Source organism: Trifolium pratense, linkage group LG5 (genome assembly GCF_020283565.1).
Source record: "Trifolium pratense cultivar HEN17-A07 linkage group LG5, ARS_RC_1.1, whole genome shotgun sequence".
NCBI classification, from domain to species: Eukaryota; Viridiplantae; Streptophyta; class Magnoliopsida; order Fabales; family Fabaceae; genus Trifolium; species Trifolium pratense.
The window spans coordinates 43467442-43539530 of record NC_060063.1 but is presented as its reverse complement, the minus strand read 5'-3'; the positions used below and the strand labels follow the sequence as shown (position 1 = coordinate 43539530).

General features: G+C 31.8%; 7 protein-coding genes, 1 long non-coding RNA gene and 1 pseudogene across 8 annotated transcripts; 4 read left to right on the top strand and 5 right to left on the bottom strand.

The window, feature by feature from the left end:
* The first annotated feature begins 1457 nt into the window (after positions 1-1457).
* On the top strand, positions 1458-2354 carry LOC123883087 (auxin-binding protein ABP19a-like). Its single transcript, XM_045931780.1, has one exon. It carries the CDS (start codon positions 1538-1540, stop codon positions 2165-2167), a length of 630 nt encoding a protein of 209 aa, XP_045787736.1. The 5' UTR covers positions 1458-1537; the 3' UTR covers positions 2168-2354.
* Positions 2355-4034: 1680 nt separating this feature from the next.
* Positions 4035-6879, top strand: LOC123883085 (annotated as a pseudogene).
* Positions 6880-7708: 829 nt separating this feature from the next.
* Positions 7709-8332, top strand: LOC123883084 (auxin-binding protein ABP19a-like). Its single transcript, XM_045931779.1, has one exon. It carries the CDS (start codon positions 7709-7711, stop codon positions 8330-8332), a length of 624 nt encoding a protein of 207 aa, XP_045787735.1.
* Positions 8333-14428: 6096 nt separating this feature from the next.
* On the top strand, positions 14429-15334 carry LOC123883083 (germin-like protein subfamily 3 member 1). Its single transcript, XM_045931778.1, has one exon. The coding sequence runs from the start codon at positions 14518-14520 to the stop codon at positions 15148-15150; it is 633 nt and encodes a 210-aa protein (XP_045787734.1). The 5' UTR covers positions 14429-14517; the 3' UTR covers positions 15151-15334.
* A 13621-nt stretch (positions 15335-28955) lies between these two features.
* On the bottom strand, positions 28956-34874 carry LOC123883082 (salicylate carboxymethyltransferase-like). The gene is made up of 4 exons (XM_045931777.1): positions 34639-34874; positions 30930-31337; positions 30358-30612; positions 28956-29762 (listed from the first exon to the last, which is right to left on the bottom strand). Exons 1-4 carry the CDS (start codon positions 34708-34710, stop codon positions 29409-29411), a joined length of 1089 nt encoding a protein of 362 aa, XP_045787733.1. The 5' UTR covers positions 34711-34874; the 3' UTR covers positions 28956-29408.
* Positions 34875-41972: 7098 nt separating this feature from the next.
* Positions 41973-47878, bottom strand: LOC123883077 (salicylate carboxymethyltransferase-like). The gene is made up of 4 exons (XM_045931772.1): positions 47648-47878; positions 43938-44345; positions 43362-43616; positions 41973-42766 (listed from the first exon to the last, which is right to left on the bottom strand). The coding sequence occupies exons 1-4, from the start codon at positions 47717-47719 to the stop codon at positions 42413-42415; spliced, it is 1089 nt and encodes a 362-aa protein (XP_045787728.1). The 5' UTR covers positions 47720-47878; the 3' UTR covers positions 41973-42412.
* A 7417-nt stretch (positions 47879-55295) lies between these two features.
* LOC123883081 lies at positions 55296-59573 on the bottom strand. Its single transcript, XR_006800108.1, has 2 exons — positions 58954-59573; positions 55296-55382 (listed from the first exon to the last, which is right to left on the bottom strand). It is a non-coding gene; the product is annotated as an uncharacterized LOC123883081 (long non-coding RNA).
* Positions 55892-58916, bottom strand: LOC123883078 (serine/threonine protein phosphatase 2A 55 kDa regulatory subunit B beta isoform-like). The gene is made up of 7 exons (XM_045931774.1): positions 58372-58916; positions 57889-58083; positions 57622-57800; positions 56988-57085; positions 56811-56888; positions 56656-56726; positions 55892-56318 (listed from the first exon to the last, which is right to left on the bottom strand). Exons 3-7 carry the CDS (start codon positions 57631-57633, stop codon positions 56077-56079), a joined length of 501 nt encoding a protein of 166 aa, XP_045787730.1. The 5' UTR covers positions 57634-57800; positions 57889-58083; positions 58372-58916; the 3' UTR covers positions 55892-56076.
* A 1948-nt stretch (positions 59574-61521) lies between the features above and the next one.
* On the bottom strand, positions 61522-65615 carry LOC123883075 (salicylate carboxymethyltransferase-like). The gene is made up of 4 exons (XM_045931770.1): positions 65385-65615; positions 63457-63864; positions 62893-63147; positions 61522-62296 (listed from the first exon to the last, which is right to left on the bottom strand). The coding sequence occupies exons 1-4, from the start codon at positions 65454-65456 to the stop codon at positions 61913-61915; spliced, it is 1119 nt and encodes a 372-aa protein (XP_045787726.1). The 5' UTR covers positions 65457-65615; the 3' UTR covers positions 61522-61912.
* Positions 65616-72089: the final 6474 nt, after the last annotated feature.

Sequence of the window (72089 nt, the reverse complement as noted above, 5' to 3'; positions counted from 1 at the left end):
AGAAATTGTGAGTTAATTTACAAAATTATCATTTTTTTTTAACTGAATTAAGAGCGTCTAAACATCAAGGAGAAGGATGGACATCCCAACTATGTTGACACTCCTAACTCCCCCCATCCCAGGTCTATAGCTCATTAATGGTATGAGAAAAATAATTTGATGAATTAAAAGAAGAGAACAATAAATAGTTAAGGGTATATTATAGTATAATATTCCCTCAAGTCATTTTTATAAGGAACACATTGAGAAAGACACACAGACCAAAAAGATTTATTTTTATAATAAATAATAAATTTAAAAAGTGTTTCTTATAAAAATCACCAAAAACAAATTCCAAAGAAATAGAAAAAAATAGCAATAAATACTCATCAGTATTGTAAAACGATTTATAATTTAGTACAAATTTTTCTCTCCAAACAACTTATAATTTGACCTGGAGTGAGAACTAACTTATAAATATAAAAAAACCAATAACATAGTTGAAATGTTTTTACTTTTTCTTTAAACTTTCTCAGGAGCGACGAGGCTAAAACTTTCTTGCTTATAGAGTAATTCCAGTTTCTTTTATCTTTCTCTCGTCTTTTGTTTTTCAGATTATAGCCTTGTAATAATAATAATAATAATAATATCATAATTAACCTTCTGATTTATATTACTCTTTTTTCACTCACCTAATTTATATTACTATTACTAAAATTGAATGGATGTAAATTAATAAACCCGTCTTGGTAGCATTAGCAAATGAAGTCGCGATATTGTTGTATCATTGCTATAACTATATGTTGTTTTTATTTCTTAAGCTTGGGATCATATTTTGGTCAAATTGTATTATTATATTTTGAGACTATTTGTCGTATGCTAGTTCCACAATTTTTGATTTTATCCCAACTTGTATTATGAGAATTATTTTATTATAAATGAAATAAGAAAAAAAAATATTTTGAGACTATTTAAACGTAAGTTCTTTTTGGTATATATAGATAAAATAACAAAGTCATCAGAAACCTACACACATAAATGAAGGAGTCAGAGTTTAAAATGACATTTAACCTAAAATTTTTGATATTTTTTAATTAGTTGAACTACGACTTGTGAATTATTTAAAAGTAAGTTGAATAATAAATTTAAGTATAAAATTATATTGAAAAGAAAAATCTACAAATATTGTAAGTTAAAATTAAATACTAGAGGCAAATCAACTCAAATTAAAATTATACAAAAATCAATTTTAAAACTATATAGTTTTGGTATTCCCAAAATTGAATCATCCAAATATGCACGAAAAATTATATTTACTGTGACTATAATTGACTTACAAGATACACATGCATTGTCTCTTACCCTGATTTTCTCAAGACCCTTGTTACAATTATTTTATTTCTATATATATACCACACTTATTCTTGGAAATAATTTTTTTATCAATTATTATACATTTTTGCCGTTCCTATACCTCTATAAATAGCTAGCCAATTACAACATTCCATCATACCAAATCCAATAATAAGTAATATATTCATCATAATCCAATAATAAAATGAAAATTATTCACATACTTTTGCTTTTCACTCTTCTCTCATTCACTATATCTCATGCTTCCGTAAATGATTTTTGTGTAGCAGACTTGAAGGTTCCTGATACCCCTTCAGGGTATCACTGCAAACCCCTTGCAAACATTACATCGGACGATTTCGTCTTCCACGGCTTTGTAGCCGGAGACACCAAAAACTCTTTCAACGCTGCACTTACCTCTGCATTTGTCACCGATTTTCCAGGTCTTAACGGACTTGGAATATCTGCGGCGCGATTAGACATAGCCGAAGGAGGATCAATTCCAATGCATACTCATCCTGGGGCTACCGAATTATTAATAATAGTTCAAGGTGAAATAACTGCTGGATTTTTGACACCTACCGCGGTTTATTCTAAGACGTTGAAACCGGGTGATATTATGGTTTTTCCACAAGGGATGTTGCATTTTCAAGTTAATACTGGTAAGGGACAAGCTACTGGATTTCTTGCTTTTAGTAGTGCAAATCCTGGTGCTCAATTACTTGATCTTCTTTTGTTTTCCAATAATTTGCCTTCTGAATTAGTGGCACAAACTACTTTCCTTGATCTCGCACAAGTGAAGAAGCTAAAGGCTCGTTTTGGTGGAAGAGGGTAGGAGTGTTAGGTTAATATTAATGCTTATGATATTAATCTACTCCTTGATCCTTGCTTAAGATCATACAAATCTACTCTCCTTGTAATGTTTGTTCCAATATAATAAAATGAATTATGTGTGTGTACATTTTGTAATGTTTGTTCCAATAATAAAATGAATTATTTGTGTGTGTGTGTGTTTTATTTTATTTCTATATTCCAACTATCCCAAATTTTAAGATATATGGTTCAATATTTTAGCAAGCTATTTATAATATTAAAATAATGGCTAAATTGCATTTTTGCACTTCTAAATTTCACAAACATTTGATTTTGGCCTATTAACTTTCTTAATAGCACTTTTATCCCTCTAATTTTTAGAAATTTTTGATTTTGACCCTTTGACCAAGTCAACGCACATGTGACAAGTGAACACATGTCTTGCCACATGTACCACTCGATCACATGCCACGTCAACATAATCATGCATGCAATTGCTGCTTTCCATGGAGTGGTCATTAGTATTAGGGCTGAAAATAGTTGCTTTTTTGAGATAACTTCAAAAAAGGATTGAAAACAGTTGCTTAATTGGTTTGCTTTCAAGAATCACAGTTTTGTTCCTTGGAGATTAAGAAATCGGTGGTAGAATTGTGTTGATTTAACTAATAATATACATTTAATTATGTCTCATATCTTCTTTAAAAAGATAAAATTATGTCTCATATGTTCAAAGATGACACCTGATTGCATACAAAAATTATTTCATTGAGCTCCAAAGTAATCGATTATTGTTTTTGTTTATGTACCTCAAGAGATCTTTCTTTTCTACACTCATTTTTCCCTTACCATGATTTATCCCATGAGTTTTTATGATAAGGTTTTTAACGAAGCGTATGATCTCCTTAGCTGTTTGGATTTTGGTCTAGTCACCAAATATTTAATTTCTTTTTTCTTAATTTTATTTTTATTAATTTAAAAGACATATTTTCCTTTTATTTATATAAAACAAATTATTCTACAAAATCATAAAATTGAAAACATAAAAAATTAACTATAAAAAATATCAAGAATTTAATAAGTTTTTAATTTATTAGAAATTAAAACAAATTCAAAAAGAAAAGAGTTAATTTCTTCAAAATCTTATATAAAAAAATTAACTCAACTTTGATGATTCCAATAAGAATTTTCTCGTTTAAAATTTATTTTTGATGAGTTTACAGGAAAAAAAAAAGAGTTTACCACAAATTTAACACGATTTTTGTACCTACAAACATAAAATGGGACAAATTTATGTGTTAATACACAATTTTAACAACCATGCTCCAAACCATCACCTATATTCCCTCGATTGCTAAAACGAGATGGTAAAACTCAATAAGTAGTGTAAGACTACATACAATGATGTTGAATCCATTGTGTTGAATCTGCAAAAAAGAGTTGAAACCATTGCAAGCCTCTGTTGAATCTTACCTGGCGGAGAGAGATGATGAAAATATTAAACACAGTTGAAACCTGCTTGGATGGCCACGTGGCGCGTTTTAATTTGGGCTCCCTGGCGCGTGTTGTGCACGCGCGGACACTGCGGCTGGTGAAAATTGTCACGCGGAGAGAGAAGCTTCTTTGGATAAAAGGCAGCCACGTGGCTGCTGCTGATTGGTCCGGTGGATTTTTATGATTTTTATCATTTGAACTCAATTATCTCATTGCAAATTAATTTTTTATTTTTTTTATTTTTTTACCAAAATTCGTGATTTTTTTTTCTCTACAAATAGAGACTTGGTTCATTTCATTTGGACACAGAAAAAAAAAAACAAATTTTTCACTATCTTAATCTATTATTAACTTTCTAATTAGTCTTTCTTTTGAAGTTTTAATCTTTTTTTAGTGAAATGGATCCCAACAATTCTTCTAATTATCCCAACAATTCTCAAAATCTCAACAATTATCAAAACTCCAACAATTATCAAAACCCCAACAATTATCAAAATCCCAACAATTATCAAAATTCAAACAAATTTTTCAACCAACATCCTCAAAACACACCTAATTTTGGTTTAACACCAAATTTCAACCAATCATCTTTTGTTCCAAACTTTCATCCATATTATGGAACTATGCTGAGAAATTCATCTCAAACACCCCCGTTTAATGGTTACATGCCGATGGTTAATGAAATTTTTTCGAGTGGTGGTACAACTAACTTTCCCGAATTTTCAACACAAATAACTATTGCTAATGAAGATTCAACTCCTAAGAGCAAGAAAAACCCGCAACCATCATGGAACACTGAACAAAATTTGGTGCTAATTAGTGGGTGGATCAAATTTGGAACAAGCAGTGTTGTCGGGAAAAACCAGAAAGGTGAAACATATTAGGGTCAAATTGCTGACTATTGTAATGAGCATTGCTCATTCGATCCTCCGCGTGATGGAGTTGCATGCCGAAACCGTTTTAATTATATGAACAAAATACTGGGTAAATGGATTGACGCTTATGATGGCGCTAAGCGTCTCCAAGGAAGTGGTTGGTCCGAGAATGATGTTTTGGCAAAAGCGCAGGAAATATATGCATGTGGGAAGAATGTTCGGTTCACTTTAATGGAAGAATGGAATGCTCTCCGTGATCAACCACGTTATAGTAGTCAAGTAGGATCTGGAAGTAGTGGATCTAAGAAATCTCACGAGAGTGATGCATGTGGCTCAAACTCTGTAGGATCTAGTGCTCGTCCTATAGGTAGGGATGCAGCCAAAAAGAAGGGAAAAAAGAAAGCTTCCACACCCACAGAGGTGGTGGACAAAGAATGGGATAATTACATGAAAATGAAGGAGAAAGAGATGGAACATTTGGCAATGGTAATTTCCAGTCAACAAGAGAAAAACAGACTTAAGAAAATGAAAATGTATCTGAAGTTAAGTTCTGAAGAGAATCTCGATGACCGGAAGAAAGCCATGTTGGACACATTGACCCAAGAACTGTTTCCATAATTAATTTCAATCAATGTAGTTTTTGCTTTAAATATTTGTCTGTAGTGTTTGCTTCAATTATTGTGATTGAATAAGTCAGTGTAGTCTTTGCTTTAATTATTGTGATATGTCAGTGTAATGTTTGTTTTAAGTATTTGTACTACGTGTTTGCTTTAATTATTGTGTCCACCACCCAACTTGCTTTAATTATTGTGTCCACCACCCAACTTGCTTTAATTTTTGTGTCCACCACTCAATCCTTATCTGATAATAAACTCTATACAATAATTATTTGAAATCCGTCAGTGGACCAAATTGAATCTATATATAGGGACTCATCCATTTATGTATCAATATCCTAAATCTCACCCAATCTACTTCCAATAATCTCACCCAATCTACTTCCAATAATCTCACCCAATCTACTTCCAATATCACAAACAATGGATCCATCAAGCGATGATTTTGATGTCGCAGCCTACTTGCAAAATCGTGAAGTTGAAGAAACTTATGTACTCAACCGATTTAGAGAGCGTCGGAAAAAAATATTGGAAGATGGTGCACCTCGTAGTAGAAAATATGTCAATAGAGATCATCCAGCTGCAAACCAAAGACTAATTGACGACTACTTTGCCAATGAGCCTACATATGACGATGCAATGTTTCGTCGTCGGTACCGCATGCAAAAACATCTTTTTCTTCGAATCGTTGGGGACCTTTCAAGTAGTGATAACTACTTCACCCAGCAAGCTGATGCTGCCAAGAAAGAAGGTATATCACCTTTAGCAAAATGTACCACAACAATGCGAATGTTAGCATACGGTATGGCAGCAGATGCGGTCGATGAGTACATCAAAATAGGAGGTACTACTGCATTAGAGTGCTTACGTAGATTTTGTAAAGGAATCATACGATTGTATGAGCAAGAGTATCTCAGAGCACCAACCCAAGATGACCTGCAAAAAATACTACATGTAAGTGAACTACGGGGGTTCCCAGGGATGATTGGGAGTATTGACTGCATGCACTGGGAGTGGAAAAATTGTCCTAAAGCATGGGAAGGTCAATTTACTAGGGGGGATAAGGGAACCACCACAGTTATTCTTGAAGCAGTTGGCATGCCTTTTTTGGATGTCCGGGAACGTTGAACGACATAAACGTTCTAGACCGTTCACCTGTTTTTGATGACGTGGAACAGGGAAAGACTCCAAGTGTGAATTTCTATGTGAATCAACGTCCCTATGATATGACATACTATCTAGCCGATGGTATCTACCATTCTTATCCAACTTTCGTCAAATCTATTAGACTTCCTCAAAGTGAACCCGATAAGTTATTTGCAAAATATCAGGAGGGATGTCGGAAGGACATCGAACGTGCATTTGGAGTGCTTCAAGCTCGATTTAAAATCATCCGTGAACCAGCTCGCTTGTGGGACATAGCCGATCTGAGTATCATCATGAGGTCTTGCATCATATTACATAATATGATTGTTGAGGATGAGCGATATTCATATGCTCAACGTTGGACCGATTTTGAGCAGTCTGAGGAAAGTGGATCTAGTGCACCGCGACCATATTCAACCGAGGTATTACCCGCTTTTGCAAATCATGTGTGTGCTAGATCTGAGTTCCGTGATCAAAAAGCTCATCACGAATTGCAAGCAGATCTAGTGAAGCACATATGGACAAAATTTGGAATGTTTCAGGATTAAAGATGATTTGTTTCGTATTTGTGTGTTGTTTCGTATTTTAAGTTAGTTTGCATCGTATTAATTACGTAACTTGTGTGTTGTATTGCATTTTAAGTTAATTTGTATCGTACTAATTACGTTATTTGTGTGATGTATTGCATTTTAAATTAAGAAAAAAAAAATATTTAAATAAATTTTGTTAAGTGTATTATTTTAATTTAATTTTAATCGATAATTATAATGTTATTTAATCATAAAAACAAAAATTAAAATTTAAATAAGAATATGAAATAGAAAGTGGTGGGGTAGAGGAAGTGGTGGGGTATGGTGTTGAATATAAAAACCATTGGAGAGGGTAAAAGTTGAATGTGTGTTGAATGATTAGGTGGAAGAAAGAGAAAATGATGTGGAGTGAAAAAGTGGGTGTTGAATATTTTTTGGTGTTGAAACCATTGTATGTAGTCTAAGCTTGTAAATAACAGTCAAATGAGAATATTGTCAATTCATTTAGATGATGATGATGATAATAATAATAATAATAATAATAATAATAATAATAATAATAATAATAATAATAATAATAATAATAATAATAATAATAATAATAATAAAGAATTGTTTATGTTTTAAAACAGTAATATAATTAAGATCAAATAAAAACAGTAATATAATTTGGATATGATAAATAATAACAACAAAAATAATAAATGCCTTTGACTTGACAAAAAACATAAAAATAATACTAACTGCATAGATTGTAAAATGAAGGTCATGCCTTTATAAATAGGGAGGAAATTGCAACATTCCTTCATATCAAATCGAATAATAATAATAATAATAATAATAATAATAATAATAATAATAATAATAATAATAATAATAATAATAATAATCATCCAATAAAAAGATGAAGATTATTTGTGCATTTGTTCTTTTCACTATTCTCTCTACTTCCCATGCTTCTGTCAATGATTTCTGTGTAGCAGATACAAAAGCTTCCGACACTCCTACTGGCTATCCTTGCAAACCCGTTTCAGAAATCACATCAGACGATTTCGTCTTCCACGGCTTTGTAGCCGGAAATACCAACAGCTCTAACCCAGTTGCACTTACCCCTGCATTTGTCACCCAATTTCCAGCTCTTAACGGACTTGGAGTATCGGCGGCGCGCCTAGACTTAGCCCAAGGTGGAATAGTTCCAATGCATACTCATCCCGGTGCAACTGAATTGGTAATAATACTAGAAGGCGAAATTAATGCTGGATTTTTAACACCGACTTCGGCTTATTCTAAGACGTTGAAATCAGGTGATCTTATAGTTTTTCCACAAGGGATGTTACATTTTCTAGTTAATTCTGGTAAGGGAAAAGCTAGTGCTTTTCTTACCTTTAGTAGTGCAAATCCTGGTGCTCAATTACTTGATAATCTTTTGTTTTCCAATAATTTGCCTTCTGATTTGGTGGCACAAACTACTTTCCTTGATCTTGCACAAGTGAAGAAGCTAAAGGCTCGTTTTGGTGGAAGATATTAGGGGGATTACACTCTTTTAGAAGAGGGTAGGAATATTATATCATGTTGCTTAAGATCATAATAATCCATATTCTCTTTGTGAATATCTTTTTATTGTTTTATTTCTATGTTCTAATCCCAAATATGATAAGATACTAGTGTAGGAGCCGGTGCAATGCAATAATGAAAATTTATTTTAAATGGTTTACCAAAAAAATTGATTTTAAATAAAATTGAGTTATTAATTTGCATTAATATAAATAAACCATACAAACATACATTGCAACCACTGGAAATCAAGCAAGCAAATGTGTCTTCTCCCTTCGAATTATGGTTCCTCACTTTCATCATCAGTTGAATCTGGTTCGGGGGTCAGTTCTGGCATCAAGTGATTTCAGTCCCCTCTCAATCGCAGTTGCTGAGGATCAAACCACGATCCTTCCTACCAAGTTCAGTGTCAAACACCACTGAACCAACTAACGATTGGTTAGATATACTTCAGTTTTTGAACTTATAAATTAGTTTGGATTAAAAATAAATTATTCAATATAATTGAAAATAAAACCAGAACAAATTAAAATATAAACAAAAATTTCTATGTTGTTATGCTCACAATTCATAAATCATAGTTCAACTTACAATATCAACTTTTAAGTTGGGCTTCACCAAAGTTCAAATCTAAACTTATGTAATTGTGTGTGAGTTTTGGTAGCGCATGTTTCCACCACTGTTAGTGATGACTAATATCTGTCAGAGAATTTGTGGGACACATAAGGTGAGTTCTCTCATCCCAACTAGGGATGACAATGAGTAGGGTATGGGTAGGGTACTATAGTACCCATCCCCATACCCCGGGTAAAAACTTTTGTACCTGTCTCCCCATACCCTATGGGTACCTAGGTACCCATACCTGTACCCGTTACCCGTAATTTTACTAAAAACGAATCAATCAATTATAAAATATCATATTATTTTAGTATAATTATATTTTAAAAAACGATTTTAATGTTGACTCATGAAAATTATAAACAAAAATTTTACTAACCTCATGTTAAAGTTTATTTCTTTGTTGACATACTCACATTGTATTTGTATTATATTATAAATAAACTTTTTTATTAAAAATGTGTAATAGTTTAATAGTGTTGCCTTTTTTAAAATTGATATACGCATATGTAATTATATAATAATATATTTAAAATAAATATATATATTATGCGCTTATGCATGGGGTGGGGTGGGTACTATGGTACCCGTACCCGCACTCATACCCGTTCATTTTTGCGGGTAATTACCCATACCCGTGCCCGTACTCAAAATGCGGGTTTTTACCCTACCCGTTATGAGTATTTTTTGCAGGTACTCACTGGGTATATGTCAAATTGCTATCCCTAATCCCAACAAAATTTACGCATGAGCAGGAATCGAACCACTGACCATATATTTAAGGGAACTAAAACTATTACCACTTGAACCAATTTATTGTTACTTATTAGCGCATGTTACTAACAAAATTTAAAGATTTGTTTATACGTTTCCCCTATCCCCACCTACCCAAACAAAACTTATATGCGGAATTGTGATTGAAATATGTTGGTTTTTCCTATTGTCGGAATCCAACATCTTATGCTAATTAAATTAGCCTCCATTATATTGGTTTCAATATTAAAGTTATTACACACACACAAAGAAGAAAAGGAATCAAAATGATTTTTGGTCTTGACTCTTGAAAGCTTGGTGGATATTTTAAATTTGGAGGGGCGGGCTAATGGGCCGGCGCATTAGCCCACGGCCTTGGACAGATCGGCCCACGAAAAACTTAGTTTAAATGAAACCGACCTTTTTGGCCCAAGCCCATGTAGCTCAAATGAAAATTGAGCTGGGCGGGGCTAGTTGAATGGGCTTCGGTTCGGTCCATTGTCGGAAAATTATGTCATTTTTGTAAAATTAATATCAATTAAAAACATAAAAAATTATCATATAATTGAAAAGTTATTATAAAAAATATAGTTAAATGTGTAAGCATAATCAAAAGGGTCGTATTTACCTAAAACTTTTTAAAAAATTAAGTTTTACTTTATTAATTTGATTTAATTTCTTTTATAAGAATCGTTCTGGTGAACATTCAAGGGGGGTTATATTATTGAACAATGATGTTGTACATAGTTCTTTGTGTAGAAAAACATGATCAGAAAGAAAGAAAAAAAAATATCTATCCTTTTACAATCATTCAGAGCTAGTATTTATAGGTCTTTCCTCTTCACATTGTAGTGAGCCACCTTCTCCATTCCACCACCCCACTCCTTGTTGGATCATAGGAAAATGGACGGTTATTTCCTGCCTCATGCGTGATCATGGAGTAGTGGGGTGATATTTTCCTAATAGTGAGTATGATCATGGGAGGACGAAGTAGTGCTTCCTTGCTTGCTTGTAAACAGAGAACAGTTTCTTCCCGCCTTTTCTATATTTGAATTCTTTTGACTTAGATGTGATGGGCCGCTTGCTATTGGGCCTATACAAAATATTTCTTGGATCGTCGCCCAGTCCAAGAATCAAATTTGAGTTTACTTGATATTTAGTGCTAACATAAAAATTATTTACACTTGCATATAATTATATGTCAATAAAATTGAAAATTATGAAGAACTAATACATGAAGCTCATGTAAAAAAAAATAAAAAAATGGGAAAACCCATAAATGTGTAGCACAATAATAATTGCGCTGAGTCGGGCTAGCCCATACATATAGTATAGCCCACCGGACCGAGTTGGGCTGGGCCGGTCAGCCCATTTGATAGCTCCAGAGCACTAGTTAAAGTAACTAAAGATAGTAAAATTATTTTAAAATAGGTGTAGTCAACATCTTAAAAGTCTAAATTTTACATTTTATCAATGTATATTTCTTTTTTCTTTCTTTTTTTAGTTTCTTAACTAGCATCCCGGAGTCAGCAAGTAACGAGATCAGTAAAATTTTAGTTTCAAAAGTTATTCATCATAGACCTACCGTTTCAATCAATAAGGTTTCTTTATTTTTAAAATGAAATGGGACAGTGATATATATGATGATTCACACATATGATTAAAATGTGAAGCTCATATATGGAGGGAGGAGATATTTGTTTAGAACGGTTGTTGAAGTCTATGACTCAGCTACAAAAGTTTTCAATCGTGATGATGACTCAGCTATAAACGATTAGCAAAGGAAGAAATTTTGTCTATCAGTTAAAAAAAAAAAAAAAACATTAACATTGCAGAACAATGACACTTATAAAGTTATAATAAGATCGAGGGAGTAAAAGATAAGGTTAAATACTATCTAAATTTTCCAGCTTTACGTGTGTGTCAGCAGTACTATCTTGTATTTTTTTTTGGGTACATATGTTGTCCTACCCCGTCCTTAATTATAAGATCACGTTTGATCATTGCACGTGCGTCAATGCATAATTTTAATTACTAATATTTTTAATTATTTATTAGTTAAAATTATAAAAATTTAATATTTTGAAAATACTCATCAAAATAAATTAAACAAGATCTTATATTCTAATATTTACATTTATATATTATTAAAAAAATACGGTCAAAACAAAGTAAATGAATAATACAGTTTTGTCAATCAAGGTCTTATAATTAGGGACAGATGTAGTATTATTTATTACTCCCTCCGGTCTTTATTATAAGGAACAATTTGGAAAAAACACACATACCAAGAAACCTTATCTTTCTTAATAAAAATTCTAAAATTTTACAATCTATTCCAAAACTAACCTTGCTGTATTAATTTATCCTTAGGGAATATATCACTCTAATTAATGCATAACTTTGGAATGAATACAATTTAATAAGGGTAAAAATGGAATTGTAAGAATAAATTTAATGATTGTTTCTTATAAAAAGGACCAAATTTTTTTTCCAAATTGTTCCTTATAAAAAGGATCGGAGGGAGTATTTTTTTCTTTCACCACCCGTTTAATCTTGTTCGAAGGTCAGTTCTGACATCAAGTGCTTCCTACCCCCTTCCAATTATAGTTGTGGGGTATCAAACCATGGTCTTTCATACCAAGTTCAACGTCAATCATCACTTAATTGACTAACGGTTAGTGGTACGATCAAATATCTTGTATTATTTGCCGCTCAAATAGAATATTTTTTTTTTCTTTTACCACTAGTTTAATCTGGTTCAGTCAGGGGTAATTTTGACATCAAGTGATTTTAGCTCCTTTCCAATGACATTTACGAGGATCAAATTGTGATTCTCTCTACTAAGTACAACGCAATAATCACTTAATCAACTGACTATTCTGGCCGTTCAAATAGACTTTTGTACATCTTCAACGACTTTCTTCATTTAAGAGTTAATATTTCTTTGACTATAAATGCTAAATAAGGAGATGAATACATTAATAATTGTGAATCGTGATGGGGACGTTTTTTTAATTTAATCAAGTTGCAGTCAACAATTTTAAACGGTTTGACTAAAATTAGATGACATAAAATTTTAATGCAGGTTTTTTTTTTTTTTAAAAATAGTCTAATGATTATAAATTTTTTCCTTAAGATAAATAAATGAGATGACTGGGTTCGAACTTCGACTCCTACATATATGATATAATGTCTCTGGCAACTGAGTTAAACTCACAAAAAGTTTTTTCTTTGAAAGAATGCAATTTTTTTTAATTAAAATATCAATATTCTAACTATATACAAACATATAGTTAGAATTTTTTTTTTTTAAAATTCGGTATTCAGCCCAAGGACCGACTAATTTGAGAGGAGCAATCTCATCGCCCACTTGTGGGGGTCTAATTTAAAGCCAGGATTTTTTTGTTCGGTATGGACTAACCTACCGAAATTGACCCAATGTGAATCGAACCCGAGACCTTGAAAGAAGTATACTCATTTTTCTTAATATATATAAAAAAAATGACTAACCTAACATAGTAATTAATTAATATTACTTAAAATAAGAATCACTTTTTTTTTCCACTAGGAATTTGGTTATTGACAGATTTTTACTTTGTACTTTCCAATATTGAAACGATTGTGCAAAGATTCAAAACAATTAATAATATCAAATTCTAATTATATATTCATTTTTTTATTAACCGAACCCCTTTACAAAAGAGATAAAACAAGATCCCAAATCCAACACCATTAGATCAACTCAAGTGGGTTAAAATATTGATATTTTAAATCCATAGAATTATTGTTCCAATTATTTCTCCTTCAATTTTAAAATGAGTGATTAATTTGTAAAACAAAATTGTTTCAAAATAAATGTCTTTTTTTATATTTAATTTTTTTAATGTAATATTAGTTTTTTTTTTTTTTTCAGTTTAGAGGATCCAAATCCATTAATTAGATAGTAAAACTGAAAAAAAAAAATAATGTTGTATTGAAAATTTAAAAAGTCAATTATTTTAGAACATATTCTTTTTGTAAAAAGATAAATTATTTAAGAATGTAAGAAGTATTTTTTAGTATATTATCTTTTATATATATATATTTCTTTTAATTCTTCTAATCATCATCACATATATCTTTACTTTTTGTTTTGGAAATAAATTTCATTTAGAAGTAAATCTTTATTTTGGGAGTAAAATAAGAAAATTTGCTTTTTAATTTTGTTTTTTATCTGGCATGGAATTTTAAAAATAAGGAAAATGCTAAATAGTGCCTCAGGGGCACTAGTTAAGAATTCAAATGTAGAAAGTTTATATCTTGAGTATTGTATAGTCAACACATGAAAAGTTTAAATTTTGATTTTTTCAATGCATAACTTCTCTGTTATTTTCTCTTTTAGTTCCTTAACTAGAGCACCAGGGGCACTAGTTAGAAAGACCCTAAAAATAAATATAAATTATTTTTTTCCACGTGTACAAGTCACGCCATCATATTTGCACAGTCATATGTCCTGCTGTACATCTAAGGCGCAAAATGAGAGAATCTATTTTTTACAGGTGGTATACAGAAAAAAAAATTATGCAGAAAATTTGATTATTTTGCATGGGTAAATAGTTATTTACCCTAACAACTTGACCAAATATAAAAATATCTCCTTCTTTTTTTTTTTGAAGGACAAATATAAAAATATCTATACCTTTGCTCTCTTAACTTTATATATCATTGTTCGATCAGCTCCCACTAGCTTGCAATACTTTTATAATAAATAGATTGCCAATTGCAACTTTTCTATACAAATCAAAGATGAAAATTATTCACATACTTTTCCTTTTCACTCTTCTCTCTTCCACTATTTCTCATGCTTCTTATATCCATGATTTTTGTGTAGGAGATATAATGCATCCAGAAACCCCAACAGGCTATCACTGCATGCCCCTTGAAAACATCACATCAGACGATTTCGTCTTTCACGGTTTTGTAGCCGGAAACACGAACAACTCTTTCAACGCCGCACTTACATCCGCATTTGTTACTGATTTTCCAGGTCTTAACGCACTTGGAATCTCGGCAGCACGATTAGACATAGCCGAAGGTGGAGCAATTCCAGTGCATACTCATCCTAGTGCTACCGAATTATTGATAATGGTTCAAGGTGAAATAACCGCTGGATTTTTTACAACTAGTACGGTTTATTCTAAGACGTTGAAACCGGGTGATCTTATGGTTTTTCCACAAGGATTGTTGCATTTTCAAGTTAATTCTGGTAAGGGAAAAGCTACTGCTTTTCTTACTTTTAGCAGTTCAAATCCTGGTGCTCAATTAATTGATCTTCTTTTGTTTTCCAATAATTTGCCTTCTGAATTAGTGGCACAAACTACTTTCCTTGATCTCGCACAAGTGAAGAAGCTAAAGGCTCGTTTTGGTGGGAGAGGGTAGGAATATTATGATATAATATTATTGCTTATGATATTAATCCACTCCTTGACCCTTGTAATTAATAATGTTTGTTCCGTTTCTAGGGAGTTTAACTCAGTTGATAAGAACATCGCATTTTATCTGTATGGGTTGAGGTTCGAACCTCAGACACCCCAATTATCTATTTTATGGGTGAAATTTCTAACTACTAGACTACATATACCAGACTATATGACAAAAAATAAAAGAAATGTTTGTTCAATGTTAGTGATGGATTTGTTTCTATGTGTGTGGTTTTATTTTATTTTTATGTTTCAGCAATTCAAATTGTTAAGTTAATATATGGTTGGATAATTTCATAAGCAACTTAGAATATATAATGAAATAATAATTTGTGTCCTGCATTTCTTGGTTCTTGCCTCATCTCTCCTGATTTTTAGCGGAGGGTATGACTTATGAATATGGTAAATGATTTCAATATGAGAATTAAGTATGGTGATTGATTGAACACAGTTGAACTAAATGACTAATAAATAAATGAAAAATAAAATTTATAAATAAATAATAAGGTATATAAATTTATTTTAACACAAATTAATATAAAATATAACATTATATACATTGATAAAAAATAATAATATTATTGATTTGGATCATAATTCAACTATAATTTAAACAATATTCATTCAATCTAATTCAAAACGAGTTCAAATTACTATGATTCGATTCAACTACTCCGTGTAGGATTTGAATCCCTCAGTGTACGTAATACTCATCTTGAACGTTAAATTTTACTAATTCAACCATTAAACTAAAAATTATCAAATATATAGGTTTTTATAAAATTTCAAAACTATTTAATACTTCTAATAATTTCTGAAATTCCTGGCACGCTGTGGACAAGTGCTGTGACAGATGCTACAGCAGTTGTCTTTATGTGTATAACGCAGCAGACTAACAAAATAATAAAGTGCAGAATGATAAAGAACACAATAGGTTTGTTAACCCAGTTCAGTGTAAACACACCTAATCTGGGGGATACCAATCCAGGAAGGAAATCCACTATCAGTAGTATTAATTCAGAGCTAAACTCCCCCGTTTACAACTCCTCACATAATCACTACCCAATGCAACTTCTACCTAGGAACTCCTAGATATGAGACCACTCTCACTTCCTCTCAATCACACAACCTGTGATTTAAACTCAGCAATAAACCAATTGTGAAGTCACCCTTCAAAGACACAAACGATAACAACCCGTACTTAAAAGCTTAAGGTTGAATCTTTAATCGTACCTAACCTCCTTGCTTAAAAGCTTCGGAGTAAGTACACAACTTACAACTTAAACACAGTCCTAAGCTTGCATATATGTGATACAAGAAATGCTCACAATTAAAACACTCTAAACCCTAAAACTCACACTTTGTAGACTCGGTTTAGATTACTTGAATAAAACAACGTTTAGGCCTATGTATTTATAGCCTTCAATAATCTTGTTTCTTCAAGATAAATCTTCAGAATTATTTGATCTAATCTTTATTGACAGCTCGCAAGATTTGTTGGAAAAATAAATCTTCAACAAACTCTTCAATCCCAAAAATATATTTTTGAGAAAAAGATTTACTCCAAAAAAATATTTCTTCAAAAAAAGATTTGAAACAAAAATATTGAAATATATTTTTGTAACAAATAAAACAATCCGCTTTCTTAGTTATCTTTTTGTAACAAACGCGTTTTGGCTTATTGGATAAGCATGATCGTATTTGTAGATCAAATCTTCAAAAGATATGAAACGTGATTATAGCGCATTCTGTTTTCCTGGGGACACATGCTGTACAGGCATTCTGCAGCATTAGGTACAACAGTTGGCTTATGATGTTTTTGCAAAATTGTAGCCAATCTTCAAAACCCAACAATCTCCCCCTTTGGCAAATTTTGGCTAAAACAATCTTAGACCAATCTTTGTGGAGAGATATAGAGAATTCTTTTCTTCGAGTCAACTTGAACACACAACTAAGAAGAAAAGTAAAATCAGAGGCATGCGACAGCGGATAGAACATAACTTGCACTCAACTTGCATATGACTAGAGTAGCAGAAAAATAAATTCTACTCCCCCTCACTTCATGCATACACACTCCCCCTTACTGCATACTTCACTCCCCCTAAATTCATAGTAGTACTCACACACACACTACTACTACTACACACGCCAGATGCTACATCATCTGTCATCACATCAGAATATCAGAGAAGTTTACATATATCTATAGACACCTCAGAAGTATGACTGGTAGGCACCCAATTGGTAACACCAATCTTGTTCAGCAGAGCATTCTTGGCAATGAGTTTTACAGAGACAGTTTTTCCTGGCCATTTCCTCACTTGATTGTTGGTGAAAGTTTAGAAAATTTCATCATTAGATACTTTCATCTTATGTACACCATTTGTACTTCTATCAAGAAGATCATTCACAATAGCAGGGGAGAACTCAGTGCATCTTCCTCTGACACACACCTTCCTATACTCAGGGTTCTCTGAATCATAACAATCTTCACCAATGTTGATAAAAAATTCTGTGACAAGTTTTTCATAACAGCTCCCTAAGTTCTTTGACAAGTTTTTCAACAGCCCAACAGCTTCAATAAATACCACAAGCTCTTTGTAGTTCATAAGATCAGAGCTTAAGTTTCTTTCAAGTGACAGCCTTTTAAATCTCCACTTTGGATGAACCATCTCCAAAGTGAAAGGACATATTGTCCAGAGGAGCAAAGTAAACATTCAAAGGCACTTTCTTTCCCTTCACAGTCTTCCTAGATGATCCACCAGTTGTGACTTTCACAGCTTCTTCTTTAAATTCAGAATCACTGGATAGTGGTTCTTTTCTATTTGAACTCTTCTTCCATTTAGCAAATGATACATTGACCTTACTAGCACTTCTAGGAGGTCCAAAATTAACAGGTTTCTTAGCAGGGTTTGGAGTCTTGGTTTTCTGACTACTTGTAGCAATACTCTTACCATAATTACTTCTCAAGTCTTCAGATGTTTCAACATTTCCCATTACAACGTGCATTACTAAATGTAGACAAAAGGAAGTAATTGATGCACGCCACACATGCAGTAATTGCTATAATTCCTCAAATAGGCAAATCCCAAGTTTGCCTCTTAAATTTTCAAACTGAACTGCATCCAATGCCTTAGTTGATTCTTAGTGGCAACATGTTCCAGATTCACAATTCGATCTTCCATAAGTTCTCTAATAAAATGATGTCTGATATCAATATGCTTTGTTCTACTATGTTGAACTGGATTTTTTGAAATGTTGATGGCGCTCAAATTGTCACAATATAGTGTCATGACATCTTGCTCAATATTATATTCACTCAACATTTGCTTCATCCATAGCAATTGAGAACAATCACTTCCAGCTGCAATATACTCTGCTTCAGCAGTAGAGAGAGATACACTATTTTGTTTCTGCTAAACCATGAAATCAAATTATTTCCAAGAAAGAAACAACCTCCAGAAGTGCTTTTTCTATCATCAGCACTACCTGCCCAATCAGCATCACAATAGCCTACCAGCATAGAACTTTCACCATGAGAGTACATCATACCATAATCACAAGTTCTACTTACATATTTAAGAATCCTCTTCACTTGAGTTAGATGGCTCATTTTTGGAGCAGCTTGATATCTAGCACAAACACCAACTGCAAAAGCAATATCTGGCCTGCTTGCAGTGAGATATAGAAGACTTCCTATCATGCTTCTATACATGCTTTGATCCACATCTACACCTGCTTCATCTTTAGTTAGTTTTAGATGTGTAGCTGCAGGAGTTCTTTTATGACTAGAGCTTTCCATACCAAATTTCTTGACAATGTTTTTGGCATACTTACTCTGAGAGATAAAGATTGAGTCTTCCATCTACTTAACTTGTAAACCAAGAAAGAAAGTTAACTCACCAACTAAACTCATCTCAAACTCTGAGTACATCTGCTGTATGAAGTGCTGCACCATCTGGTCAGCCATTCCTCCAAAAACTATGTCATCTACATAAATCTGAGCAATCATGAGCTTCTTTCCTTCTTCTTTTACAAAGAGAGTTTTATCATTCCCTCCCTTTCTGTAACCATTCTTGACAAGAAAGTCAGTAAGCCTCTCGTACCAAGCTCTAGGGGCTTGCTTCAAGCCATATAAAGCCTTTTTCAATTTGTACACATGATTTGGAAGATTAGGATCCATAAATCCTTTGGGTTGCTCCACATAAACTTCTTCATTTAAGTACCCATTCAGAAAGGCACTTTTCACATCCATTTGAAACAGTTTGAACTTTAGAATACAAGCAACTCCTAGTAGCAACCTTATGGATTCAAGACGAGCAACATGAGCAAATGTCTCATCAAAGTCTATTCCTTCAATATGAGCATATCCTTGAGCAACAAGTCTGGCCTTGTTTCTGGTAACAGTGCCCTTTTCATCAGACTTGTTCCTGAACACCCACTTTGTATCAATCACATTAGCATTCTTTGGTCTAGCAACTAAGTCTCAAACTTCATTCCTCTTGAACTGACTCAATTCTTCTTGCATTGCATTGATCCAGTATTCATCAGTCAGAGCTTCCTTCACATTCTTGGGTACAAACTTTGACATAAAACAAGAGCTAGAAATAACATCATTAGCTCTTCTAGTAGTTATTCCTTGATCTTGATTACCAATGATTAGATCTATAGGATGATTCTTCTGGATTCTAATGGGTGGACCTTTCCTTAGAGTTTTAGTAGGTTCTGAAATAGGATCCTCATTATTGGTTTCTGGTTCTTTCACAGTGACAGACTTATCATCTTGCAGGACATTCTGTAAGTCAGATGCTATAGCATCATCTGCCTCATCTGTCGTCTTCTCTCCAGCTGTGTCGTCTACCTTGATAGACTCCATAATAGTTCGATTGTTTCTTGAATTATACACTCTATAGGCTTTGTTGTTTGTTGTATAACCTAAAAAGATTTCTTCCTCATTTTAAGGATCCATCTTATTCCTTGATTCTCTATCTGTCAAGATGTAGCATTTGCTTCCAAATACATGAGAGTATTTCACAGTAGGTTTCTTGCCTATTTGGCATTCACCACAAATATTGCTTTCTTCAATTTTGAGCTTTGGTATTCCTCTGATAGCTTCTTCTGAGATGGCCTTTTTCATGCTTCTTAGATTCAAATGTCCCAGCTTTTGGTGCCATGACTTCACTTCATCTTCTTTAGTAATTAGACAAGTGGATAGATTGGTTTCTTCTTGTGGAACCCAAAGGTAACAGTTGTCCTTTGATCTTAATCCTCTCATCAACAGATCACCATTGTTATTAGTTACTAAACACTCAGTTTTTGTGAAGTGAACTTTCATACCTTGATCACATAGTTGACTAATACTTATGAGATTAGCTGTCAACCCTTTCACAAGCAAAACATTGTCTAGTTTAGGTAAGTCATTGTTGATTAACTTTCCTACACCAACAATTTCTCCTTTTGCTCCATCACCAAAAGTAACATAGCTGGTTGAATAAGATTTCAAATTTACCAGGATTTTGTCAGTCCCAGTCATGTGCCTTGAGCATCCACTATCAAAATACCAATCCTCTCTTGATGAAACTCTAAGTGAGGTATGAGCTATTAGACAGACTTCATCATTCTTTGGTACTACTTCAACATCTTTACTCTTAGGCTTCCACTCTTTCTTTTGAACAGGTACAGGTCTTGGTTGAGACTTTCTTTCAGGATATCCATACAGTTTGTAACAGAATGGTCTAATATGTCCTCTTCTACCACAATAGTGACATACCCAATGATGATTTCTTCCTCTAGATCTGTTTCCCTGATGCTGCTTGGGATAGGGGAATTTTTGCTTAAGTATTTTCTCAGTCTGTGTACTTTTTGGCTGTGTATACATTAGGTTAGGATCATATCCTTTAAGCTTGTTGACTTTCTCATAGCTAAGACCAATGTGTCTAGGTTTTAACACATTTTTCTCCAGAATATCTTCTAGTCTTTCATCTGCTTTGTGCAGACCTTCTATGTGATTATCATCTTTATATAGCATATCAGAGAACTTTCTTAATCTCGAATTATCTGTGTTTAGTTTGTCTATCACATGTTTAGCTTCTTCAAGATCAGAAGTCAGATTATTTACCTTCTCCTGTAGTGCATTCATCTTTGATATGTTATCACGCTTCTCTGTCTGAAGTATGGAGATGGTTTCTTTTTGTTTCTCTAGAGTTCTGCACACTTCTTCACTTTTCAAACATAGCTCTCTGTAGGAGTCAGCTAATTCATCATAGGTTAGTTCTTCTTCACAGGAATCTGTCTCAGATGCACATATTCCAGTTAGAGCTGTAATCTGCTTAGTTGCTTCACTTCCTTAATTGTCTGACAATTCATCATCTGACCAAGAGGCAGTCAGGCTTTTCTTTTGGTTTTTCAAATATGTGGGACACTCTGCTCGCACATGCCCATAGCCTTCACATTCATGGCACTGAATCCATTTGTTTTGACTAGGTTTGTCATCAGTTTTTGGCCTTCTAGGAATTCCTGAACCCTTTCTGGTATCTTGAGTAAAGCCTTTACCATTTGGTTTTGGCCTCCTGTCCATCCTCTTTAGAACTTTATTGAATTGTCTTCCAAGTAGAACAATAGCTTCAGATATGCTCTCAGTGGAGTCTACATCAATGTCCGTCTCTTCTTCATCAGTATTTGACATAAAAGCGATGCTTTTGTTCTTCTTTTCTAACCTTTCATTGATTGATGTTTCATAGGTCTGTAGTGATCCCAGCAGTTCATCAACCTTCATACTTGAGATGTCTTGAGCTTCTTCTATAGCAGTAACTTTCATATCAACCTTCTTAGTGAGTGATCTAAGAATCTTCCTTACTAGCTTTTCATCATCTAGCTTTTCTCCTAGCATGTCAAAGTCATTGGCATATTCCATTACTGTCATATAGAAGTCATGAACACTCTCATCTTCCTTCATTGAGAGATTCTCAAATTTTCTGGTTAGCATCTGCAGTTTGGAGATTTTTACTTTGGCAGTCCCTTCATAGGTGGTTTTAAAAATATTCCAAGCATTCTTTGCCACAGTACACTTTTTGATTAGCTTGAACATATGTTGATCAACTCCATTGAACAGGGCATTCAAGGCTTTAGAGTTTCCGAGAGCTGTTGTATCCTCTGCAGTAGTCCAGGTTTCTTCTGATTTTAATTCCTCTGTATCAGCTCCATTAGCATCTTTTATCTTGGGATGATCCCAACCTGTTAGTATGGCTTTCCAAGTCCTGCTATCAATTGATTTTAGGAAAGCTATCATACGTGGCTTCCAATTATCATAGTTGGTACCAGTCAACAGGGGTGGCCTGCTCACAATTCCTCCTTCCTTGTCCATATTGCCAGAAATATCTTCCCTGGAGCTCACCCAAAACAGAACAAGGTGCCTGCTCTGATGCCAATTGAAATTCCTGGCACGCTGTGGACAAGTGCTGTGACAGATGCTACAGCAGTTGTCTTTATGTGTATAACGCAACAGACTAACAAAATAATAAAGTGCAGAATGATAAAGAACACAATAGGTTTGTTAACCCAGTTCAGTGTAAACACACCTAATCTGGGGGATACCAATCCAGGAAGGAAATCCACTATCAGTAGTATTAATTCAGAGCTAAACTCCCCCGTTTACAACTTCTCACTTAATCACTACTCAATGCAACTTCTACCTAGGAACTCCTAGATATGAGACCCCTCTCACTTCCTCTCAATCACACAACCTGTGATTTAAACTCAGCAACAAACCAATTATGAAGTCACCCTTCAAAGACACAAACGATAACAACTCGTACTTAAAAGCTTAAGGTTGAATCTTTAATCGTACCTAACCTCCGACGCTAAAATCAGACTCTAAAAACCAGTTTTCTAGTAGTGACTTTGTAGACTTGGTTTAGATTACTTGAATAAAACAACGTTTAGGCCTATGTATTTATAGCCTTCAATAATCTTGTTTCTTCAAGATAAATCTTCAGAATTATTTGATCTAATCTTTATTGACAGCTCGCAAGATTTGTTGGAAAAATAAATCTTCAACAAACTCTTCAATCCCAAAAATATATTTTTGAGAAAAAGATTTACTCCAAAAAAATATTTCTTCAAAAAAAGATTTGAAACAAAAATATTGAAATATATTTTTGTAACAAATAAAACAAACCGCTTTCTTAGTTATCTTTTTGTAACAAACGCGTTTTGGCTTATTGGATAAGCATGATCGTATTTGTAGATCAAATCTTCAAAAGATATGAAACGTGATTATAGCGCATTCTGTTTTCCTGGGGACACATGTTGTACAGGCATTCTGCAGCATTAGGTACAGCAATTGGCTTATGATGTTTTTGCAAAATTGTAGTCAATCTTCAAAACCCAACAATTTCAATGTAACATATAGTATAATAAGTTTTTTAAAAATACATATGTAAATATTGATTGTTGGATTACATAGTTATAATTGACAAATTTTTATAAAATTTTAGAGTTACTCTATCCAACAAGAATTTTTAGTTCAACAATTAAATTAAATTAATAAAATCTATAATGATAATAGTGAGATATTAAGCAGAAAAATTTTATACTTAAATTCTTTTTGGAGTAAGTTGATCATCATTTGACACGTATTTTATGATACAAAATATTATTTTATCCAAGTAGGCCCCATGACACGTATTTGACATGAAATAAAGCAAAAAGATGATTTATCCCAAAAAAAGCAAAAAAATATTTAAATTAAAGCTGGTTTTGGACCTCCCTAAAAAGGAATTGGATTAACTTTCTTTAGCAAATGTGGTTTTTTTGAATTAAAGACGCAGAGAATATTTGAGGTGAATTCTTCGATACATATCTTATTTAAATATAGGGATGACAATGGATAATGTTGGGTGCGAGCTTGATACTACTCAAACCTACACTCGAACTCAAATCATGTTCGGGTGATAAAATCGAACTCACACCTACATTCGTTGGATTCGGGTTTTTATACCCAAATTCAAACCCACGTCAAGAACACGTACATCTGCCCAAACTCGACCCGAATTCTGTTTGACAAAATGCAAAATATAGCATAGTTTGGTAACATAGTTTGCAAATGTCAATAGAGAAATAACATGCTCCCTCCCGTTCTTTTTGTAAGGAACACTTTGGAAGAAAAATATTGGTCATTTTTATAAGAAACTTTGACTAATTTTCAAATGTTTTAAATGTTTAATTTCACTTATATCATTATTTATTATGAGAGAGAATTTAAAAATAAGTAAATTAGTTGAATGAAGTGTAATTAAATAATACATGGAATAGATTTAAATTTTTAAGAGTATTAAATGAAAATAATCATATACAATGTGTTTTTTTGGTCTTTGTGATTTTTTCAAAGTGTTCCTTATAAAAAGAACCGGAAGAAGTAGTTTGCAAAATGACAATACAATAATAACATAGTTTGATAATTTGCGTACAATGTTGTTCTTGAATTGAATTAATCATCGTTTGTATAATATGATGTTGTTATTAATAATATAAAGAAACAGAAATGAAGAAATAGTACATGGTGTTATATTGAGAAATTAAAAAGAAGGAAATGAACAAAACTTGTTTGTGTGGATGAATTAAGATAGATGCATTTCGCGGATAACATGAGTTCTTATTTATATAAAGGAATCTATTTCAAGCGGAGAAGCAAGAATCTTAATCAATCATTGTGAAATTTGAACTCAAATGGAGAGAAGATTTCAATCCTATTGATGAATGGAATAAAACTTAGGAGAATTGGGTAATTTAACATATATTCGGGTGAGTGTTCGGGTTTCAAATTTGAGTTTGAATGATCCCAAATCCGCACTCACGGGTGTCAGCCGAACTCAGTCTACTCGGGTTTCACCCGTTAACTCGGGTTCGGGTGGGGCCCTTGAATTTGGGTTTAACTGTCATCCCTATTTACATATGTATTAATATATTCATTGAAGTGAATAATTCTAATAGGTTAATAAATAGTATTTATTAAATTATTTTATATTAAATATTATTTATTGACCTATTAAAATCTTCCGCCTCAACAGTGTACCAATACATATTCATATATAAGATATATACCGAAGTATTCAACGAGATTTGGACAAAATGCATGTGTCTTTTATGCAAAAAAGAAAAAGAAAAGAAAATGCATGGTCTTGTGGGGAATTTTTATCACTTCTTTTCTTCTTTTTTTGACGAATCACTTCTGGCAGCTAGGAGTACAGATTATGTTTTGTGGAGTGGAGAAAAGAAAGAAAGAAAAAATTCTACCAAAAAAAAAATAAAAAAAATAAAAAAAAATAAAAAATGAAGGGGTGATGATGATAGAGAAAAAAAATTAAAGAGAGATATATAAAGTGGACAACATTATAAAGATCAAATAGAGGGCTCTGTCTACGATACGCAAATTAAATGAGTCTCGCACCGGTATACGACTATCGTTTAGTCTGATTTTTTTTTTCTTATTTAGAGGTTATGCAAACAACTTATACAATTTTTATATTTTATTATAAGTTTGTCAAGATAATTTATGATAAAATAGCTTATAAATTTATAATTTTCACTAGTGTGAACTTATAAAATAACATAAACCTTAATTTATATTGTATAAGCTATTTGCATAAGCCCAAAAAAAGCTAGGCCAAACGGATCCTAAAATTTCAACGCCCAGATTAAATCAACGGAAGATCTGTAGGTTGTTGCACTGTGGTATATATTGAACTTAAACAACTAGTTGATTATAATAAAATTATTATTAAGTTGGTCGAAATATAAGTGGTGCAATCTGGATTTTAATTAAAATAGTTTTTGTTTTACAAATCAATTAAAATAATTGTATTATTAGTTTTTAGTTTAAAATTATGTTGGCTAACCCGATTAACAAGTGGTCGACCTTGGAACAATGCTTAAAATTATTAAAAAATTTAACGACTGTCGATAATATTTTTAAAAGTAAAAAAATGACACGTCGCATTTTTACGGCTAAAAAAATGACATTATTAACGTCAATTCAATACGATTTACATATTTATTATATGTTGTTTTAATTGAATTGGTGTCAATTAAGTCATTATTTTAATAGAAAATGAAAATAAACATCAAATTACATTTTCAAACATAAACAAATATTATCGATAATATTTTAAATATTTTTTAGATACTAGTCTACCATCGACCATTTGAAGAATTGATCCATATTAGAATTTGTCATGTTTTTTTTTTTTTTTTTTTTTTTTTGGTATAGAAATTTGTCATGCTTTTAACACACATATATTTTTTTTGACAAAAACACATATATTTGGACTAACAAACAAATGAAAAAAAATAATTTTGATGAACGGACTCTGAATGGATAGACAAATTGTAGTATCAGTCACATCGGAAACCTAATTTTAAAGAAAGGGTCACGAACTTTGACCGAAACTACCGATTTTGATCGGAGATTTCAAATTTAATCAATCTGACCGTTCAATATCACGTAATTGGACTAACAAACAAATGAAAAAAAGAATTTTGATGATCGGACTCCAAATGAATAGACAAATTGTAGTAACATTCACATCGAAAACCTAGTTTTAATGAAAGGATCATAAACTTCAACTAAAACAATCGATTTTGATCAGAGATTTCAAATTTAATCAATCTAATTGTTCAATATCACCTAATTGGACTAACAAACAAATGAAAAAAATAATTTTTATGATCGAACTCCGAATGGATAGACAGATTGTAGTAGCAGTCACATTAGAGACTTAGTTTTAATGAAAGAGTCATGAACTTTGACTGAAACTACCGATTTTGATAGGAGATTTCAAATTTAATCAATCCGACCGTTCAATATCGCCTAATTGGACAAACAAACAAATAAAGAAAAAAAAATTGATGATCGGACTCCGAATGGATAAAAAGATTGTAGTAACGATCACATTGGAAACCTAGTTTTAATGAAAGAGTCATAAACTTCAACTAAAACTACCGATTTTGATCGGAAATTTCAAATTTAATCAATCTGACCGTTCAATATCACCTAATTGGACTAACAAACAAATGAAAAAAAGAATTTTGATGACCGAACTCCTAATGGATAGACAGATTGAAGTAACAGTCAAATCGGAAACCTAGTTTTTATGAAAGAGTCATAAACTTCAACTAAAACTACCGATTTTGATTGGAGAACTCAAATTTAACCAATCCGACCGTTCAATATCACCTAATTGGTCTCACAAACGAATGGAAAAAAAATTGATGATCGGACTCCGAATGGATAGACAGATTGTAATAACAGTCTCACCGGAAAACTAGTTTTAATGAAAGGGTCGTGAACTTTGACCGAAACTACCGATTTTGATCGGAGATTTCAAATTTAATCAATCCGACTGTTAAATATCATCTAATTGGACTAACAAACAAATGAAAAAAATAATTTTTATGATCGGACTCCGAATGGATAGACAGATTGTAGTAACAGTCACATCAGAAACTTATTTTTAATGAAAGAGTCATGAACTTTAACCGAAACTATCAATTTTGATTAAAGATTTAAAATTTAATCAATCCGACCTTTCAATATCACCTAATTGGACTAACAAACAAATAAATAAAAAATTGATGATCGGACTTCGAATGAATAAACAGATGGTAGTAAAAAACATTTAGAAGATTCATCATCATCTTTATACCTTCACCATAAATCCAAAATCAATTTTAACTCAAATACACATTCATATAACATAAATCTCTATATTATGTTCTAAACTCAAAAATTAAAACCCAATTAATTTCACAAGCAACCTTCATCACTGGCCATGTGAGTGGTTGTGTGAAAGCTTTATTTCTGGGTTTGTCACAGATTCAGATCTAAGGCAATCTTTATCGAGAAACCTACATAAATCATCTTCCATCTCCAGCACTACCCCAAAACAACGTATTCATCAATTTAACATAAATAAATTAACCAAAATAACAACTCAAAGTCTTAAACATATAACCAAAACCAAACATTTAAGCAAATATTGAAAACACATTAAAGCAAACAAACAACTTCCCTCTAATTAAAAGGTTCCCGTTGAGTATAACGGATGTGAGGGTTGCTAATACCTTCCCCTCGCATAACCAACTCCCGAATCAATCTCACGGTTCTCGGACCATTTTCTCTCAAGATTTTTTCGATATTTTCCTTTCCCTTTTTGGGATAAATAAAATTCGGTAGCGAGTCTGTTTTCTGAGTGTTTACACTCGAGGATTTTTCACGCCGCGACACCTGTCTAGAATAGATCAATATATAAAGTTTATTGCAAAACTTTAGTATTTTTCAAAACGAGTATGAATTAAATATGAATTTTCTATATCAAAATATTAAGATAAAGGTAACAAATATTTTGACCTAAAAATCAAATTTTGAGCTCCTTATTTTTGGACAAACTTCTTATAATGTTCTATATTTGCAAAATAATCATAAATACACATCAACTTAACAACATCACTATAATTGCATGCATAAAAATTTAGTAGGGATAAAAATATGATATTTTATTATGAAGATGAAAAATTAAATTTAATAATTTTGCAGAGGCTAAAAACTTATTTAACCCTATAAAATATTACGAACCACTAAAAATTAATAATATTACAATAAAATATATACACATATTAAAAATTATAATTTTTTTTTTTTTTTTTTTGTAAAAAAAGTAAATATATGGTTAAACGATAAATAAATATGTAAACAAAAAAAATGATAAATAAATATTAAACTTTATAAACTAATAATATTAAAAAAATTATTCAAAAAAAAATCCAAGGATACATAAAGGATACACATTTTATATGACCCATGAATTAATCAAACGGTGAAAATATTGAAGGATTAAAATATTTAAATCTTGTTAAAAAAAAAAAAAACTAGGTTGAAAGATTTGATATGCTTTGATTTATTGTGGAACATGATTGATGATTATATTAATGTGAAGGATACATTTGCAAATATTAAAAAGTAGTGTTTAAAATAGAAAACTTAATAAAGAAATAAAATATGCATTAAATGTTTGCCACCTCAGCAGTGTACCGGTACACGTCCGCATAATACGTGTACCGAAGAATTCACCTAAAAATTATTCTCAACACTAATTATCATTTTCCATCTTTTATTAACCGTGGGTAGCTGCATTGATTGTAGGCAATCCACATCCGCTTATACTATCCCTTTCTTGTCAATGATATGGTAACATTAACATAATTCTTTCTCTCCTTGGGTTTTTGATCAATCAAAATTTCCAAGTAACGATTAAAAATGTCTTCAATGATAGCTTCACCAAAGTGGCTAACTAGCAAAGGTTCAACAATAGCTCTTATGCAATGTAATAATCGAGACATTTTAGATTCACTATCAAAATCACTTTTATCACTAGAAGCACTTAAATCTGTTTCAAACAACTCTATGCGATTGATGACAAATGATCCTTCATTGAGAACTTCCAATTCAACTTCATATGGAGATGGATAATAATGAGGAATGTTAAAATTATTTACTTGATCTTCCTTTATAAACCCCTGTAGCATACAATATTCATATTAGACAAGCACAAATCAACTTCTCTACTTCATAAATCTCTAAAATAATCTATAAATTATTTTATTAGATTATCACTTTTATTATAATTATTATTTTTTAAACAAAACAAACCAAACATTAATTAGGACAACAATTGTAGTTTTTTTTAATAGCGTGCAAATTTATAAGGATTGTTAATTTATCACCCGTTTCCCTTAAAATAGGTATGGCAACGGGGAGGAGTGGAGGTGGATTTTGTCTACCACACTCCAAACTCCACAAAAAATAAGCACCAACAGCCGTTCTAATTATATCTGGAATGAAATTTGAGTCCCCGTCTTGAGTCTAATGGGGATCATTTTTCTCTTCCCAACCCACACCCACACACAATAGGTGAATTCAGTAGATTATGATGTCATGCCTAATTTTAAGCACTCATTTTTATATGTTACGCGATGATAAGTATTATAAAAGGTGAATTTGTACAATAAATAGAAAAGTGCGTATTTATGAAATAATATATTTTTTTTATTATTTATTGGATGATTATTTTTTTACATTCATTTATAATATGATATCTATCTAGCTACATACCTGTAATACCATATCATTTAGAGCAGTAGCCAAAACCTCCCAATCGTCGCATAAATATTCCATGTCACATGGATCGTTATTTCTTCTTCCCATGATCGTTAGTACCATTCGACCCCCTTCAACTAGTTCCTCTGCGCGACACTTGAGAAAAATTGAGAAGTCTTTTTGAAATTGCTTGTAGTATGCTTTGACAACATTTGAGGGACTTGTGTTACTAATGTAAATGTTTCCCTTGTTATCTAGACCCTCGGGAACCTAATAATTCAACATAACAAACAAAAACACATGTTTACATATATTTATATGCTCGAATATACTTCCTTCGTCCCAAAATATAAGGGAAAATTGGTCAAAGAAAGTTGATGTATTTGGTTAAAAATTTGGATTAAATACATCAATTTTGGTTGACAAATTTTCCCTTATATTTTGGGACGAAGAGAGTATAGATTTAAGGGTTGTTAAGGAAACAAAAGAGGAAATAAAAAAATTTGTGAAAAAATTCTAAAACTTTAAAACATTTAGTAAAAAAAAAAAAACTTGAAGATATTCAATGCATTTTCAATAATATAAACCTTTGATAGCCAATGAAGACTATATGAGGAATGCACGAAATCTAGACTTCGATCAGGAAAAATTCTACCATAAAAAGAACCGGGAACTCCAAAGAAGTAGCAAGGACCCATTTCAGTTTTGATAATTTCATCAAGTAGTTTCACTTTAAAATTGTCAAGTGACTTAAACACGCTGTTGAAGTCATTCCCTGAAAGATCATTAAAAAAAATCTTGTATTCGGTAGATGAGCAATTCAATTCTTGGCAAAACTTCTCGACAACGATGATAATTTCCGATAGCACAGACAAAGTATTTGGCCCACAAGAACAACCTAAATCAGCAATTGCAATGCTTCTAGGAAGTGTCTCGGAGAAGAGGCTAGTTATGGCTTCCTCTCTTATAGACTTTGTCAAAGAAATTACCTTTTCCTAGAAGAACATAAAAATGAAAATAATTATCACATTTGCGACACATTGAAAATTACATATCTATTTTATAAATGGAAAATGCTAATTAGTATCTCTAACGAAATTAAAGAAACCCAATATAATAAAGTTCCATTAAAATTTTTATTTTATTTTTTTACAAAAAGTTACATGAGAATTTATGTTTTCGGATTTGTGTTTCTTCCCTCTTTAGGTATTTTTCTTCCCTCTTAATTTCTTTGTCTTCAAAACCAAACATAGCATTGATCTTAGTTTCTAGTAGATCCTATGTATATGGGATGGGGGTATTATATAAATATTAATATATTAGTAATTATTTTTAAGTATCAATTTTTCTTGTAGTAAAGAAATTCCTTTACATCTTCTACCATAGTCATGTAATTGCAAATACTATCAACAAGTTCCCCTACAAGAAAATTTCAATTGGTTGCATCATTTATTGGGGGTTTTAGGCCCTCAATAATTTATTGTGGCTTAAAACCCTCAATAAGTTACAAAACCCGTCAAAAAATAATAATAAAATAAAATAATATTTATGAGTGAGAAATCGAACTTCTGACCACATGTTTAAAGAGATCAAGACTCTACTTGAACCAATTCATGTACCCCGAATCAAACCGCGAATTTTCTCCTCTCATTTTCTCTATCTCACCACAAGTCATGTAATTTCTTTTAAAGTCTCTCAAAAGTCAAAACCATAGATCTAACTTACTACTACTATCAACACTATAAGAAATTGTGCAGTTCAAGGTAAAGTCAAAATTGTTCTTACTTAAGAAATTGTCAGATGAGGTCAAATATGATGTCTAAAAGCTAACTGAGCCATGGGCCACTTGGTTGCTCTTGAAAACAAATACATGTGACAAATGTACATTAACTTGCATGTTGTCAAAAGTTGTCACCTTTATTACAATGAATTTGGAGGCAAATTATAATATTCAAATTTCAAATATCAAATTAAACATATTTATATATCACTCATATCACTTCCTTCTTATTTCATCACCTCTATTATTTTATTTGATCTTGATTTTTCTTACTCCAATTTCGTAATCTAAGCTTGAATGATTTTTTTTTGCAGGAAAGTTGAAAGCATCTATTTCGTCACAACAAATAAAATATTTTTCATAAATGATTAGCGCGAAAAACAATCACAAAATATTCACCACAAAAATACATTGATCTTTCAACCGATTCAATATTCACTTACCGGCTGTTTTAGCCGCCGGAAAGTTTGTGGCCGTTCTAGACGCAGCAAAATGAAGGAAAACGGCCGCAAAATTAAAATATATTATTTTAGTGCGTCCTGGCAACTTACCGGCGGCCTAAACCGCCACAAAAAAATACTTGTCAGGTCTTGAAAATTGGTCCAGAACTTAGCGGCCGCTTTGGCCGCCGGTAAGTTGCCAGCAGATTCAAAAAAGTTAGCCGTTAAACTTTGCGGCGGCTTTGGCCGCCGGTAAGTTGACAGCAGATTCAAAAAAGTTAGCTGTTAAACTTTGTGGCGGCTTTGTCCGCCGGTAAGTTCCAAGCAGATTTCAAAAAACTTATCTCTTATACTTTGCGGCGGCTTTGGCCCCCGGTAAGTAACACCGGATTTGAAAAAAATTCATACATTGGCAGGAGCAGAGCAGCCTCTATATATACCCATTCCTTCCTTCTCATTTCATTTCCACCATTTCAATCTCTCTACAATTTTCTTCTACTTCTCTCTAAGTTTTTTTCTCCAAATTTCTTCTAGTGTTTGTTCTTCATCAATATATGTTTGGTCTTTACTCTTGTAAGTATTTTTTAGTGTTTATACAATGTTTTTTATCATAAATTAATAAACAAAATAATTAAAATAAATTAGCTGTTCCAGGCTGCCGCTAAGTTAGCTGGTAGTTTGCCTGTGCGTGTCATTAATTGCCATAATTTTGCGGCGGTCATGGCCGCCAGTAAGTGTGACTGTTTGTGTCAGGCGTGTGTCATAGGTTTGCGGTGGTTCTGGCCGCCGGTAAGTTCTGACAGACTGCGGCATCAGTTTGGGCCGCTTAAGCCGCAATAAGTGTTACCAGCGACCATTTTTCCGACCGATCTTGACCGCCGGTAAGTTCGCCAGTTTTTCAACTTTGTGGGGGCTAAAAGCGGCCGGTAAATTGGCTTTTTCTTGTAGTGATCATTCAAGCTTTTTTATTATTATTTGGATATTGCTCTCTAATATTTTGTTAATTTTGTTCTATCTTTTTCAGATGGAGAAATGATTAACGCGAAAAATAACATGTAAGCTTTCAATTTGAAACTGATTAGTTTAATTTTTTTTTTGCATAATAGATATCTTCTTAAAAATACAGTGTTGTTGTTCTGTAAATTTTATGAATATTATTTGCTATTTTTAACTTTTTTACACCTCCTGTTATTTATTCTGCACCTTGACCTTTTAATTTATTTTCCAATCATAAAAATATCCTTCTTTTTTTAACATAAAAAAACTATAAAAAAATTGAACTCATCAAATCAAATTTTTGCCTTCGTGCAATAAAAAAAATCAAACTTTATTTCTTTCGTGCCCATGTTCACTCAATTATTTTTCTCAAATAGATACTATCGCCCAAGTGCGAGTCTGTCTTTAAATCAACCAAATCATTTTTATAAGCACCTATTTATATTTTTAATGCATATTAAAAAATTTGTAGTGTAATTTGCATTTTTTTTGTATGTTAAAATCACTATATAAGTAAGGGTCATGCTAAACAGTGTCCTCGTGGCACTTGTTACCAATACAAAGAAAGAAAATAAAAAATAAAATTAATATTGAAAATGCAACTTTTGATACTTTGTATTGAATGCACGCATTTCAAAGCATAATTTCTATTTTTAAATGCTTAACCAGTGCCCGGGGCACTGTTTAGCATTTTTCTATGCGGGATAAAATACGATAGTGGTATTGTAACTTACATGAGACAAATTATGCTACTCATTCATAGAACTCATAACAATATCAAAATAACAATCATATATATTAAATAAATCATACTAGTTAACTCCAAAAATATAGGCGTAACTCGCACAAATCTCTTACTAGTTAATTAACTCTAAAAAACTCAGATTAAAATTTGAAACGCATGCATAATCCATCATTATTCTCTTCACTCTCGTCTGTTAAGAAAGAACAAACAACAAACCTTCAATCTCATCAATTTTGAATGTGTCGAAAAAACGAAAAAAAAGAGAAGGTGTAAAACAATCTCACATGAGTGATATCACAATTACTCAACATGTCTTTTTATGTACATATATATACCTGCAAAAATGAGTTGTTTGCATAACTTGTTTCTCCATCACCTCCATTCATGTGCACCTGCCCCAAGTTCATTCTCACGTTTTATTTCCCCCTTTCTCAATCCTCTGTGTTTAATAAGTAATAACAGGTCTTATGTTCGAGGGTGTGTGTGTGTGTATATATATATTGACGTGTAGAATTAATAAAAAGTTTGATTAACTACTTAAAATAATAGAGACAAGTGAAATTTGATTTACAAATTATTAATGAAAGAATTATTAATAATTATAAAAATATAGAAAGAAAGCCACTATGTTTGGTTTAGTGGTGAGGGCTTTGAGTAGTATGCAGGAGGTCTTATGTTCGATCCTCATTGCCAACATTGTAAACAAAAAACAAAATATAAAAAGAATAATATTTATATAATCGTTAAATTTTATATTAGAGGGTATGGCGGTCTCCTTCGAGATAGCTATGGTAATTGTTTGAGCAGTTTTGCGCGTAAAATAGGCTCATGCGATGCGCTCCATGCTGAGATGTGGGACATGTCGGAATGAATTTAGCTCGTTGGCAAGGAATTACCTATCTTCAAGTAGAAAGTGATTCGATGATGTTGGTCGACATGATAACAGGAAACTGCAACGTTAACGGAAATTTTCATACTTTGATCAAGCGTATTCGTGATCTCAAGAACATGAATTGACATATTCAGTTTAACCATACATGGCGAGAAGTTAATAGATCAGCTGATGGTTAACTAATTTCAGTCTAACTTTGAATTCTTTTGATTTGCATGTTCTAGCGAGTCCTCCTAGAGAACTCCAAAGTCTCGTTTTTTATGATGTATCCGGCGCCTGCATGCCTCGGAGTGTTCGCGTAGTGTTCTAGTTTCTTTTTTGCGCTCTGCCCTCTTTTTGTAACAAAAAAATAAAATAAAAAATTATATTACTTCGTCCAAGACACTCTAAATGTCGAATAAAAGTAAATCTCGTATACTCTTCGTTTTTTTTTGTTTTTATCCACCTTCGATATAGGAGTAAAATGTAATATTTTAAAAGCTTATAATATATTGATGAATGAGATGCGAACTATATATTTATATTTTTCTTCTACTTGATCTATTATTGTCTTTAGATCTACAAATTTGAAACAAAGTAACTGCTTCTCATCCTCTTTGTTTTTTCATTTAATTCTTCTATCCTTTGTTACATTGTGTAAAAGATATATATCGAACTGTTTGAAAATTAATATTTTTTGAATAATGGAGTTTTAGATGTAAACAAAGTTTCAATCTAACCCGTAATAACCGACCCGTACGGTCCACCACCCGGACAAACCGAAGATATAGATAGTCGGAATTGAGTCCAAATTAAATAATTACGGTTTTTATTTGTTTTGCAATTTTTAGTACGAACCCGAACAATGCTGAGGATAGTACCCCTTATTTGTTAGGCATCCCTACTATCATTGCTGGCAAATGGCAATGTGAAATACTCCATATCAATTAATGGACCACACCTTATTTGTTCTGTTTACAATCCATAAAGAAGATAATGTTGGGTAATTTGGGTATACGTAATAAAAGTATTTATTGGATGTCTTAGGATAAGCTCGTGATGCACAATATCGATAGTGGGTTGGTTTTAAGAAACTTTCCGCTTTCAATCTTTTCATGTTGGGTAACCAAGGGTGATCATGGCCAACCCAAATATTGTTATCACCAAACACTTCAAAACAAGGTATTTTTCTCGAAGTTATTGTTTCAATTTGAGTTTGGGTCACAATCCTCAGTGGTGGATCCAGATCCTGAATAAGAGGGTGTGCAAACTTTTATATACATAAACAATTATTATATAAAATAATAAATATTAAAATATATATTAATTTTTTGTAAAATTATTAATCATAGTGATAGTTACTATATTTAGAGACAAAAGAAATAAAATTACTAAGCTCGTGATGCACAATATCGATGGTGGGCTGGTTTTAAAAAACTTTCCGCTTTCAATCTTTTCATGTTGGGTAACCCAGGGTGATCATGGCCAACCAATATATTCTTATCACCAAACACTTCAAAGCAAGGTATTTTTCTCGAAGTTATTGTTTCAATTTGAGTTTGGGTCACAATCCTCAGTGGTGGATCCAGATCCTGAATAAGAGGGTGTGCAAACTTTTATATACATAAACAATTATTATATAATATAATAAATATTAATATATATATATATATATATATATATATATATATATATATATATATATATATATATATATATGGGGGCTGCTAATTTAGACCCAGTTGGGTCTAAATTAGCAAGGTGCACCTTTTGAGTTGGACAAAAATACCCATTTTTTTAATTTTTTGGAAGAATAGAGCAACAGGGGCATTTCTGTAATTTTACGCAACAGTACACGCGCCCCCACTTCTTTTTCCCCCCCCAGGACACGTGGCAGCGTGTTAGTGGACAAGATCAGCGCGCGTGCATCACACGCGCCGACAAACGCGCGTGGTGCTTGCTGGATGACGCGGAGAGAGAAAATTCTGAAAAAGGCAGGCCACGTGTCATGATGTGATTGGCTGCGTTAATTTTTTTCCATTTTATACTTTAAACTCGATTATTTCGTCGTAAATTAATTTTTTATTTTTTATTTTTTATACCAAAATTCATAATTTTTTTTTCTCTACAAATAGAGACTTGGTTTGTTTGATTTGGACACCGAAAAAAAAACGCAATTTTTCACTACTTTAAACTCGATTATTTCGTCGTAAATTAATTTTTTATTTTTTATTTTTTATACCAAAATTCATAATTTTTTTTTCTCTACAAATAGAGACTTGGTTCGTTTGATTTGGACACAGAAAAAAAAAACCCAATTTTTCACTACCTTAATCTCATCAAATAACTAATAATCAACTTACTGAAACCATTCTACCAGCAAAATGGTTTCAGATTACAACTCTCTGAAACCATTCTACCAGATAAATGGTTTCAGAAGCAAACACAATTAATAAATTACTCACTGAAACCATTCTACCAGTAAAATGGTTTCAGAATACAACTATGTGCAACCATTCTACAAGCTAAATGGTTTCAGAAGCAAATAACTAATAATCAACTTACTGAAACCATTCTACCAGCAAAATGGTTTCAGATTACAACTCTCTGAAACCATTGTACCAGATAAATGGTTTCAGAATACAACTATGTGCAATCATTCTACAAGCTAAATGGTTTCAGAAGCAAATAACTAATAATCAACTTACTGAAACCATTCTACCAGCAAAATGGTTTCAGATTACAACTCTCTGAAACCATTCTACCAGATAAATGGTTTCAGAAGCAAACACAATTAATAAATTACTCACTGAAACCATTCTACCAGTAAAATGGTTTCAGAATACAACTATGTGCAACCATTCTACAAGCTAAATGGTTTCAGAAGCAAATAACCAATAATCAACTTACTGAAACCATTCTACCAGCAAAATGGTTTCAGATTACAACTCTCTGAAACCATTCTACCATATAAATGGTTTCAGAAGGATTTCGGTGTCCAAATCAAACGAACCAAGTCTCTATTTGTAGGAAAAAAAAAATTATGAATTTTGGTATAAAAAATAAAAAATAAAAAATTAATTTACGACGAAATAATCGAGTTTAAAGTAGTGAAAAATTGCGTTTTTTTTTCGGTGTCCAAATCAAACGAACCAAGTCTCTATTTGTAGAGAAAAAAAAATTATGAATTTTGGTATAAAAAATAAAAAATAAAAAATTAATTTACGACGAAATAATCGAGTTTAAAGTATAAAATGAAAAAAATCACGCAGACCCATTCATATGCTGACACGTGGCTGCCTTTTTCAAAAGCAAAATTTTCTCTCTCCAGCTTATAATCTAGTGTGGCGCAGACAGGATGATCTGATAGATCAGGATGATATGGGCTGTCTGATTGATCAGACAGTTTTAATGAGATCACATCTTGGCTGTCTGATGGAAATCAACGGTCTGTAACCATGGTCCTTCCGTACGCGCGCGACACTGGATCCACGTCTATTAATTGTTTAAGAAGGTGGGGCGCGTGTTGTTATTTTTTTTTTATGTAAAATTACAGAAATGCCCCTGTTGCTCTATTCTTTCAAAAATTAAAAGAATGGGTATTTTGGTCCAATTGAAAAGGTGCACCTTGCTAACTTAGACCTAACTAGGGTCTAAGTTAGAAAACCCCTATATATATATATATATATATATATATATATATATATATATATATATATATATATATATATATATATATATATATATATATATATATATATATATATTAATTTTTTGTAAAATTATTAATCATAGTTATAGTTACTGTTTAGAGACAAAAGAAATATAATTATTAAGCTCGTGATGCACAATATCGATGGTGGATTGGTTTTAAAAAACTTTCCGCTTTTAATCTTTTCATGTTGGGTAACCAAAGGTGATCATGGCCAACCCATATATTCTTATCACCAAACGCTTCAAAGCAAGTTATTTTTCTCGAAGTGATTGTTTCAATTTGAGGTTGGGTCACAATCCTCAGTGGTGGATCCAGATCCTGAATAAGAGGGTGTGCAAACTTTTATATACATAAACTTATTTCAACAAACACACAAAAAGTCAACCTTAAAATTATCATATTTTACTTTTCTTAATAAGTGTGAAAATGTTTTTTTTACCTATATTGTGGGACGAAGGGAGTACAACAATGACACTTATAATAAGATCTAGGGAACAAATAAATTAAGGGTCATGTTAACATGTGCATCAAGGGCACATGTTAAGGTATCTAAAAATAAAAATATGCATTTAATAACATAAAAAAATTTAATGTTTAAAAAGTATAATGCACAAGTTACAAGAAAATATTACTACTTTTGTATTTTTAACATGTGCCCTTGGTGCACATATTAACATTTTCCATAAATTAAAACATGGCGACAACTTAGTTGCCCATCCATAAAAATTGGGCTAATCAGTCCATCCTAGTTGTCACTGAGAGAGTGGTAGAGAAATATCCACTTTCAATGTCATTAAGATGACAATTTGTTTTCAATTTTAGCAATGAAACTTTTGTTAATTATCAAAAAGACCCTGCAGCATTGCGTTTACCAAAACTAATGAAGAGGAAGTTTTAAAATCCATGCACACAGTTCAAGATCTGTATTGCACATTATACTAAAATTTATTTACAATATTTTATATCAAATCAATTATCAATATACTAGTACTGTATTTTCGTTCACAGTGTTCACAAATAAATTTAATATTTTTTGACATAAAAAAAATTGACAATTTATATATTTAATTCATAAACAAATTTTTAAAGTATTAAAAAATTAAATTTATTTATAATAGTGATTGCACCGTGGTCTTCCCTACCATGGTTCTTCCTACCAAGTTTAACGTCAATCGTATTTATCGAATTATGAATTTTGATTTTGATATTAAAAATTTTCAATACATAGAATTGTGATTAATTTTGCAAGTGTAGAATGAACTTGTGTGACATCTAAGTTTGAAACTTTAGCTTTATATAACAAAGATAAGAAAATTGAAAGTATATTGATGGTTATAGTTAAATTTGATTTAGTTTTTTTTTATTTTTATAATGATGGTTATAGTTAAATTTTGATTATACTATATATATGATGTTTGAAAGACTTATATTTAATGTCGATAATAGTTAATAGTGCTATGATTCTTTTTGAAAGATTATTAATAGTTGAAATAGTGAAGTCAATTATTGGAGAACTCGAATTTAATCAATCCGATCGTTTAATATTACCAAATTGGACTCACAAACGAATAATTTTTTTTTGATAATCGGACTCCGAATGGATAGACAGATTGTAATAACAGTCTCACCGGAAAACTATTTTAATGAAAGGGTCGTGAACTTTGACCGAAACTATCGATTTTGATCGGAGATTTCAAATTTAATCAACCCAACTGTTAAATATCACCTAATTGGACTAACAAACAAATGAAAAAAATAATTTTTATGATCGGACTCCGAATGGATAGACAGATTGTAGTAACAGTCACATCAGAAACTTATTTTTAATGAAAGAGTCATGAACTTTAACCGAAACTATCAATTTTGATTAAAAATTTAAAATTTAATCAATCCGACCGTTCAATATCACTTAATTGGACTAACAAACAAATAAAAAAAATTTGATGATCGGAATTCGAATGAATAAAAAGATGGTAGCAAAAAACATTTAGAAGATTCATCATCATCTTTATACCTTCACCATAAATCCAAAATCAATTTTAACTCAAATACACATTCATATAACATAAATCTCTATATTATGTTCTAAACTCAAAAATTAAAACCCAATTAATTTCACAAGCAACCTTCATCACTGGCCATGTGAGTGGTTGTGTGAAAGCTTTATTTCTGGGTTTGTCACAGATTCAGATCTAAGGCAATCTTTATCGAGAAACCTACATAAATCATCTTCCATCTCCAGCACTACCCCAAAACAACGTATTCATCAATTTAACATAAATAAATTAACCAAAATAACAACTCAAAGTCTTAAACATATAACCAAAACCAAACATTTAAGCAAATATTGAAAACACATTAAAGCAAACAAACAACTTCCCTCTAATTAAAAGGTTCCCGTTGAGTATAACGGATGTGAGGGGTGCTAATACCTTCCCCTCGCATAACCAACTCCCGAATCAATCTCACGGTTCTCGGACCATTTTCTCTCAAGATTTTTTTGATATTTTCCTTTCCCTTTTTGGGATAAATAAAATTCGGTGGCGACTCTGTTTTCCGAGTGTTTACACTCGAGGATTTTTCACGCCGCGACACATATCTAGAATAGATCAATATATAAAGTTTATTGCAAAACTTTAGTATTTTTCAAAACGAGTATGAATTAAATATGAATTTTCTATATCAAAATATCAAGATAAAGGTAACAAATATTTTGACGTAAAAATCAAATTTTGAGCTCCTTATTTTTGGACAAACTTCTTATAATGTTCTATATTTGCAAAATAATCATAAATACACATCAATTTAACAACATCACTATAATTGCATGCATAAAAATTTAGTAGGGATAAAAATATGATATTTTATTATGAAGATGAAAAATTAAATTTAATAATTTTGCAGAGGCTAAAAACTTATTTAACCCTATAAAATATTACGAACCACTAAAAATTAATACTATTACAATAAAATATATACACATATTAAAAATTATAATTTTTTTTTTTTGTAAAAAAAGTAAATATATGGTTAAACGATAAATAAATATGTAAACAAAAAAAAATGATAAATAAATATTAAACTTTATAAACTAATAATATTAAAAAAATTATTCAAAAAAAATCCAAGGATACATAAAGGATACACATTTTATATGACCCATGAATTAATCAAACGGTGAAAATATTGACGGATTAAAATATTTAAATCTTGTTAAAAAAAAAAAAAACTAGGTTGAAAGATTTGATATGCTTTGATTTATTGTGGAACATGATTGATGATTATATTAATGTGAAGGATACATTTGCAAATATTAAAAAGTAGTGTTTAAAATAGAAAACTTAATAAAGAAATAAAATAAGCATTAAATGCTTGTCACCTCAGCAGTGTACCGGTACACGTCCACATAATACGTGTACCGAAGAATTCACCTAAAAATTATTCTCAACACTAATTATCATTTTCCATCTTTTATTAACCGTGGGTAGCTGCATTGATTGTAGGCAATCCACATCCGCTTATACTATCCCTTTCTTGTCAATGATATGGTAACATTAACATAATTCTTTCTCTCCTTGGGTTTTTGATCAATCAAAATTTCCAAGTAACGATTAAAAATGTCTTCAATGATAGCTTCACCAAAGTGGCTAACTAGCAAAGGTTCAACAATAGCTCTTATGCAATGTAATAATCGAGACATTTTTGATTCACTATCAAAATCACTTTTATCACTAGAAGCACTTAAATCTGTTTCAAACAACTCTATGCGATTGATGACAAATGATCCTTCATTGAGAACTTCCAATTCAACTTCATATGGAGATGGATAATAATGAGGAATGTTAAAATTATTTACTTGATCTTCCTTTATAAACCCCTGTAGCATACAATATTCATATTAGACAAGCACAAATCAACTTCTCTACTTCATAAATCTCTAAAATAATCTATAAATTATTTTATTAGACTATCACTTTTATTATAATTATAATCTTTTAAACAAAACAAACCAAACATTAATTAGGACAACAATTGTAGTTTTTTTTAATAGCGTGCAAATTTATAAGGATTGTTAATTTATCACCCGTTTCCCTTAAAATATGTATGGCAACGGGGAGGAGTGGAGGTGGATTTTGTCTACCACACTCCAAACTCCACAAAAAATAAGCACCAACAGCCGTTCTAATTATATCTGGAATGAAATTTGAGTCCCCGTCTTGAGCCTAATGGGGATCATGTTTCTCTTCCCAACCCACACCCACACACAATAGGTGAATTCAGTAGATTATGATGTCATGCCTAATTTTAAGCACTCATTTTTATATGTTACGCGGTGATAAGTATTATAAAAGGTGAATTTGTACAATAAATAGAAAAGTGCGTATTTATGAAATAATATATTTTTTTTATTATTTATTGGATGATTATTTTTTTACATTCATTTATAATATGATATCTATCTAGCTACATACCTGTAATACCATATCATTTAGAGCAGTAGCCAAAACCTCCCAATCGTCGCATAAATATTCCGTGTCACATGGATCGTTATTTCTTCTTCCCATGATCGTTAGTACCATTCGACCCCCTTCAACAAGTTCCTCTGCGCGACACTTGAGAAAAATTGAGAAGTCTTTTTGAAATTGCTTGTAGTATGCTTTGACAACATTTGAGGGACTTGTGTTACTAATGTAAATGTTTCCCTTGTTATCTAGACCCTCGGGAACCTAATAATTCAACATAACAAACAAAAACACATGTTTACATATATTTATATGCTCGAATATACTTCCTCCGTCCCAAAATATAAGGGAAAATTGGTCAAAGAAAGTTGATGTATTTGGTTAAAAATTTGGATTAAATACATCAATTTTGGTTGATAAATTTTCCCTTATATTTTGGGACGAAGAGAGTATAGATTTAAGGGTTGTTAAGGAAACAAAAGAGGAAGTAAAAAAAATTTGTGAAAAAATTCTAAAACATTAAAACATTTAGTAAAAAAAAAATAAAAACTTGAAGATATTCAATGCATTTTCAATAATATAAACCTTTGATAGCCAATGAAGACTATATGAGGAATGCACGAAATCTAGACTTCGATCAGGAAAAATTCTACCATAAAAAGAACCGGGAACTCCAAAGAAGTAGCAAGGACCCATTTCAGTTTTGATAATTTCATCAAGTAGTTTCACTTTAAAATTGTCAAGTGACTTAAACACGCTGTTGAAGTCATTCCCTGAAAGATCATTAAAAAAAATCTTGTATTCGGTAGATGAGCAATTCAATTCTTGGCAAAACTTCTCGACAACGATGATAATTTCCGATAGCACAGACAAAGTATTTGGCCCACAAGAACAACCTAAATCAGCAATTGCAATGCTTCTAGGAAGTGTCTCGGAGAAGAGGCTAGTTATGGCTTCCTCTCTTATAGACTTTGTCAAAGAAATTACCTTTTCCTAGAAGAACATAAAAATGAAAATAATTATCACATTTGCGACACATTGAAAATTACATATCTATTTTATAAATGGAAAATGCTAATTAGTATCTCTAACGAAATTAAAGAAACCCAATATAATAAAGTTCCATTAAAATTTTTATTTTATTTTTTTACAAAAAGTTACATTAGAATTTATGTTTTCGGATTTGTGTTTCTTCCCTCTTTAGGTATTTTTCTTCCCTCTTAATTTCTTTGTCTTCAAAACCAAACATAGCATTGATCTTAGTTTCTAGTAGATCCTATGTATATGGGATGGGGGTATTATATAAATATTAATATATTAGTAATTATTTTTAAGTATCAATTTTTCTTGTAGTAAAGAAATTCCTTTACATCTTCTACCATAGTCATGTAATTGCAAATACTATCAACAAGTTCCCCTACAAGAAAATTTCAATTGGTTGCATAATTTATTGGGGGTTTTAGGCCCTCAATAATTTATTGTGACTTAAAACCCTCAATAAGTTACAAAACCCGTCAAAAAATAATAATAAAATAAAATAATATTTATGAGTGAGAAATCGAACTTCTGACCACATGTTTAAAGAGATCAAGACTCTACTTGAACCAATTCATGTACCCCGAATCAAACCGCGAATTTTCTCCTCTCATTTTCTCTATCTCACCACAAGTCATGTAATTTCTTTTAAAGTCTCTCAAAAGTCAAAACCATAGATCTAACTTACTACTACTATCAACACTATAAGAAATTGTGCAGTTCAAGGTAAAGTCAAAATTGTTCTTACTTAAGAAATTGTCAGATGAGGTCAAATATGATGTCTAAAAGCTAACTGAGCCATGGGCCACTTGGTTGCTCTTGAAAACAAATACATGTGACAAATGTACATTAACTTGCATGTTGTCAAAAGTTGTCACCTTTATTACAATGAATTTGGAGGCAAATAATAATATTCAAATTTCAAATATCAAATTAAACATATTTATATATCACTCATATCACTTCCTTCTTATTTCATCACCTCTATTATTTTATTTGATCTTGATTTTTCTTACTCCAATTTCGTAATCTAAGCTTGAATGATTTTTTTTTTGCAGGAAAGTTGAAAGCATCTATTTCGTCACAACAAATAAAATATTGTTCATAAATGATTAGCGCGAAAAACAATCACAAAATATTCACCACAAAAATACATTGATCTTTCAACCGATTCAATATTCACTTACCGGCTGTTTTAGCCGCCGGAAAGTTTGTGGCCGTTCTAGACGCAGCAAAATGAAGGAAAACGGCCGCAAAATTAAAATATATTATTTTAGTGCGTCCTGGCAACTTACCGGCGGCCTAAACCGCCACAAAAAAATACTTGTCAGGTCTTGAAAATTGGTCCAGAACTTAGCGGCCGCTTTGGCCGCCAGTAAGTTGCCAGCAGATTCAAAAAAGTTAGCCGTTAAACTTTGCGGCGGCTTTGGCCGCCGGTAAGTTGACAGCAGATTCAAAAAAGTTAGCTGTTAAACTTTGTGGCGGCTTTGTCCGCCGGTAAGTTCCAAGCAGATTTCAAAAAACTTATCTCTTATACTTTGCGGCGGCTTTGGCCCCCGGTAAGTAACACCGGATTTGAAAAAAATTCATACATTGGCAGGAGCAGAGCAGCCTCTATATATACCCATTCCTTCCTTCTCATTTCATTTCCACCATTTCAATCTCTCTACAATTTTCTTCTACTTCTCTCTAAGTTTTTTTCTCCAAATTTCTTCTAGTGTTTGTTCTTCATCAATATATGTTTGGTCTTTACTCTTGTAAGTATTTTTTAGTGTTTATACAATGTTTTTTATCATAAATTAATAAACAAAATAATTAAAATAAATTAGCTGTTCCAGGCTGCCGCTAAGTTAGCTGGTAGTTTGCCTGTGCGTGTCATTAATTGCCATAATTTTGCGGCGGTCATGGCCGCCAGTAAGTGTGACTGTTTGTGTCAGGCGTGTGTCATAGGTTTGCGGTGGTTCTGGCCGCCGGTAAGTTCTGACAGACTGCGGCATCAGTTTGGGCCGCTTAAGCCGCAATAAGTGTTACCAGCGACCATTTTTCCGACCGATCTTGACCGCCGGTAAGTTCGCCAGTTTTTCAACTTTGTGGGGGCTAAAAGCGGCCGGTAAATTGGCTTTTTCTTGTAGTGATCATTCAAGCTTTTTTATTATTATTTGGATATTGCTCTCTAATATTTTGTTAATTTTGTTCTATCTTTTTCAGATGGAGAAATGATTAACGCGAAAAATAACATGTAAGCTTTCAATTTGAAACTGATTAGTTTAATTTTTTTTTTGCATAATAGATATCTTCTTAAAAATACAGTGTTGTTGTTCTGTAAATTTTATGAATATTATTTGCTATTTTTAACTTTTTTACACCTCCTGTTATTTATTCTGCACCTTGACCTTTTAATTTATTTTCCAATCATAAAAATATCCTTCTTTTTTTAACATAAAAAAACTATAAAAAAATTGAACTCATCAAATCAAATTTTTGCCTTCGTGCAATAAAAAAAATCAAACTTTATTTCTTTCGTGCCCATGTTCACTCAATTATTTTTCTCAAATAGATACTATCGCCCAAGTGCGAGTCTGTCTTTAAATCAACCAAATCATTTTTATAAGCACCTATTTATATTTTTAATGCATATTAAAAAATTTGTAGTGTAATTTGCATTTTTTTTGTATGTTAAAATCACTATATAAGTAAGGGTCATGCTAAACAGTGTCCTCGTGGCACTTGTTACCAATACAAAGAAAGAAAATAAAAAATAAAATTAATATTGAAAATGCAACTTTTGATACTTTGTATTGAATGCACGCATTTCAAAGCATAATTTCTATTTTTAAATGCTTAACCAGTGCCCGGGGCACTGTTTAGCATTTTTCTATGCGGGATAAAATACGATAGTGGTATTGTAACTTACATGAGACAAATTATGCTACTCATTCATAGAACTCATAACAATATCAAAATAACAATCATATATATTAAATAAATCATACTAGTTAACTCCAAAAATATAGGCGTAACTCGCACAAATCTCTTACTAGTTAATTAACTCTAAAAAACTCAGATTAAAATTTGAAACGCATGCATAATCCATCATTATTCTCTTCACTCTCGTCTGTTAAGAAAGAACAAACAACAAACCTTCAATCTCATCAATTTTGAATGTGTCGAAAAAACGAAAAAAAAGAGAAGGTGTAAAACAATCTCACATGAGTGATATCACAATTACTCAACATGTCTTTTTATGTACATATATATACCTGCAAAAATGAGTTGTTTGCATAACTTGTTTCTCCATCACCTCCATTCATGTGCACCTGCCCCAAGTTCATTCTCACGTTTTATTTCCCCCTTTCTCAATCCTCTGTGTTTAATAAGTAATAACAGGTCTTATGTTCGAGGGTGTGTGTGTGTGTATATATATATTGACGTGTAGAATTAATAAAAAGTTTGATTAACTACTTAAAATAATAGAGACAAGTGAAATTTGATTTACAAATTATTAATGAAAGAATTATTAATAATTATAAAAATATAGAAAGAAAGCCACTATGTTTGGTTTAGTGGTGAGGGCTTTGAGTAGTATGCAGGAGGTCTTATGTTCGATCCTCATTGCCAACATTGTAAACAAAAAACAAAATATAAAAAGAATAATATTTATATAATCGTTAAATTTTATATTAGAGGGTGTGGCGGTCTCCTTCGAGATAGCTATGGTAATTGTTTGAGCAGTTTTGCGCGTAAAATAGGCTCATGCGATGCGCTCCATGCTGAGATGTGGGACATGTACATCGGAATGAATTTAGCTCGTAGGCAAGGAATTACCCATCTTCAAGTAGAAAGTGATTCGATGATGTTGGTCGACATGATAACAGGAAACTGCAACGTTAACGGAAATATTCATACTTTGATCAAGCGTATTCGTGATCTCAAGAACATGAATTGACATATTCAGTTTAACCATACATGGCGAGAAGTTAATAGATCAACTGATGGTTAACTAATTTCAGTCTAACTTTGAATTCTTTTGATTTGCATGTTCTAGCGAGTCCTCCTAGAGAACTCCAAAGTCTCGTTTTTTATGATGTATCCGGCGCCTGCATGCCTCGGAGTGTTCGCGTAGTGTTTTAGTTTCTTTTTTGCGCTCTGCCCTCTTTTTGTAACAAAAAAATAAAATAAAAAATTATATTACTTCGTCCAAGACACTCTAAATGTCGAATAAAAGTAAATCTCGTATACTCTTCGTTTTTTTTGTTTTTATCCACCTTCGATATAGGAGTAAAATGTAATATTTTAAAAGCTTATAATATATTGATGAATGAGATGCGAACTATATATTTATATTTTTCTTCTACTTGATCTATTATTGTCTTTAGATCTACAAATTTGAAACAAAGTAACTGCTTCTCACCCTCTTTGTTTTTTCATTTAATTCTTCTATCCTTTGTTACATTGTGTAAAAGATATATATCGAACTGTTTGAAAATTAATATTTTTTGAATAATGGAGTTTTAGATGTAAACAAAGTTTCAATCTAACCCGTAATAACCGACCCGTACGGTCCACCACCCGGACAAACCGAAGATATAGATAGTCGGAATTGGGTCCAAATTAAATAATTACGGTTTTTATTTGTTTTGCAATTTTTAGTATGAACCCGAACAATGCTGAGGATAGTACCCCTTATTTGTTAGGCATCCCTACTATCATTGCTGGCAAATGGCAATGTGAAATACTCCATATCAATTAATGGACCACACCTTATTTGTTCTGTTTACAATCCATAAAGAAGATAATGTTGGGTAATTTGGGTATACGTAATAAAAGTATTTATTGGATGTCTTAGGATAAGCTCGTGATGCACAATATCGATAGTGGGATGGTTTTAAGAAACTTTCCGCTTTCAATCTTTTCATGTTGGGTAACCAAGGGTGATCATGGCCAACCCAAATATTCTTATCACCAAACACTTCAAAACAAGGTATTTTTCTCGAAGTTATTTCAATTTGAGTTTGGGTCACAATCCTCAGTGGTGGATCCAGATCCTGAATAAGAGGGTGTGCAAACTTTTATATACATAAACAATTATTATATAAAATAATAAATATTAATATATATATTAATTTTTTGTAAAATTATTAATCATAGTTATAGTTACTGTTTAGAGACAAAAGAAATATAATTATTAAGCTCGTGATGCACAATATCGATGGTGGATTGGTTTTAAAAAACTTTCCGCTTTCAATCTTTTCATGTTGGGTAACCAAAGGTGAACATGGCCAACCCAGATATTCTTATCACCAAACACTTCAAAGCAAGGTATTTTTCTCGAAGTGATTGTTTCAATTTGAGGTTGGGTCACAATCCTCAGTGGTGGATTCAGATCCTGAATAAGAGGGTGTGCAAACATTTATATACATAAACAATTATTATATAAAATAAAAAATATTAAAATATATATTAATTTTTTGTAAAATTATTAATCATAGTGATAGTTACTATATTTAGAGACAAAAGAAATAAAATTATTAAGCTCGTGATGCACAATATCGATGGTGGGCTGGTTTTAAAAAACTTTCCGCTTTCAATCTTTTCATGTTGGGTAACCCAGGGTGATCATGGCCAACCAATATATTCTTATCACCAAACACTTCAAAGCAAGGTATTTTTCTCGAAGTTATTGTTTCAATTTGAGTTTGGGTCACAATCCTCAGTGATGGATCCAGATCCTGAATAAGAGGGTGTGCAAACTTTTATATACATAAACAATTATTATATAATATAATAAATATTTATATATATATATATATATATATATATATATATATATATATATATATATATATATATATATATTAATTTTTTGTAAAATTATTAATCATAGTTATAGTTACTGTTTAGAGACAAAAGAAATATAATTATTAAGCTCGTGATGCACAATATCGATGGTGGATTGGTTTTAAAAAACTTTCCGCTTTCAATCTTTTCATGTTGGGTAACCAAAGGTGATCATGGCCAACCCAGATATTCTTATCACCAAACACTTCAAAGCAAGGTATTTTTCTCGATGTGATTGTTTCAATTTGAGGTTGGGTCATAATCCTCAGTGGTGGATCCAGATCCTGAATAAGAGGGTGTGCAAACTTTTATATACATAAACTTATTTCAACAAACACACAAAAAGTCAACCTTAAAATTATCATATTTTACGTTTCTTAATAAGTGTGAAAATGTTTTTTTTACCTATATTGTGGGACGAAGGGAGTACAACAATGACACTTATAATAAGATCTTGGGAACAAATAAATTAAAACATGGCGACAACTTAGTTGCCCATCCATAAAAATTGGGCTAATCAGTCCATCCTAGTTGTCACCGAGAGAGTGGTAGAGAAATATCCACTTTCAATGTCATTAAGATGGGTTAGTTGGGATAATATTTGCCAACCAAAGGATAAAGGAGGGTTAGGCATAAAAAATTTGGAGTCATTTAATGATTCACTCTTATGTAAATGGAAGTGGCAGTGTCTGAATGATTTGTCTGCTTCTTGGTTTAATCTTTTGCAATTTCGTTATGGTTCTTTTGCCGCTAATTTCTTATATGGGGAAGGGAGGGAGAGTCTCAAACATGCTTCAATTTGGCGGCGGGATATGTGGAAAACAGGAGGTGCGGAGGAAGGGGGTTGGTTTGTTAATAATATTAGTAGCATTCTCGGCGACGGTAACAATATAGCTTTTTGGAAGAAAAAATGGTTAGGAATGGAACCGTTAAGTGAACTGTATCCATCTTTGTTTCAAAAATCAACTCATAAAGATGCTTGCATTTCAAATATGGGGTTATGGAATAACAACATGTGGTCTTGGAAACTTAATTGGATGGAAGCACTTGATGATGCAGATATTGAATCCCTCAATGAATTGCATCAATTGCGTGAACAAGTTCGGCCTAACAGAGCTTCTAGCGACAGGCGAAGATGATCATCAAATTCCGATTGTTCTTTTTCGGTTCGATCAACGTACATGGTTTTGCAGGACAAGCGTGTAGGTACTACTCTTGATACAAATACAGTGGCAGCATTGAAAAGATTATGGAAGAACAATGTTCCATCAAAAGTTAGCGTTTTCGGTTGGCGGTTGTTACTTGAAAAATTACCAACCCGAGAGGCTTTATTTTGCAAAGGTATTATCACGAATAATCATGAGAGAAGTTGCGTATTTTGCTTCAAAGAGGTAGAGGACATACAACACATCTTTTTCACTTGCTGCATTACTTCACAAATTTGGCATAAAATATTTGTTTGGTTGGGCACTAATGTGATCCCTTTTGAGGACGTCACAAGTCATTTCACTTTGTTTGGTGAATTAGCAAAAGGCAATCATAGCAAGCGAATTCGTCATATAATTTGGCTGGCGACGACATGGAGTATTTGGCGTACGCGTAATAACATTATTTTTAGAGGAGACTGTGTCAACATATCATCGTTAGTGGAGCAAATTGTTTATTTTTCTTGGTTTTGGTTTATAGGCCGAACAGGGAACAATGCTAATTTAGTTTTTTCTGAATGGCGTAATAATCCTTTAGATTGTTTTCAACGCATCTAAAGTGATCTATTCTGAATTGTAAGGGTTGAGTACCCCTTGTACTCCTTATAATTCATTTTTTGCTTATAAAAAAAAATGTCATTAAGATGACAATTTGTTTTCAATTTTAGCAATGAAACTTTTGTTAATTATCAAAAAGACCCTGCAGCATTGCGTTTACCAAAACTAATGAAGAGGAAGTTTTAAAATCCATGCACACAGTTTAAGGTCTGTATTGCACATTATACTAAAATTTATTTACAATATTTTATATCAAATCAATTATCAACATACTAGTACTGTATTTTCGTTCACAGTGTTCACAAATAAATTTAATATTTTTTGACATTAAAAAAAATTGACAATTTATATATTTAATTCATAAACAAATTTTTAAAGTATTAAAAAATTAAATTTATTTATAATAGTGATTGCACCGTGGTCTTCCCTACCATGGTTCTTCCTACCAAATTTAGCGTCAATCGTATTTATCGAATTATGAATTTTGATTTAGATATTAGAAATTTTCAATACATAGAATTGTGATTAATTTTGCAAGTGTAGAATGAACTTGTGTGGCATCTAAGTGTGAAACTTTAGCTTTATATAACAAAGATAGGAAAATTGAAAGTATATTGATTGGACTAGGAATTTTTAGTTGCGGATTAGAAATTCTTAAGACTTAGAAATGGAGTTGTAGGATATGAATACATATTTTTTTGAAATATATGTGAACTCAAAATTAGTTATGGAAGTTGAACTTATACGAATGAATTTTATAAGTAGTATAGAGAATGGTTATAGTTAATTTTTTTTTTTTTTTGATAATGATGGTTATAGTTAAATTTTGATTATACTATATATATATATATATATATATATATATATATATATATATATATATATATATATATATATATATATATATATATATGATGTTTGAAAGACTTATATTTAATGTCGATAATAGTTAATAGTGCTATGATTCTTTTTGAAAGATTATTAATCGTTGAAATAGTGAAGTCAATTATTGGAGAACTCGAATTTAATCAATCCGATCGTTTAATATCACCTAATTGGACTCACAAACGAATAATTTATTTTTTGATAATCGGACTCCGAATGGATAGACAGATTGTAATAACAGTCTCACCGGAAAACTATTTTAATGAAAGGGTCGTGAACTTTGACCGAAACTACCGATTTTGATCGGAGATTTCAAATTTAATCAACCCGACTGTTAAATATCACCTAATTGGACTAACAAACAAATGAAAAAAATAATTTTTATGATCGGACTCCGAATGGATAGACAGATTGTAGTAACAGTCACATCAGAAACTTATTTTTAATGAAAGAGTCATGAATTTTAACCGAAACTATCAATTTTGATTAAAGATTTAAAATTTAATCAATCCGACCGTTCAATATCACCTAATTGGACTAACAAACAAATAAAAAAAAATTGATGATCGGACTTCGAATGAATAAACAGATGGTAGTAAAAAACATTTAGAAGATTCATCATCATCTTTATACCTTCACCATAAATCCAAAATCAATTTTAACTCAAATTTTTCAAAACGAGTATGAATTAAATATGAATTTTCTATATCAAAATATCAAGATAAAGGTAACAAATATTTTGACCTAAAAATCAAATTTTGAGCTCCTTATTTTTGGACAAACTTCTTATAATGTTCTATATTTGCAAAATAATCATAAATACACATCAACTTAACATCACTATAATTGCATGCATAAAAATTTAGTAAGGATAAAAATATGATATTTTATTATGAAGATGAAAAATTAAATTTAATAATTTTGCAGAGGCTAAAAACTTATTTAACCCTATAAAATATTACGAACCACTAAAAATTAATAATATTACAATAAAATATATACACATATTAAAAATTATATATTTTTTTTTTTGTAAAAAAAGTAAATATATGGTTAAACGATAAATAAATATGTAAACAAAAAAAAATGTTAAATAAATATTAAACTTTATAAACTAATAATATTAAAAAATTATTAAAAAAAAATCCAAGGATACATAAAGGATACACATTTTATATGACCCATGAATTAATCAAACGGTGAAAATATTGAAGGATTAAAATATTTAAATCTTGTTAAAAAAAAAAAAACTAGGTTGAAAGATTTGATATGCTTTGATTTATTGTGGAACATGATTGATGATTATATTAATGTGAAGGATGCATTTGCAAATATTAAAAAGTAATGTTTAAAATAGAAAAATTAATAAAAAAATAAAATATGCATTAAATGCTTGCCACCTCAGCAGTGTACCGGTACACGTCCACATAATACGTGTACCGAAGAATTCACCTAAAAATTATTCTCAACACTAATTATCATTTTCCATCTTTTATTAACCGTGAGTAGCTGCATTGATTGTAGGCAATCCACGTCCGCTTATACTATCCCTTTCTTGTCAATGATATGGTAACATTAACAGAATTCTTTCTCTCCTTGGGTTTTTGATCAATCAAAATTTCCAATTAACGATTAAAAATGTCTTCAATGATAGTTTCACCAAAGTGGCTAACTAGGTTCAACAAAAGCTCTCATGCAACGTGCGAAATTATATCCAATCTTGTCACAAAGTAATAATCGAGACATTTTAGATTCACTATCAAAATCACTTTTATCACTAGAAGCACTTAAATCTGTTTCAAACAACTCTATGCGATTGATGACAAATGATCCTTCATTGAGAACTTCCAATTCAACTTCATATGGAGATGGATAATAATGAGGAATGTTAAAATTATTTACTTGATCTTCCTTTATAAACCCCTGTAGCATACAATATTCATATTAGACAAGCACAAATCAACATCTCTACTTCATAAATCTCTAAAATAATCTATATATTATTTTATTAGACTATCACTTTTATTATAATTATAATCTTTTAAACAAATCAAACCAAACATTAATTAGGACAACAATTGTAGTTTTTTTTTAATAGCGTGCAAATTTATAAGGATCGTTAATTTCTCACCCGTTTCCCTCAAAATAGGTATGGCAACGGGGAGGAGTGGAGGTGGATTTTGTCTACCACACACCTAACTCCACAAAAAATAATTATATTTGGAATGAAATATGATATCTATCTAGCTACATACCTGTATTACCATATCATTTAGAGCAGTAGCCAAAACCTCCCAATCCTAGCATAAATATTCAGTGTCACATGGATCGTTATTTCGTCTTCCCATGATCGTTAGTACCATTCGACCCCCTTCAACTAGTTCCTTTGCGCGACACTTGAGAAAAATTGATAAGTCTTTTGAAATTGCTTGTAGTATGCTTTGACAACATTTGAGGGACTTGTGTTACTAATGTAAATGTGTCCCTTGTTATCTAGACCCTCGGGAACCTAATAATTCAACATAACAAACAAAAACACATGTTTACCACTACTAGAAATTTCACTTTTACCGACCGATTTAGAGACCGATTTTCATCAAAATCGGTCTCTAAATCCGTTAACGACCAATTTAGCGACCAACTAAAATCAGCATCAATGACCCTGGTCGCTACTTCGTTGTGACCAAGCTAGCGACCGAAATTTAGCGACCAATTAGCGACCGATTTTAGAGACTGAAATAGTGACCGAACTTAGAGACTGGCTTAGAGACTAATTTGCGTCGCTTGTTGCGACGAAATGTACGACGCTATAGTGACTGCTTTAGTGACTGATATTAGCCACTGATTTAGTGACCGATTTGAAATTATGTACTCTGTTCGTTGCGACTAATTTTGCGACCGATTATGCGACGCTGTGTAATGATTTTTTTTTATTATTATTAATATTATCAATTTGCAATCACATGAAAGCAATTTTTTAAAATCTAATTTAATATCTCTAAAGCTATTTCATACACACCAAACAATTAAACATACACACAACAATATGAACATAATATATTTATATTTAAGTATTACCAAATACTTACAAAAAAAATACATAATTGATCCAAAACATAATCAAGACTAAGTTATCACTACTAGTACAATATATTTTGAGGGCACTTTGTAGTGTTTGTATGTGAGTTAGTGTAGCCTCCAACTTAATGGTTGGTATTTGGTAAGAAGGGAAAAGAATCCTTCTTCATAGTAACCTCAAAAAATAGGTTAACCAAGCAAATATATATAAGTCTTCCAACTATTTTTCTTCGTGCATGGTACATGTATAAGCTATTTGCAGCAACACAAGCAATTGAATTTTCACTTGGATGCCATGCTAAGTGTAGCAACTTTGTTGTAAAATCAAAAGAATTTCCATTTGCGTCAACACCGGTGATCTCAGCTCCTGTTTAAGATTAAGAAAATATTAGAAGTATTTGTTATTATACTTCTTGTTTGGATAAACAACTTAATTAAGTGCTTGTGTATAAGCTATTTCTATAACAAAATCTTGTTTATATATAAGCTAAAACGGTCTTGGAGAGCTAATAAAAATAAGCTGAAACAACTTAATGGACATGTCATAAGCTATTTCAACAAGCTTTTTCAAATAGTCTTATAAGTGCTTATGTCAGTAGATAATAAGTCAATCCAAACATGACCTAAATCCCTAACAACACATTATGAATACTCAAGACTATGACAAGGTGGTTAAATAGAAAGGAAAAAACAAAAAAACTAACCGCGTCTTACAACTCTTGTTAAACTGTTTCCGAGTGATCTACAAGGCCTTGACGGTGTTGGAACTTGTCGTCTGAGGAAAAGAAAAAAGATCATATAAATGCTACAACGACAACTAAACAACAATTTGTGTTGGGAATTTCCGGTATTAAATTACCTCATTGGATTTTTACTCGCTTCCAAAGATGTAGCCTCTGTACTTCCCGGGGCACAACCAAACACGCGGAATAGATTGCTGGCATCAAATGAAACAAAAACGTATGTGTTATGCTGTTATGACGAAGGTTCAAAGATTTTAAAAAAAACAAAACAGCAAGATGAAGTTGAATCAAACCTGTAAGAACCGGTTGAAACTCGCGATCCATCACCATCACCACTCAAACAACACTCAAACTTATAAAAAATTGAATCGTTTTCGTATAAATCACATAGCTGCACATAAAAAAAAATTAAAAAAAGTTATTATATATTAACCTTTGGCCTTAAATACTCGTGAACACGGAATGTAGAAACTGGGCCAGAATCCAAATTCATAGGGAAAACATAATGGCAATGCTTGCTTGCCTGTCCAACAACTTAAAAGTCCAATAAACGTATAGTTCTTGTTTGAATAAACAGTTTAACTAAGCGCTTATCATAGTAATGTATAAGCTATTCCTATAACAAAAGTTAAGTCAAATTGTTTTCATAAGCTATCATGGAGAGCTTAAGGAAATAGGTTGAAAACACATAAGCCAATCCAAACAAATCTTAGTTGTAAGTTAAATATAAATGAATAGAGAGATGTTTGTTCATTGGATTCAACCACCATCATCAATGAATTTAATCAAAATACCAAATTTTCAATAAATCCACGAGTCACACATTGAATTTAATTTAATTCAATAAATTAAAAGTACCTCCATCCAAAATACTAAGAAAATCTTGACAACAGAAACATGGATTTTGGAATAAAAAAGCTTTCAAACCTTCAGAGACATGTAATCACGACTGAGTATATATCTTCCCTCCTTCGCAAATTTTATATCTGAGATTTATATCTGAGATAGAAGCAATAATCTCAGTGAAAAATGATCTAGACCCCGGGGCCTCCTCATCCTCAAATATGTACAGGAAGTAATTGTCTGAGTCTACCAAGCATAAGAAACTACATAAATGCATGTGATCAGCATTCGAAAATTGTATTTTTTTTTCGGTAGGGTTAAATTAAAAACATCAGCGAAGGATGATCTTACAGTTTGCTCATTTAGAGGAGCCGTATCCTTTATAGAGAACATAAATTGAAAACATCAGCAAAGGATGATCTTACAGTATGGCATGTGAGTGGCATAACGCTGACTATCGCAAGTCAACAAGACGAATTGAGCCCTTTAATGCTATATGCAGTGTATTACAATGTGTTGGGTGAAATTCTGCTGATGTTATAACCTCTGCAATAACATTATCTACAGTCAAGGACTCTACATATACTAATATAAGTAGAAGTGGAGTATAATCGATAGGATCATTTATAGGATCTTTCAATGACTGAATCATTTGATGAAAGTAGCAATGAATCCACAATTAAAGGTCCTATTACTATCTCACTTGAACTAGCCATCATAGCAAAAATAAGAGGTGGCATAATACTTATTCCAAAAATAGACAAAGCATGACTAAAAAATACAAAAAAAAATTGTTCAGTGCATGTTTTAACTAAGCATGACTAAAAAATTTACCAGAATTTTGTGATGGAATTGAATGATAAGATGTTGACGCTTCGACGATGTTGACACAGCTGCATGCGCTATGTGGTTCTTCATGAGCATTGAGCAATCTAGACCAATTGCAAATCCTGAAGTTCAAGTAACTTTTCCATAAGCATAAACACTTGTAGGCATAACTTTCGAACATCATGAAACCTTGATACAACTTAAGCACATCCTTTTAGACAGTGTGTGAATACCGAGCAGTATAAAAAGAAAAATCAAACCGTACAAAAATAAGTAACTAATAAGCATATAGAAGGATAACAAACTCAGGAGAAAATAAACTTCTATGGCAATTCGATCCAAAGCTGAAGCACATAAATGATGTTAAATGCAACAACAAAGCTCAAGTAAAAATGTGAAATCTACTTGAAGGATAACAAAACAGTTACATCCTCTACAACAGGTCAATGCTTATTTAGCTACATCAGATTTCAAGTCTTCACAAGTTAATTAGTTACAAAAAGAAGCCAGTGTTCCAGAAACCTATTCACTGCCCACACAGACAAGTACAGCAAGTTACCATCAAATTGTGCCTTAAATTTCATTCACCACATTAAAATACTAATTCCAATTACATCATCAAAATAGACACCTATGTATCAGTAATTGATGATCCAAAACAGACACCAAAACCAGCCCAATACCTGCAGAAACCAGTCCCTAAAATAAGCATAAACCAGTCTAAAATATCATGCATAAATCATTCTCAAATCCCCAAAAATGCTGCAAATTTCCCCATTTTCTTTACAGGTGTGGAATTCAAATGCTCCCAAACCAATTACAATTGGTCTCACATTAAGCTCATTACTTCTTCAACGACACTTAAAATTGAGATCATCATTTTAGAGCATAACATCTATCTGCATATGCATCTAAATGTAACAAAATTATAGAAACCAATACTAAATTATCTCTTCAGAAACATACCTTCTATCCTCAAAATTAAAACCCTAGAACCATGATTCAAATTTCTTACCAAATTTCAACAATTAACACATACCATAGATAGAACCATTTCAAAGTGAAATCAAATATTGTACTCTTTGATCACTCATTCACCCATAAAACAAGATATCTTACTAAGATCATCGATTATAAACTGAAAAATTAAAGCTAGACAAATATCAAATCAAAAGGTCGGAGATGAAGAAAAGGAAACTTACATTCTAGGGTTTGGATCTGAAGCTAGGGTCAGAACAGTTTGTTTGAGCCATCGATTGTTCTTCGCAATGGGAGGTGGAACGATTAAAGTGCACATGAGCTTCAATCTATGAAACTTCAAATCAATTTTCCGCGATTAACCATACAGTGAATGAGATTTGAAGCAACAGTCATAGGGATTTGAGGATTTGAAGTAACCAACGTAGAGGAATTTGGTGGTGAACGACAAAATCAAACTCGAAGGGTTTCGTTTCTTCGTCATCTTCCCGAACTCGAAGCAAGGACGCCACACTCAAAGCTAAAGTTTTAGTTTCTCTGTGTCAATTAGTTTTTTTTTTTTTTATAAGCTCTGAGTCAATTAGTTTAGTTTTGAGAGTGATGGAATATATCAATTCTGGGTGTTGCAATTTTTTTTAAGTTTAATAATAATCGGTCTAAAAAAAAAGTTTAATAATAATAATAATGATAATAATATTTTGTTCTATAAAATAATACTACTATTAATTTAATTTAATAATTCTTATTATTAGTATTAAATTAAATAAACTTCTGGGTGATTTGGCAAAAAAAAAATAGTTTGTGTCGGAACTACTGTCGCTCATAATAATCGGTCTCCAATTCGGTCTCTAAAATCCCTTAGCGACCGATTTAGCGACTGATTTTTTTTTACTTTGAAGCTAAAACTTTTGGTCTCTAGTTCGGTCTCTAACAGCGACCGAAATATTGGTCGCTAATAATCGGTCTCTAATTCGGTCTCTATAATTACTTAGCGACCGATTTAGCGACCGTTTTTTTTTTAAACTTAGAAACTCGAAATTTGGTCTCTAATTCGGTCTCTATAGCGACCGAATTATTTCGGTCTCTAAATCGGTCTCTAAAAGAGAATTTTCTAGTAGTATACATATATTTATATGCTCGAATATACTTCCTCCGTCCCAAAATATAAGGGAAAATTGGTCAAAGAAAGTTGATATATTTGGTTAAAAATTTGGATTAAATACATCAATTTTGGTTGACAAATTTTCCCTTATATTTTGGGACGAAGAGAGTATAGATTTAAGGGTTGTTAAGGAAACAAAAGAGGAAATAAAAAAAATTTGTGAAAAAATTCTAAAACTTTAAACATTTAGTAAAAAAAAAATAAAAACTTGAAGTTATTCAATGCATTTTCAATAATATAAACCTTTGATGGCCAATGAAGACTATATGAGGAATCACAAAATCTAGACTTCGATCAGGAAAAATTCTACCATAAAAAGAACCGGGAACTCCAAAGAAGTAGCAAGGACCCATTTCAGTTTTGATAATTTCATCAAGTAGTTTCACTTTAAAATTGTCAAGTGACTTAAACACACTGTTGAAGTCATTCCCTGAAAGATCATTAAAAAAAATCTTGTATTGGACAGTTCAATATCACTTAATTGAACTCACAAACGAATGAAAACAAAAATTTTGATGATCGGACTCCGAATGGATAGACAGATTGTAATAACAGTCTCACCGAAAAACTAGTTTTAATGAAAGGGTCGTCAACTTTGACCAAAACTAACGATTTTGATCGAAAATTTCAAATTTAATCAATCCGACCGTTAAATATCACATAATTGGACAAACAAACAAATGAAAAAATATAATTTATATGATCGGACTCTGAATGGATAGACAGATTGTAGTAACAGTCACATCAGAAACTTATTTTTAATGAAAGAGTCATGAACTTTAATCGAAACTACCGATTTTGATTAGAGATTTAAAATTTAATCAATCCGACCGTTCAATATCACCTAATTGGACTAACAAACAAATAAAAAAAAATTGATGATCGGATTCCGAATAAATAAACAGATGGTAGTAATTTGGTGGTTTAATTTGTGAGTTTAGAAGAAGATTGAGGAGATTAATGTTATAAAAAAAAAAAAAAAAAAAAACACCCTTCATATACATTAAAAATCCAGATTGTACCACTTTGATTTCGGCCAACTTAATAATAATTTTATTATAATCAACTAGTTGTTTAAGTTCAATACCACAGTACAACAACCTACAGATCTTCCTTGATTTAATCTGGCCGTTGAATTTAACTCGCGTGCCGTAGACAGAGCCCAAATTGGATAGTAGAAAATTCAAATAAAAAAAAAAAAATCAAATCCTCTTATGAGATTTTTATTTTTTCCCAAATAATATCTTTAAATAACAAACTAATCTAAATAATAAATATTCTAAACATAAATATAAATCATAAATCATAAAGATATTAAAAAATTATTCTCAACACTAATTATCATTTTGCATCTTTTATTAACCGTGAGTAGCTGCATTTATTGTAGGCATTCCACATCCGCTTATACTATCGCTTTCTTGTCAATGATATGGTAACATTAACATAATTCTTTCTCTCCTTGGGTTTTTGATCAATCAAAATTTCCAAGTAACGATTAAAAATGTCTTCAATGATAGCTTCACCAAAGTGGCTAACTAGCAAAGGTTCAACAAAAGCTCTCATGCAACGTGCGAAATTATATCCAATCTTGTCACAAAGAAATAATCGAGACATTTTAGATTCACTATCAAAATCACTTTTATCACTAGAAGCACTTAAATCTGTTTCAAACAACTCTATGCGATTGATGACAAATGATCCTTCATTGAGAACTTCCAATTCAACTTCATATGGAGATGGATAATAATGAGGAATGTTAAAATTATTTACTTGATCTTCCTTTATAAACCCCTGTAGCATACAATATTCATATTAGACAAGCACAAATCAACTTCTCTACTTCATAAATCTCTAAAATAATCTATAAATTATTTTATTAGACTATCACTTTTATTATAATTATAATCTTTTAAACAAAACAAACCAAACATTAATTATGACAACAATTGGAGTTTTTTTTAATAGCGTGCAAATTTATAAGGATCATTAATTTCTCACCCGTTTCCCTTAAAATAGGTATGGCAACGGGGAGGAGTGGAGGTGGATTTTGTCTATCACACTCCGAACTCCACAAAAAATAAGCACCAACAGCTGTTTTAATTATATCTGGAATGAAATTTGAGTCCCCGTCTTGACCCTAATGGGGATCATGTTTCTCTTCCCAACCCGCACCCACACGCAATAGGTGAATTCAGTAGATTATGTTGTTATGCCTAATTTTAAGCACTCATTTTTATATGTTACACGATGAAAAGTATTACAAAAGGCGAATTAGTACAATAAATAGAAAAGTGCGTATTTATGAAATAATATATATTTTTTATTATTTATTGGATGATTATTTTTTTTACTTTCATTTATAATATGATATCTATCTAGCTACATACCTGTAATACCATATCATTTAGAGCAGTAGCCAAAACCTCCCAATCGTCGCATAAATATTCCGTGTCACATGGATCGTTATTTCTTCTTCCCATGATCGTTAGTACCATTCGACCCCCTTCAACTAGCTCCTCTGCGCGACACTTGAGAAAAATTGATAAGTCTTTTTGAAATTGCTTGTAGTATGCTTTGACAACATTTGAGGGACTTGTGTTACTAATGTAAATGTGTCCCTTGTTATCTAGACCCTCGGGAACCTAACAATTCAACATAACAAACAAAAACACATGTTTACATATATTTATATGCTCGAATATACTTCCTCCGTCCCAAAATATAAGGGAAAATTGGTCAAAAAAAATTGATGTATTTGGTTAAAAATTTAGATTAAATACATCAATTTTGTTTGACAAATTTTCCTTTATATTTTGGGACGAAAAGAGTATAGATTTAAGGGTTGCTAAGGAAACAAAAGAGGAAATAAAAAAAAAATCTAAAACTTTAAAACATTTAGTAAAAAAAATAAAAAACTTGAAGATATTCAATGCATTTTCAATAATATAAACCTTTGATAGCCAATGAAGACTATATGAGGAATGCACGAAATCTAGACTTCGACCAGGAAAGATTCTACCATAAAAAGAACCGGGAACTCCAAAGAAGTAGCAAGGACCCATTTCAGTTTTGATAATTTCATCAAGTAGTTTCACTTTAAAATTGTCAAGTGACTTAAACACGCTGTTGAAGTCATTCCCCGAAAGATCATTAAAAAAAATCTTGTATTCGGTAGATGAGCAATTCAATTCTTGGCAAAACTTCTCGACAAAGATGATAATTTCCGATAGCACAGACAAAGTATTTGGCCCACAAGAACAACCTAAATCAGCAATTGCAATGCTTCTAGGAAGTGTCTCGGAGAAGAGGCTAGTTATGGCTTCCTCTCTTATAGACTTTGTCAAAGAAATTACCTTTTCCTACAAGAACATAAAAATAAAAATAATTATCACATTTGCAAGACATTAAAAATTACAAATCTATTTTATAAATGGAAAATGCTAATTAGTATCTCTAAGGAAATTAAAGAAACCCAATATAATAAAGTTCCATTAAAATTTTTATTTTATTTTTTTACAAAAAGTTACATTAGAATTTATGTTTTCATATTTGTGTTTCTTCCCTCTTTAGGTATTTTTCTTCCCTCTTAATTTCTTTGTCTTCAAAATCAAACATACCATTGATCTTAGTTTCTAGTAGTTCCTATGTATATGGGATGGGAGTATTATATAAATATTAATATATTAGTAATTATTTTTAAGTATCAATTTTTCTTGTAGTAAATAAATTCCTTTACCATTGATCTTGGTTTTTTCTTGTAGTGATTATTCAAGCTTTTTTATTATTATTTGAATATTGCTCTCTAATATTTTGTGGCCGTGTTTCCCACTTAGTTTCAACTTTGTGGCCATGTTTCCCACTTAGTTTTTTTTTTTTTTTTTTTTTTTTTTCCATAATAGATATCTTCTTAAAAATACAGTGTTGTTGTTCTGTAAATTTTATGAACATCTTTTGCTATTTTTAACTTTTTTACACCCCCTGTTATTTATTCTGCACCCCCGACCTTTTAATTTATTTTTCAATCATAAAAATATCCTTCTTTTTTTAACATAAAAAAACTATAAAAAAATTGAACTCATCAAATCAAATTTTTGCCTTCGTGCAATCAAAAAAATCAAACTTTATTTCTTTCGTGCCCATGTCCACTCAATTATTTTTCTCAAACAGATACTATCGCCCAAGTGCGAGTCTGTCCTTAAATAAACCAAATCATTTTTATAAGCACCTATTTATACTTTTAATGCATATTAAATAATTTGTAGTGTAATTTGCATATTTGTTTGTATGTTAAAATTACTATATTAGTAAGGGTCATGCTAAAGAGTGTCCTCGGGGCACTTGTTAAGCATACAAAGAAAGGAAATAAAAAATAAAATTAATATTGAAAAGATAACTTTTGATACTTTATATTGAATGCACGCATTTCATGGCATAATTTCTATTTTTAAAAGTTTAACCAGTGTCCGGGGCACTGTTTAGCATTTTTCTATGCGGGATAAAATACGATAGTGGTAGTGTAACTTACATGGGACAAATTATGCTACTCATTCATAGAACTCATAACAATCTAAAAATAACAATCATATATATTAAATAAATCATACATGAGACAAATTATGCTCCTGATTCATGAAACTCATAACAATCTCAAACTATCATATACTAAATAAATCTTACATGGATAAAGTTATTGATTTATAGAACCTATAACAATTTCAAAATAGTTATAATATATATTAAATAAATCATACTAGTTAACTCCAAAAATATAGGCGTAACTCGCACGGATCTCTTACTAATTAAAAGAGAAGGTGTAAAACAATCTCACATGAGTGATATCACAATTACTCAACATGTCTTTTTATGTACATATATATACCTGCAAAAATGAGTTGTTTGCATAACTTGTTTCTCCATCACCTCCATTCATGTGCACCTGCCCCAAGTTCATTCTCACGTTTTATTTCCCCCTTTCTCAATCCTCTGTGTTTAATAAGTAATAACAGGTCTTATGTTCGAGGGTGTGTGTGTGTGTATATATATATTGACGTGTAGAATTAATAAAAAGTTTGATTAACTACTTAAAATAATAGAGACAAGTGAAATTTGATTTACAAATTATTAATGAAAGAATTATTAATAATTATAAAAATATAGAAAGAAAGCCACTATGTTTGGTTTAGTGGTGAGGGCTTTGAGTAGTATGCAGGAGGTCTTATGTTCGATCCTCATTGCCAACATTGTAAACAAAAAACAAAATATAAAAAGAATAATATTTATATGATCGTTAAATTTTATATTAGAGGGTATGGCGGTCTCCTTCGAGATAGCTATGGTAATTGTTTGAGCAGTTTTGCGCGTAAAATTGGCTCATGCGATGCGCTCCATGCTGAGATGTGGGACATGTACATCGGAATGAATTTAGCTCGTAGGCAAGGAATTACCCATCTTCAAGTAGAAAGTGATTCGATGATGTTGGTCGACATGATAACATGAAACTGCAACGTTAACGGAAATATTCCTACTTTGATCAAGCGTATTCGTGATCTCAAGAACATGAATTGACATATTCAGTTTAACCATACATGGCGAGAAGTTAATAGATCAGCTGATGGTTAACTAATTTCAGTCTAACTTTGAATTTTTTGATTTGCATGTTCTAGAGAGTCCTCCTAGAGAACTCCAAAGTCTCATTTTTTATGATGTATCCGGCGCCTGCATGCCTCGGAGTGTTCGCGTAGTGTTCTAGTTTCTTTTTTAGGCTCTGCCCTCTTTTTGTAACAAAAAAATAAAATAAAAAATTATATTAGTTCGTCCAAGACACTCTAAATGTCGAATAAAAGTAAATCTCGTAGTACTCTTCGTTTTTTTGTTTTTATCCACCTTCGATATAGGAGTAAAATGTAATATTTTAAAAGGTTATAATATATTGATGAATGAGATGCGAACTATATATTTATATTTTTCTTCTACTTGATCTATTATTGTCTTTAGATCTACAAATTTGAAATAAAGTAACTGCTTTTCATCCTCTTTGTTTTTTCATTTAATTCTTCTATCCTTTGTCACATTGTGTAAAAGATATATATCGAACTGTTTGAAAATTGATATTTTTTGAATAATGGAGTTTTAGATGTAAACAAAGTTTTAATCTAACCCGTAATAACCGACCCGTACTGTCCACCACCCGGACAAACCGAAGATATAGATAGTCGGAATTTGGTCCAAATTAAATAATTACGGTTTTTATTTGTTTTGCAATTTTTAGTACGAACCCGAACACTGCTGAGGATAGTACCCCTTATTTGTTAGGCATCCCTACTATCATTGCTGGCAAATGGCAATGTGAAATACTCCATATCAATTAATGGACCACACCTTATTTGTTCTGTTTACAATCCATAAAGAAGATAATGTTGGGTAATTTGGGTATACGTAATAAAAGTATTTCACAATATCAGATCATGGCCAACCCAAATATTCTTAAAATATATATTAATGTTGGTTTTAAGAAACTTTCAATCTTTTCATGTTGGGTAACCAAGGGTGATCATGGCCAACCCAAATATTCTTATCACCAAACACTTCAAAGCAAGGTATTTTTCTCGAAGTGATTGTTTTAATTTGAGGTTGGGTCACAATCCTCAGTGGTGGATTCAGATCCTGAATAAGAGGGTGTGCAAACTTTTATATACATAAACAATTATTATATAAAATAATAAATATTAAAATATATATTAATTTTTTGTAAAATTATTAATCATAGTGATAGTTACTATATTTAGAGACAAAAGAAATAAAATTATTAAGCTCGTGATGCACAATATCGATGGTGGGTTGGTTTTAAAAAACTTTCCGCTTTCAATCTTTTCATGTTGGGTAACCAAGGGTGATCATGGCCAACCCAGATATTCTTATCACCAAACACTTCAAAGCAAGGTATTTTTCTCGAAGTTATTGTTTCAATTTGAGTTTGGGTCACAATCCTCAGTGGTGGAAACAGATCCTGAATAAGAGGGTGTGCAAACTTTTATATACATAAACAATTATTATATAAAATAATAAATATTAATATATATATATATATATATATATATATATATATATATATATATATATATATATATATTAATTTTTTGTAAAATTATTAATCATAGTTATAGTTACTGTTTAGAGACAAAAGAAATATAATTATTAAGCTCGTGATGCACAATATCGATGGTGGATTGGTTTTAAAAAACTTTCCGCTTTCAATCTTTTCATGTTGAGTAACCAAGGGTGATCATGGCCAACCCAGATATTCTTATCACCAAACACTTCAAAGCAAGGTATTTTTCTTGAAGTGATTGTTTCAATTTGAGGTTGGGTGATCACTGTCGTTTCGTGATCAAAATAAGTTTTAATTAAGAAAAGTAGTAACAAGGTACTTAACCTTGGTCGTCTCACAAGGACCTCTAATTTAATAATTAGTAAAAATAAGAACAATGAATAATACAATTAGAAGGGGGTTTTGGGTTTGTTTAGATCGAAAGAGTATTAGAAATTCAATTGATAAAAAGACGATCAATCCATTGGTTTTAGGAAAACTTCGTTATGATTCTATCCTCGGTTCACATAAAATATTGTTTATATATTCATGCCTTGGTTGGTTTATAAGACCGATTATACAAGCGATAAGCAGTTTTATACGAATTCATTCGATTAAGCAAAGAATGTGTTCAACTAAGCATGGGTAGTGAACAAGCGTCACTTAGAACACGGTTTGTATCATGACAAAGTTCGACCAACCTTTTTTTGCTAAGCGCGAAAAAAACCTATATCAATTCCTATTCGAACTAGTCATACAAGCGATGAATCAATCCGAAAAGTCTCGCAATATATAACTCGAAACAGAGATTAAGCATCACTATATATTCGAGTTTCATAAATAAATAAAGAGCATGAATTGATAAGAGAAGACAGTAAATAAATAAACTGAATTACTATTAAGAATTGAACCTCAAGAAGTCATGAACGATGTTCCCGTATACCAATGAATCAACCTAGGGTTTTTAGGCTTCCATGAGAGCAAAGCAGCCCTTCTTTTCTATTTTGCGTGAATACTCAATTGTCCCTGAAACCCTAGCTGTGTTTTTGCTTAAGTACTCAGAGAAAATCGGGCTTAAAAAGCTACGGGTCGAAAAACATAAGTTTGACCCGAAATTACATTATTTTCATAAAGTCTGGAACATAAACGTAAATATTTGACTGCTTTGAGCTCCGAACTGGGTTCTGGCCTTAACATGAAAGTTGTAGCTCTTTCTCTTGTCTTTCCAACGCATATTCGCACACCTCAATCCGATACTCGTAGCTCAAGTTATGACCTGCGGACTGAGAAGGATCAACATGCAATTAAATCCAAAAATTAATCAAAGAAATACATTAGAGCTCAATTATGACCCAAAGTTTAGAAACATGGTAAAAAGTTAATATTAGGCTAGAAAAGCTTCCAATACGTCAAAGTACAAAGCCATAAAATATGTGCCAAAATGCACTGATCAAATTCCCCCACACTTATTCTTTTGCTCTCCTGAGCAAAACTCAAGTTTAAAGACTGAAGTAAAACTTTTTTTTTTTAAAGAGATAACAAAGCATGAAACAACATCATAAGCAATCAACACATTCTAAGATTCAAGCTCAAACCATGGATTGTATTTCAAAGATTGGCATAACTCCTGTATTTCAACCGTCAATGATAATCAAGCGTGTATGTGTGTACTGCCTATTACTGTCAACCAGAGTCATGACATGATCCTTCTCATAAACTACACAGTCAAGATACTAAGCTACCTTTTCTTTCCTACAACTTAGAGTTCGAGTTTAGATTTCAGCTTGAGGGGAAACTATTCTTTTCTTGTTCTCACAGGCTTTTTGATTTTTATACGCAGGGATACTACTTAAGTTCATTTTAGTTATGCTTTAGGTGCTACTCTACCTTTTCACCTGACGGGATCTCACTTGTAATGAGTCCAACCTGTTACTCCGAATAGAGCACCCTACACAGCATTTGTTCCTCCAGTTTTAGGCACAGGAACTCAACATATTCATTATTGTTCCTCCAGTTTCGGACACAAAAACTTATTCTATTTTTATTATTATTTTTTAAATTTTTTATTGTGTAGTATCCCATCATTTAATCTAGCCATGATCCTACAATCAAGTAATCCAGTTTTCCCCCAAACTTAGTCCTAATCATACCTCTTTATCATATTCTATACTTAGACAACTTAGCTGATGACTGTGTATTTTAAAGATTTATCAAGCCACTACTAAGTTTGCAAGTTTTTCAGCAGTTGTACATTAAGGTGCAAAGATCATCATATCAAGCATGAAAACGAGAATTTCCAAAAATTTCACCAATCCTACAGCTATATTGCTCTAGTCCTAAAACATGTAACTACTCATAAAAATTGCATGCATGCTAAATTTATTTTTATTTTATTATTATTATATTTTTTAATTGACATAAAAATAAAATAAATAAATGTTCCCCCCACACTTAAAACAGACATTGTCCGCAATGTATAACAATAAGCATAAAGTGAGAAAAGGAAGGAACACACCCGAGGAGCTAAGCTGTAGCAACTAGAAAGTCCATGTCCGGCGGTTTTGGTGGAGGCCTTTCTGCACTACGAACACATGAAACAAGAAAAAGCAAATAGCACGTGAACTTGTATAATAGTACAAAATCCGGTGGCTTAGGAGGAATAGCCAGCACATATAGTGAACCTGCATTAACAAAAGCATGGAAATCACAAAATCCACAGTTAACTGGTGAGTCAGGTAAAATAGGTGGAAGAGATGCATAAATGGTGAAGGACGACTGCATGTTGCGTGGCTTAATCCGAGACTCCACCACCAATTTTTCTGCTATGGGCAATAGTTGCTTCAGACTAAAATCCACATATTTTGTGTCAACTTCAAGAGTTATTGAATTTGTTTGAATTTCTGCACAAGTGGTTGTCGGCATCAAAATGTCTTCACCTAAAATGGCTGCACTGATCTCATGAGAAACATTACAAACACCGCATTCACAAGCAACAATTTCAAAAGATTTATCTACTTCAAGCGAAGTATATAATTCATCTATATCAGATTCGAAGGAATTTTGTGGTGTGATCTCTTCCATGCATTCACTTGAATTTATGTTGCTTATTTTGTGTTCATCAACAGAAACAAGTATTGTTTCAATTGGCTCACCTGGAGTTTTGTAACGACCCATTTTTCGTATTCGTATATTTTATTAAATGTTATTTTATTTATTAATTGGCTTTTATTATTTTAGTGAGCGACGAATAATTATTTAGCCGAACGTAAGTTATTAGACGCGAGAACCTTTGTTTTGGGCTTAATGGGCGTGAGAGGCAATGGGCCTAAGCCATTTGGGCTTGGTTCATGACAATGGAAAGTAGTATAAGTAGCAAGTCAAACACATGAATAGTATCACAATTCATTTCTTTGAGTTTTGAGTGAGTAAGAGCAAGAGCAAAGCTAAGCTAGGGTTTTGGCTAGGAGAATCACGAGCAAGAGAGGAGAGGAAAGGCTTGGATCATCATCTTTGCTTAAGGTAAGAGATTAGAATTCATGATTCTTGAGTGGCAAGGAGAGGGGAGATTGTCTATGTCTCCATTCCCGAACTCTCCCACTCAATTTCTTTTAGACTTTTGATTAAGCTTTTGTATGTGAGTGTGATGTTCTTCATCATCACTTTGTATGTGTTAAACACTAGCTTGATTTCATGAAAAATATGTATGTGTTTGGATCATGTTGAAAAAGTTTATGAAAGTTGCTTAAAACCCAAGAAATTGGCATGATTTTGATTGTTTGAGGTATTTGGATGTTTTGAAGGGATGATTAATGTTCCTTGATACCATATATGCTTGAAATAGCTGTTTATAAGAATTTATAACATGTTTGAATGAATTTTTGAGTTGATTCAATGTTAAACCGCCTTATTGAAACTCAAGAACAGATATTTTTCTTGTATAGTTCGCTAAGCGACCAGGAGTTCGCTGTAGCGAACATGTTCGCCATTGCTCGCCAATGCTCGCCATGAGCAGGTGATTCCCTGGTGAGGTTCGCGTAGGCTCGCTAAGCCTTCGCTCAGCGAATAGTTCGTTGAAGCTCGCCAATGCTCGCCATGAGCAGGTGACTTCCTGGTGAGGTTCGCCATGTCTCGCTGAGGCTTCGCTTAGCGAAGGCCTCTGTAACAGCAATTTTTGTTGATGTTTGTAAGTGTGATTAGGCACTTGTAACATGGTTTAAGGGTATCCTTACATGATTGTTGATACATGTTGATACTGTTAATGCTTATTGTTAATCGTTATATGATTGATAAACGTGTATGCAATAAGTTGTAGCTTAAAGTGAGCAATGTTATGTTTTGGCATTAATTTGCAATGTTAAGTGAATGTGTTAGGATTTGTGTTCCCGCATTCATAAAAGAGTAGCTTCGAGCTAGAGAATATCATATGGTTGATATGTGTATGCATACATGCATTCATGATTGTATGTGAACATTGGAAACTTGGGTTCCAATAACGAA

Excerpts from the sequence above, each read along its gene's own strand:
- LOC123883087 (XM_045931780.1), top strand. The coding sequence starts at position 1,538 with ATGAAAATTATTCACATACTTTTGCTTTTCACTCTTCTCTCATTCACT.
- LOC123883084 (XM_045931779.1), top strand. The coding sequence starts at position 7,709 with ATGAAGATTATTTGTGCATTTGTTCTTTTCACTATTCTCTCTACTTCC.
- LOC123883083 (XM_045931778.1), top strand. The coding sequence starts at position 14,518 with ATGAAAATTATTCACATACTTTTCCTTTTCACTCTTCTCTCTTCCACT.
- LOC123883082 (XM_045931777.1), bottom strand. The coding sequence starts at position 34,710 with ATGAACTTGGGGCAGGTGCACATGAATGGAGGTGATGGAGAAACAAGT. Across the intron at positions 30,613-30,929 it reads GTCTTCATTGGCTATCAAAG|GTTCCCGAGGGTCTAGATAA; the intron begins GTTTATATTATT and ends TTGAATTATTAG. Across the intron at positions 29,763-30,357 it reads TAAATGATATGGTATTACAG|GGGTTTATAAAGGAAGATCA; the intron begins GTATGTAGCTAG and ends TGTATGCTACAG.
- LOC123883077 (XM_045931772.1), bottom strand. The coding sequence starts at position 47,719 with ATGAACTTGGGGCAGGTGCACATGAATGGAGGTGATGGAGAAACAAGT. Across the intron at positions 44,346-47,647 it reads CAAACAACTCATTTTTGCAG|GAAAAGGTAATTTCTTTGAC; the intron begins GTATATATATGT and ends ATGTTCTTCTAG. Across the intron at positions 43,617-43,937 it reads GTCTTCATTGGCTATCAAAG|GTTCCCGAGGGTCTAGATAA; the intron begins GTTTATATTATT and ends TTGAATTATTAG.
- LOC123883078 (XM_045931774.1), bottom strand. Across the intron at positions 56,889-56,987 it reads GTTTCAACCGGTTCTTACAG|CAATCTATTCCGCGTGTTTG; the intron begins GTTTGATTCAAC and ends ATTTGATGCCAG. Across the intron at positions 56,727-56,810 it reads GCGAGTAAAAATCCAATGAG|ACGACAAGTTCCAACACCGT; the intron begins GTAATTTAATAC and ends TCTTTTCCTCAG.
- LOC123883075 (XM_045931770.1), bottom strand. The coding sequence starts at position 65,456 with ATGAACTTGGGGCAGGTGCACATGAATGGAGGTGATGGAGAAACAAGT. Across the intron at positions 63,865-65,384 it reads CAAACAACTCATTTTTGCAG|GAAAAGGTAATTTCTTTGAC; the intron begins GTATATATATGT and ends ATGTTCTTGTAG. Across the intron at positions 63,148-63,456 it reads GTCTTCATTGGCTATCAAAG|GTTCCCGAGGGTCTAGATAA; the intron begins GTTTATATTATT and ends TTGAATTGTTAG.